The sequence below is a fragment of the Anabas testudineus genome, chromosome 13, assembly GCF_900324465.2.
Source record: "Anabas testudineus chromosome 13, fAnaTes1.2, whole genome shotgun sequence".
In the NCBI taxonomy this organism is placed as follows: Eukaryota; Metazoa; Chordata; class Actinopteri; order Anabantiformes; family Anabantidae; genus Anabas; species Anabas testudineus.
Genome location: NC_046622.1, coordinates 22,369,945 through 22,442,033, shown reverse-complemented (window position 1 = coordinate 22,442,033; position 72,089 = coordinate 22,369,945). Strand labels below are relative to the sequence as shown.

At 41.2% G+C, this 72,089-nt stretch overlaps 3 protein-coding genes across 4 annotated transcripts; 1 reads left to right on the top strand and 2 right to left on the bottom strand.

Moving 5' to 3' along the window:
• The first annotated feature begins 612 nt into the window (after positions 1-612).
• Positions 613-8,739, top strand: dusp14 (dual specificity phosphatase 14). Its single transcript, XM_026342276.1, has 2 exons — positions 613-863; positions 5,790-8,739. Exon 2 carries the CDS (start codon positions 5,889-5,891, stop codon positions 6,528-6,530), a length of 642 nt encoding a protein of 213 aa, XP_026198061.1. The 5' UTR covers positions 613-863; positions 5,790-5,888; the 3' UTR covers positions 6,531-8,739.
• Positions 8,740-13,540: 4,801 nt separating this feature from the next.
• On the bottom strand, positions 13,541-48,934 carry synrg (synergin, gamma). Its single transcript, XM_026363829.1, is given in 25 exon segments — positions 13,541-14,714; positions 16,225-16,257; positions 20,489-20,527; positions 20,648-20,758; positions 21,293-21,441; positions 21,769-21,865; positions 22,372-22,425; positions 22,572-22,735; positions 23,969-24,502; positions 29,329-30,291; positions 32,390-32,452; positions 32,765-32,889; positions 34,990-35,129; positions 35,219-35,464; positions 36,880-37,076; positions 37,197-37,277; positions 38,510-38,788; positions 39,825-40,226; positions 41,497-41,608; positions 41,717-41,822; positions 43,653-43,780; positions 44,174-44,221; positions 44,223-44,311; positions 45,175-45,215; positions 48,888-48,934. Coding segments are annotated over 25 exon segments (4,368 nt in total). The 5' UTR covers positions 48,923-48,934; the 3' UTR covers positions 13,541-14,582.
• An 8,700-nt stretch (positions 48,935-57,634) lies between these two features.
• hnf1ba (HNF1 homeobox Ba) lies at positions 57,635-71,736 on the bottom strand. 2 transcript variants are annotated; one of them, XM_026374750.1, is made up of 10 exons: positions 71,028-71,736; positions 68,914-69,113; positions 68,406-68,673; positions 68,085-68,308; positions 62,978-63,132; positions 61,683-61,809; positions 61,391-61,573; positions 60,807-60,925; positions 60,321-60,365; positions 57,635-58,038 (listed from the first exon to the last, which is right to left on the bottom strand). In XM_026374750.1, the coding sequence occupies exons 1-10, from the start codon at positions 71,405-71,407 to the stop codon at positions 58,018-58,020; spliced, it is 1,722 nt and encodes a 573-aa protein (XP_026230535.1). In that variant the 5' UTR covers positions 71,408-71,736; the 3' UTR covers positions 57,635-58,017. The 2 variants fall into 2 exon arrangements, with proteins under 2 accessions (XP_026230535.1, XP_026230544.1); XM_026374759.1 differs by lacking the exon at positions 60,321-60,365.
• Between the last annotated feature and the right edge of the window lie 353 nt (positions 71,737-72,089).

Below are 72,089 nucleotides of genomic sequence, written 5' to 3'. Positions count from 1 at the left end.
AAAGCTGGCATGCAGGTCTGACATTACCAGGATTAATCGGTTTCATTTAGCATGGCTCATGAGCTGCTTTCATGTGTTTTGTGTGTCCATGTGTAATCACCGTGTATGAATTTAGTCCCAGTGACCATCAGGAATGCACTTTATCACGTTGACGTCCGCTGTACTTATGTTTCCACAAATTCATTTGAAAATAAATTAACCGTGACAACGTAAAACTGGATCCCATTTGTCATTAAGTGTTTTTCTTATCTTAAAGTTATCAGAAGCAGCACTGATCGGGCCTCTCTCAGCTCAGGAAGTGGCCTGCCTTTAACACTACTGAGACTGAGTACGTTTGACAGCCTTCCTGTCGTCCCTCGCTCACTTTCCCATGTGGCCAGCTTTAGATCTGATGCTGCTGCTCATGTGATCTGATGTGGTCTTTACAAACTAGATGTGAGTCATAACCTGAACAAGAAACTGTCCCCGCTCCAAACTTCATTTGAGCAGCCGTACAGCTCTGTGGTGATATGTTATATAGAAAAGCCTAGAACCCTGAGCCATCTTGCTCCTCCTGCCTCCTGCTCCGTGTGGCACTGATCACTCGCCATATGAAGGCAGCACTACCCCGTGCACGCTGCTGCTGTCAGCGTAGAAACAGGCGGACGCACTGATGATGGCTCGTATTTCTGTTGACTTTCGCATTATGTTGTTGTGCGTCGCGGTTGGTTTCCCTCCAGCTGGCCCCTCGCCATCATCCTGGCCGTCTGTATGATCGGACTCACTGAGGGTGGATGCCCGGGGTGTGAAAGCTGCGCATCCGTGCCCGCTGGATTGGTGCAGGCGGTGAAAGCCTCCATCTCTGCCCGAGTGAGAGTCGACTGGTAAGTTGAGTTGTACATCTGACAGAGGCAGTTTATCTGGCTTCTCCAGATGTGGTTTACATGCGTTTATCTCCAGGTTTGAGTCGGATCCGTTTTATTTAGAAGCTGGTGTCAAAGTGAGGAAGCGAGCGCACCTGGCGCACTTGTGCGATGCCTTTAAAGAAGACATGCATCTGACTGTCGTCGAGCTGAGCTAAGAGGAGGCTGAGAGAGTAAGCTGCTTTCTTTTTTACACTTGCTGTGTTGGGATCAGTGTGGGACAGCTCAGTCAGACGTTTTTTCAACTTGTGGAGTCATTCACATGAAGCTCCACACTGTCACACTGCGGCCCTGAAGGACAGAGGAGGCATTACACCTGGGTGATGGCTGGTTCACTTAAAGTACCTTAAAGCTCCTCTTGTGGGGGGAAACATTGCAAAGGGACTCAGGTAGTCTTGTACAATGGTTCTCATGTGCTGAGTGGGTCATGAAGACTACATGAACAGCCGTGTCTTCTCATCCTGTCACACCAGGTGTTGCTCCCTTCATGTTCATTTTCATCTTACTAACCCACTTGTACTGTTTTCTACATATTAGGCAGAAGTTGCTGCTATAAGGTTGAATAAGATGCTACTAATTCTGGGCAGTGTCATATAATTTTAAAAAACATAAGTGAAAGATTTTTAACCACAGCAGTCATTGTCACACAGTCCCTTAGTGAAACGTGCATTTGGAGATCTGCTGTGTGTAACCTAAAGCCTGATCATCACATGATACTCACTCGCTGCTATTGATATTAGGCCTGCAACCCACATCAACCATCACTATGGATGAAGTGAAAATATTCTGATCTGTTATATTCTGTTATATTCTCAATGAATTATTCATTTTGTATTTAAAATATCAGCGAATAGTGAAAAAAATCACATTTAGTGGCCTAAATATGATCTATTAATGTATGAAGAGCTATGAATTCTCACACTGATAAAGCTGAAAGATTAGAAATAGAAAAGCAGCACTAAAAGTGCAAACGCATTTTCAAAATAGCGCCAGTTATTTTTGTATCAAGTGACTAATGATGATGCGTCTTGTCCATTGGAGTCTGAGCAGTGTTGGTTTTTTTTTTTAGTGTTTAAAAGTAAACCGTATATGTCTCCTCTGACGGCTGCAGTGACTCTTATTCCTGCAAACTTGACTATTTAAGCAAAACTGAATTCTACTGCTGCATCTGTCTGTACAATGTTTGAAAGGGCAGAAAGTGTGATTGTCCACTGCACATACTGTGCTTTACACTCACCTCTTACTGCATGACACGTGGCCTCGTCCCAGGCTCCTCTATTTTGTCTGTTTGTGTGAGTTTCCACGTGTCCGCAACATGTCGAGGTGTCATTTTGTGCACGAACTGAGCGGCACCCAGTCGCTGCTGTTGCAGGAAGGTGCCAGAGCCAATCCCTCGTGTCCTTATGTGGAATTTGTCTGTGTGTTTCTGAACTCATGTTTGCTCTACCTCCTGCAAACCCTCTGCATTTCACATTGAAGTGTTCTTTTTGTGCAATGTCTTTATGTGGCTTGTAAAGCTGCAGCCAGTTGTGTTTGGATGGATTTGACAAGCTGTGTCCATCCTGAAAAAGACCATCCCTGTCATTGCCTCTCACTCTCTGTTCATTATTATCTAGACTGAGAACGCAGAGTCACATTCAGAGATCCGTCAGTGTGAATAAATGGATTGCCTTTGACTCAGAGACTATTCTGAGAGGAGCTTGTTTGCTTTTCCAGTCATTTCACTGTTTTCATTCATGTCGCTCCGCGGTGTGAGGGAGTGTCACTCAGGAATGTGATGGTAACAAAATCGAGTTGAGCTCAGATCCGGTGTCGAAGATGTTTCACCGTCTGGGTTGCTGCTCTAGTTTTCCTGCAGGTGGGTCACATTTCCAATTTATGTCAGCCGAGGTGGAACCAAACCCCCGAGGAATCCCACCTCCAGAGAGGGTAACGGAGATATGCGTGAGAGGATTTGTGAGGTGGGACCACCTGTTGACAGATCCACCGTGTGTGATGGAGAGGGGAGCTGATTCTATAAAATCCAGACAGACATCTGTGTACAAGTTCGCCTGAGTAATAGTTCACAGTTCCACAGTGACAGGTTGCGAGTCGCTGTCCTCTGAATGCCCCTGACCCTCCATAGGGTTTATTTTTGGAGAATGATTCCTCACAGTAAATTTGATTGACAGTGAGCTGCAGAATCTCCATTATCACCAAGATACAGTAGAGTTTTCTGTGGCGACAGCCTCTTCATAATTCTCCCACCTCCGCTCCCTGCAACCTCACTCCTGCCCAGCCCGCGGTATAAATAACCATGTGGATGGAGCAAATCTCAGCAAAGCCCAGTGTGAGGCACAGCACATCAACTCTTTGGAGAGGACCAGGGAATATTTGGTTCCCTCGTCATCCTCATCTCTGATGTAGCTATGACTGTCTTACACTGTTGGTCAGTAGGTTGCCGCAGCAACAGAGTCGGTGCTTGCCTCAGGTGATGGTATATACTGTATGTTAGCTATCTCCATGAATTCAAGCAGCAAACACTCATCCCAGAGACTAAATTGAAGATGTCTATTTGTATAATATGGTATCTCTCCATTATTTACTGGTTTCAAACTTGTGAATCACTGCCCACATCTCAGACTTATTTCACCATGTGAAATAGGTCTGATGCTTTCTTATTGACCGGGTTTTCCTCTGTTGGATAAATAACTGAGGCAGTCAGCATAATGTAGGCGGGATAAAGTAAACCACCGAAAACAAAATCATACACACATTCACTGAACTGCACATTAAACATGTACAGATTACACAAGTAGAATTGTATTAATATGGCTCATCTGGACAACTCCAAAAATGCAATCCCCACATACCGCATACTGCACATTTGAGAGTAAACTGGGGGTTAAATGCTGAAAGGAACCTCGTGAGGTTTGCAGCCGTTTGGTGCACATGTGGGTTGATGGACTCTCATTGGTGGTGAACAGTCAGAAAGAGACTGACTTGTTCCTTCTAAAACCTTGTGCGTTGACTTGGCAGTGTGTTTTTGAACGTCATCTTGCTGCACGATGATGCTGCGCATCAACAAACACTAGTGAGCCTGTTCCAGAAGCAGCCATGTATATGTTAATATTGGTCTCATTGTTTTTGTGGCTCATCTCTGTACTTCTAGTATTAGTGTAAACATGTCTTCTTTAAACTGTGATACCTGCTCTGTGGAGGCTGTTAAGGTGACCCGTTCTGTGTATTTCGCTCAGTGCACCAGTGGTTTTTTCCTTTTTCAGGAAGTTCCACATTGTTGTATATTCTATGCCCAATGTTTGTGCGAGCCTTTGATTGATTTCCCCCTCAGATTCCAAATAGCTTACGTTTCTCCCACACACGGCGCTCCAGTCTTCATGTAGATATACACCTTTTAAAACAAATAACACTTGTTTATCAGAGTTTACCACAGTCAGAATCACAGTATTTGTTGTCTCAACTCAACTGTGTGGAGGAAGCATGGCGCCAAGCACAGGGTGACTGGCAACGGGAGTCAAACCAGAAAAAAAAACACAGCCTGAAGATGGGAGGGAGGAGAGTGTTATTTTAGCTTTTGATCTGAAAACTGAAATGGCAAAGCTGTGATCGATACGAGGAGGGATTTCTTTTGAACAAGGCAGTTCCAACCCTCGACGAGACGAGGATTTCATTGTAAAAAACAGTTTTTGTGTTTGTGCTGGATACTTGTTTTCTATTTTTATTTAAGTTTATAAGACAATAAAAGTGCAATTACATCCGTGAACTGGCACCTGTCTTATGTTTCATGCAAGCAGAGAATGTATTGTTGAAAGTTGTTACTGTGTTGTCCGTCGTGCACATGTATTTGACTGTTTTTGATTAAAATGGAATTAATCAGAAGAATCCCCGTTTGTCTCGACAGGCGTCTTTGCAGATGCAGATCAGGTGACCGTTCCTACAGGTTGGATACCAGTGTAATGCTGTGTGTCTTGTTAACCAGACTGTAGTTGCCGGCCAGACTGGTGCACAAGGTGTGGATGATGCATGGCAAGTGCAACAGTGTGTAAAGTCGTGCCTGGGGCTGTAGGCTCTGTGTAGACGACTGATGTACTAATACAGCAGGACTTAAACATCAACACATATACAGTGTTGTCAGAAATGTCACATTATAGTTCGTCTGACGTGTTCTTCTTCATGCTACGTGCAGAAAAGGAATTAGAATAAGAAACTCTTGCTACTTTTGTGTTTAAATGAAATGTATTACCAACTCCTTTTTGTGTGATCATACTGCATATGAGTAGTTTCCACCCTGCTGTTTAGAGCGAACGAAAATGACGTTAAAAGCAGCAATAGCCAGAGAGAGGTGAGATGTAATCTGTATGTGGGAGCTTTGGATGGATGAACATGAGATGAGGTGAGTGAATGCCTCCAGGGGGTCTGCGCTCACATGGCAGCAGGAGGCTTGTCTCAGTGTGCAGCACGGAGGCCATTCGACCTGAATGTAGAGACATACAAACACACTGAGATAGACTGGTCCCTGTTGATTAGATAATAAAAAAAATAAAAAAAACTTTTGTGATTGATTGATTTAACTGTGAAGGAAAGTGGATCAGTGGGTCACAGACTTACAGCAGCATGGTTTTTAATTAGTCAAGTATTGTAAAAGGGTTTTTAAATTCTAAAGACGGACGGAGAAGAGCACGTGTTCTGGAAACAACCGTCTCAGCACAGTGCCACCGGGGGAAAAACAGGATCGTAGCACTTTTGTTTTTAAGTCTTTGCAAACAGCAGTGATATTATTCCTTCTCGTGAAGTGTTAGTATGTTTGCCGCCCTGAGTTCTCAGCCATCACTGAAATAGAAAAATGTTTCATTTAGACTGAAAGCGGAATCTGTTTGTGTGTTACAGGACCTATCCGGCTGCTATGACTCGGAGCTGCTGAAGATACTGCGTTGAAAAGAAAAAGGAAAATAATTCAGCATCCCACTTGTCTGATCTGGTTCCTCGATGGCTTCCCGCAGCCAAGGCTTCTTCCAAAACCATCACCACCATCACCACCATCATCGTAGCTCCGTGGTGCCCAATGGGGTGCCGAGGCTGCTGCCTGAGAACGGCAGTCTGTTGGGGGGCATCGCACAGATAACACCCAACCTCTTCCTCAGCAGAGGCAATGTGGCATCAAACCGCAGCCTGCTGCTGTCTAAGGGCATCACTTGTGTGGTCAACGCCACCATCGAGCTCCCCAACTTCAACTGGCCTCACATGGAGTATGTAAAGGTCCCGTTGGCAGATATGCCCCACTCCCCCATCTCTTTGTATTTTGACAGCGTGGCTGATAAGATTCACAGCGTGGGACGGAAACGAGGGGCGGTGCTGGTGCACTGTGCAGCCGGTGTGAGCCGCTCAGCCTCCCTCTGCCTGGCGTACCTCATGAAGTATCACCGTGTGTCTCTGGCTGAGGCCTATGCCTGGGTCAAAGCCCGCCGCCCTGTCATCAGGCCCAATGGCGGCTTCTGGCGCCAACTCATCGAGTATGAGAGGAAGCTGTTTGGTAGAAACTCTGTTAAGATGGTTCAGACGCCCTATGGGGTCATACCTGATGTTTATGAGAGGGACCGCAGGAGCCTGGCTCCATACTGGGGCCTGTGAAAGAGAGGGACAGAGAGAGAGAGAGAGAGAGAGAGAGAGAGAGAGAGGCTGTGCAAACCGCCCACAGTGAGGGATCGAGGAGAAAAGTGAAGACAAGTCAGCAGGTTTGAGTGTGTTCTCGACAGAAGAAGCGAGAAGCGTGTGAGTGTACATCTGTGTGAAACTTTTTAATTGGATTCAGGTTCACTTGGACAGAGAGAGTCAAACCCAACAGTGATTGTTGATGGTGCTGCTGTTGACCCAACCAGTCGCATACATTTAGTCTTTGAGCAGGAGCAAGGCCACTTCAAGCCCCGTATCCTTTGGACCAAAGGACTGATCGGACCACCGTTATATCAGACACCAAAACACGATGAATTGCTCCGAATGTTGAAGTCAGTGCTGCCTGTCTCCTAGTCTGTTTTTCAGATCAGAGTGAAGGACGAGCACCCTGTGAAGGTGTTAGCTGGGCTCGAGACTCTGCAGCTCTGACAGTGATGTGACTGAAGTTCTTTTCCTGACGTGATGTCATGTGGTGGTATTGTGCCAGTTTTGCAGTAATCTTTAGTGTGAAGGGCAGCAGCATGCTCTCAATTTATGGTAGCATTTAAGTGTACAGAAAAAAAATCTATAGACAAATTATTTTATTGGACTGTACTAATTGTGAGGGAAAAAATGGTTATGATGCACTTTAACTGAATATTTACAGATGCTATTATAACTACCTATTTTAAGGTGAAAATCTAAAAGATGAAAGTCAAGTCAAAGGTTTAGGGATAGCTCCTGTGTACCACAGGGTTGACTGCTCGGTCCTGTGGCCACACTATGTTATTGTAGTGCTATTTGATGCTGTATTAAAAATATTTGCCGCCTCAAGGGAACTGGTAGCTCTTTCTATCCCACCGTTTCTGCCTTGTGTCCATATTTGGGTATGGATCCAAAAAGATCAGTGCAGTACAGAAAGCACGCTTTTTTTTATGTCTGTATACTGGCCTAATTTCATGGTTCAGTGCACTCCTGAAGAGCGATGTCATGCAGGCTAGAAAAAAAAAAAACCCCTACTTCTACTGTCGACTAGTGGTTGAAATTTTCTGTCCAGAGTCCTGAAGTATTGCTTGACTCTAAAGAGTTGTAAGGGTGAGACACAAAACTGACACAGCGGTAAATTATCTAGTGAAAGAAAAATCAATGCAATGAACAAATACAATTTATGCATTCTACATGTTGAAAACAACTCCTTTAACAGTCTTAAAGGAACTCTGTGGGGTTTTCACACACAAACGTTATATTTAGTGTTATTCCTCAGACTAAAGTTTTTCCTTTTTCATCCTCGTAAAACTTTTGCACATACTTGTATGTGTTGCTTTGGTTGCAGTCATTTCTAATTGTGCATATTTGGTAACTACCAGTCTTCTACCCACTTTTTCAGATGTAATATGATGTGAAACTGATCTAATTTTGAATTCAGCATTATTACTTATACGTCTATGTTTATGTTCTTGCAGTGCTACATGTTACCTGTGCATCTGTGTGAACCCTTTTGTACCACTTGCAATCAAAAACTCCACAGGTTACCTTTAATTTATAGCATTAATTAAACAGCAGCTTCAAAATACCATTTATATTTTTTTTGTTTATGGTTTTTGTTGTTTTATATTTGCAGTAAAAGTGCATATCTGTAGCATATTGATGCACATCCTTGCAGGCTGACACATCGCCGTTTTAATTTTACAGCATTGGTTGACATTGACAGTGAATGTAGGAAGCTGTAATTTTAGCACTTGTTTTCCAGATTTGGCACTTCATAGCCACCGTACAATGACTACTTGTTCTGTCTGTATGCCATGTCCTGTGTGTTTGTTATGTCCACAACAGGAGTCAGCATTATCATTCACACCACATGGAGGTGGTGTTGATGTTGCTGTTATGGCCAATCTGTCTGTGTACAATCATATAAAACAGAAAAACAGCAAATACTCACATTTTAGGAGCTGGATTATCAAACTTGTTGTAGTGGGCAGTGAACGTATCGTGTAAGTTTAGTGATTTACCGTCTTGACTTTCACCTATGCTATATTGCAGTATACCATCACTGTTGGGAATTGTCATATGCAGCAGTGATGTTGGTTGTAGTCATTAGTGCAACAGAGGTGAGGTTTTCCACCCATGATCACTGCCATGATGCTTTTCTGCCATGATAGATGAAGTATACTTTAAAAATAAAAGTAAATGATGGTCAAAGGAGAAAGATGGTCTTGTCTAGCGCCTAAGCTACAGTTTGACTCTTTATTAAAACTAATATTACCCTTTGGTTGAAAGATTGCAGATATTTTTTTCAGATTTTCACTGGTTACTTGAATGTACATTCACTTAAAGTTATTGATTGACAGCGGAGAGCTCCCACCCCTGATGTTGGCCCTCCCTGATTGGTTAGAAGGGCGAGCCTCATTCCAAAACATTAAAAAGGGAATATCCCTATACTGCTACAGTATGTACAAGGCTGTTCGATTAGATTGAAGCATTTGACAGCACATCTTCACAAAAAGCAGATTTCTCCAAAAATCTATAAAAACTTACGTACTGTAGCTTTAAAAACCGAGACTGTTTTTTTTTTCTAACTATGCATGGAGCCATCTCAGAGATGGTTTCACATTAATAGGCTGCAGCGTTTCCTCATCCAAAGGTCTCTTGATGTTCATTCTGCACAACCATTTTCCCCCAGGGATGTCTTGAAATGTCAAAGAAACATTTTGTCATTCATTTTCATTTGCTGTGGCTACAGTGCAGCAAGCAGATATTGATGAGAACTATTTGTCTTGCACCCACACTTCTAAAAGACCTCTGGAGTGGTCTCCACAATGAATTCCATTACCCACAGAGACGAGGCCAGTCTGATGACAGGCCGTCCACCATGAAGATCCACAAGTGATGGGTCCAAATTATACACTGCCACACACTATTTTCTCTCAGTAAAAACAGAATCTTTCTCTTTTCCTGCCCTTCGTCATATTCCGGCTGTGTTAATGCGAGTGCATGCACATGGGTGTCAGGGCTCTAAAAGTAAACGCATCCCTCACCAGCAGCAGGATATTATCTTCTATCATTAAAGCAGTAAGCAGAGCCATTTGCATCATCCTGAGCATCGGGGCGGGCCAGGCTCCAGCGGTTCAGGCCATGCAGAATGAACAGTGCTGATGAAGTTTGAGGACATGACATTCAGACGACCGCAACTCAGCAGGAGGCGTCTGACACTGGTGAGCTGTTTGTTAGTTTCCATCGTTTATTTAGGGTTAGTTTCCAAAATGTCCTGTCAGGTTTTAAAGAGATTTTAATTTGTCAAAGATATAATGAGCAAATCTTAGCATGTTAACACTAAACTAAAATGGTGAACATGGAAAACCATCCACAGGCGGCAGAAACACAAACTCACATTGAGTAAAAGTGCAAGTACCTTCCACAAGTGTACTCCACTCCAAGTACCACTTCAAAATTTGGACTCACTTTAGAGTACAAAGTACACGCTGTAAGTTGTATTTTCAGTGCAAAAGGACTTAAAGATTTTCTATTGATTTCTCTGTGCATCAATTGGATGAGTTACTGATTTAAAAACAAAAAACATGCATTTTAAAAACTGCTGAAATGATCTACTCCAGATATGTTCCACATGTGTGATTTAAATAAGCTGTCTGCAGAAATCTAAAATGTTCAGGTCTTGTTAAGGTCAGTTCATGGACAGATTCAAGGATTCTTATTCCCAGGTTGACCCTTTAGTGCAGCCAACACTGGTCCCTGAGGGCCACTGGGCCACCTGGAGGACTGGGGTTGGCCACCCCTGCATTATTAATTACACATAATACAGACCATACACTGTGACCTTTCTAAAATTAAATTTCAGCCACACCAACGTAGCTAACGTGAACACCTGATGTAGCTGCAGTGAGTTACTGAATCATGGCTCCTCTGGGCTTCAAATTCTACAGTCTTTAATAAGCATGAGCTACAACAGTACTCTATTCTCAGTAGCTGTAAATCCTGCATTTCTATTTTAACAAGGCCATATGCATAATGCCAGTTATTAATATAAATGTGCTGCTTTCACTGCTGCTTCAATTTCAGGCTCACCACCCTCATTATTGTTATAACTTGTTGAATGTGTTTGAAAGTACAGTATGTATTTCTTTAGTCTCTCGTAGCTGCAGAGAGATAAGGGGAACAACCACATGGAGAAATGGTAGGATTTAACATTCATTCACTTGTGTTATTATTTACAGATTTGAAGTGCTGTGCACACTTCTTCCATCACTGATATATAGCAAAGGACAGTAATAAGACTGAGACTGAGGGTCATCTGATGCAACATGGTCCATAGTGAAACGAGTCATTCTTCCTTGGTGAGATGCTGAACGCGGGTGTCGTCTCTGTGGTGCAACAGTGACTCATCTGTCTGTTCCCTTTAAAGCCTCAACTGTCTGAAATGACTGATAGAAGGGACACTGAGGCAGAGAACCGAGAGCTGTAAAGCTGGATTTTCAATCTGTACTCAGTGTCTCCGCAGTGAAAGTGACTAATATTTGTCTCCAGGTCATTAACGGGTAAATTGCAGCATCATAAATCTACTCGAGCGTTGCCTTCCGGTGCTTTCTTTTAACTAATGGTGAAGAACCAGAGAGAACGAGCATCATTAAAGGACAACTCATTTTTCACAAATTCACAATTTGTCAGGAAATCCCATGAACACCAATAGCTTATGTTAAAATCTAGTTTTAACACTGTAATTGTTTTTATTGTGCTAATTTATTACAGCATAATGTTTAAGTGAAAAGTTTCAATTATCTGTGTGCTGAGTAATTATCTACTATTATTCTATCATATAAGAGCTGTAAGGCTGAACTATCAATATGTTTGATTATTGTTTGGTATATGACACAAATTGGTGGAAAATGCCCATTATTATTCCCTGAAGCCCCCAAATACATTCTGGTTGCTTTTGTTGTGTGTCTTCACATTTGAGAAGCTACACAGCCAGTTAATCTTTTACATTTTAGCCTGAAAGTACGTTATGCATGTTTTAGGACTCTAGTTAGCCAATAATGAATTCACTCTGTAACACCGAGTCCTCCACCGTTCTGCTCCGACATGCTGAGCTCGGCCTTCAGGTAATAGTAAATCTCTCAACCTGTTCAGTAAAGCTTTATGATTAAAAATGCATCAGCGAGGCTCACTGTTGTACTACCTGACATGTTCCTTCCTTCTCATGCTGAAACTAACCCTGTAACTTATTTTGATGCGATCCCACATTCACAGTCCTGCTGCTGCAAATACCTACTAGGTCTGCTCTTGGGAAAATATTCCCAGTTTAATTCTTCAAGTCCCTGACTAACACATTTAAAAATTTAGAAGTTTATAAAAATGCAAAAGAAAGGAAATCAGGAAGTAACTCTATTGGTGGAGGTGAAGGCCGAACTTAACGTGCAGAAGCAGCTGTTTTTAATCAATAATGTGAGTGCCCATGAATCACCAAAGAGCAGCAGTCGGTATAGCACACTATCACTTCAATCTCGCCTCTCTCTTCGAGTGATCATTTCAGTGCAGCATCACAGACAACAGGCGTGAAGATGACAGGCACAGGAAGGTGAGAGACGGTCTGCAATTCAAATGACACAGTCTTATTCAGTAATTGATTTCAGCGTTTGTAATTTTCTGTAATCCTGGTGTTCACCGTGAGAGCAGATGAATTCATTTTCTTGCAGGAAACGAATTAGGAAACAGCGAGAGATAAAATGGATGTTGGAGAACACACCTGAACACCTGAAGTGTGCGAACGGTAATGAGAATGGTTTCACAGAGCCCCCCCCCCAGACATCTCATTTGATTGGCTGAGCTCAGCCGCCAGCCAGGGCCCAGCAGGCCTGTCGAAGGAGAATTTATTCCATTTGGTCGCAAAGTGATGGAGACGAGGCCTCTCTGGCCACGGAGAAAGTGCATTATTGAGTAAAATGACTGAGGGAAAATGTGCAGCAATATTCATGCATTTGGAAGAGGAAGCTTCACGGGAATGCGAGCACATTAAGATCAAAGGCCATGTGAATGAAATGACCTGATTTCAAAGCTGTAATCTGTACTCGGGATAAATGAACCCACAAACCAGCACTAATGCTTTTGATGATAAAAAGAGATCGTCGTTGATGGCTTTTTTTTGATGAATAGTTTCACATGTAAGTAAAATGTTATAATTACACAACCCTTTTATGGTGGAACAGCCATATATCTTTATAGTAGTTTTGCAACATGAATTCAACTACAATAGAGGCTACTCTGCTAAGCTACGCTAGTTACTGCCTGTGGCTGAACAATTTCTTACTGTACTAAACGTTTACTCACAAATGAATATGATGAAGGATTAGAACTGATTTTTCATATAGCATATTTATCTCACATGGTAGTTTAAACTAGCTGGAGAGTAGTCAGCATTTCATGCCACGTCCTGGTTGGTAACACATTTCTATGATTATATCTTTCTGTTAATTAAAATAATAATTAGAGTCTGGTTTAACTCACTTATTCCGTTTATGCACCTGTTGAATTTAATCTTATAAGAATTAATAAATTTGATTATTCAGACATTATGCTTGAATTCTATTCCAAGTGAAATTGATTTAAAGTGAGTTAATTCTAATGTTTAGGTACAGTCCACATAAAAAGCTTCTGAAATTAAAGAAGATTTAAATGCTTATTGATTTACAGCATAAAATAATAAAACCAAATAATAGACTATAGCTAGACACTGATTTTAATTAAATGTGTGCTGAGTAATTAACAACTCAATTACTACAGTAAGCTTATTAATTGCAGATGCTAGTTCTGCAGCTTAAGTCATATACAAACCCCTTTGATGCTTTTTATTTAAGTTTTGGAGAACTGGTTGTCCTATACATGCTTCATCATACACAAATCTAATCAGTGCCATCAACCACCATATGTGTTCTGACCCTATCTGACCAATACAATAATATGTGACACTTTAACTAAACTGTATGTATACTGATTTATTTACATCACATTCACATTACAGTTAGTTATAATTATGATGATAGAGCATGATACTAATTTACAAAAAGTGCTGCTGCAATTTTAGTTCAAATCACAGTAAACTTCTTTCATCCCTTCAGCTCTGGCTGCACCAACACAGAAAAAAAAGAAAAACAACTTATAATACGGTTCCCTTTAAGTTCCAACATCACAACTCGATTCCCCCGAAATACGTATAAAATACAATTTAAATACCATTAAGAGGTGTTGAAGTTTCCTTCTAACAGTGCAAAAGACATTCAAAGTAGTTCATTCAACACGGTTTATAAAAAGGTAGCTATCTACCTTCCAGTTGGTTTGAATGTTAAAAATTTCATGAAGACTTTAAAACAATATCAACCATTGAGTTCACAAAACAGGCCGGCCCAACAAAAGTATTCAAGTACAATAACAGACATATGATTCAACAGGCCAGTGGGAACAAAGAGAGTGATGAAGACAATTAATCTCAAACAGAAGCAAAGCAACAACTGACATTAACAACTCCAGAAGTTTTAGACTTCCTCTGCCAGTTTTAATGATACTGCACACCTAGACATGTCAATATGAGTAGCTGACAAATGATTACTTTGTAATGTTGTAACTGTGAAAATCAGCGGAGGATTTGTTAAAAGCATCATTAGCAGTGGAATTAAATGTGACCTATACAGATGACCTCATTTAAAAGGAAGAACAAAAAGGTAACAATAGCATGGAAGGTAAATTGAGCATAAAGCTTTAAATTAGAATAAACTAACAGATAAACATGAACACATCCTTGGTGACAGGTGAGTTCACCAACAGTAGTTAACAAAAGGGGGGTTTCAGAATTCAAAAGAAGGAAAAAAATAAAAAAACAAAACGACTACAGAAGGATCCAGTGATGATGACTGTCACCCTCAGTCCAAGCCAAGAGCCCGTGCAGTACGATGCGACCGGCTCCGCCACCTATCTGATGATTTGATTAGCCCGTGCCTTGTTACCATGGCAGCTGCAGCAGAGAACTCAGAGCAGGTCAGGCAGGATGAGGCCTGGGGGTTTGGGCTCCACACAGTTAATCCAGAAATTGGCACAGCTGGCGTGGTACTGGTGGCCCCCATAGAGCAGCTTGAAGTTGTCAGTCTCCGAGTTGAATGCCTGTCAGTGTGAGAGGCCGAAATATTGAGAAGCCAGCAGAGACAACAGTCGCTATGCCAAAAGTATGCACAAGTCGTTTTATATGTAGAAAATATTCCAAGGAATATGAATGTAGAACCAGCGACAAGCGAGTCATAATACATAATTGTATTACTGTTATAATAACAAAGTATTAATTAAACCTTGTATCAACTTCTGATGAAAAAATAACTGGGGGTAATAATGTTGACTTAGGTAACAAAGACAATTGTATTAAAGAACAGCTCTGTGGTCCACAGCTCAGATTCGATGTACATGACTATGCACCACATCCATTTATAGAAACATTAAGAGATGACAAAGACTGCAAATGTACAGGGCATCATTTAAACTCTATTTGTTGAAGCAGTGAGGTTTCAGCTGCATACAGATTTACATTCATTACCATACAAAACTCATACAGATATGTGCTTACCTAAAAATAGACATGTTGCAGGGGCACAATTAACCACAATTAACTGGAGAGAAAGGTTTTAATATAACAACCCGATTATAATCCAAACTTTCAACCGAGCTAAGCTGAAGTTTTGTTGAACCTATTGTTTCAACTTCTGTGATTCTCCCACATCACATTTAAATACACTGTAGCTGTCCAGAGAATCAAATGCGGTGATCTGACCCTGGAATGGAGCGCTGTGATGCACATTTCACCAGGGCCAGCTGTGCCAGTGTGTGTGCATGTGTGTATGAAGTCAGCACATGTTAAAGTGTGTGACGTGCAGTTTAAGAGTTTGCTTCCCTGGTGAAATCCTGGAGCTGAAGCCGGAGATAGGAATGAGTCATGCGCAGTGAATCATAGCCTCCCACACAGAAGGAGAGGAGAGACTCATGCAGAAAGCAACAACTGCATACATATCCCCCCCACCACAACAACAACAACACGCCATTAAGTCCAATAACTCTCCACCTGCCCAAATGTACTCTGCAGTGCAGATGCTTGGCTGCATGAAGGGCTTACTCACAGAAACTGAATGACACGTTTCCACGCACACGCTCTGATTTCACAAGCAGAGCGATTTCCTTTCGGAGCTATTTTGTGCCCTGGCCCACTTGTTTCCATAAACCTGCACTCAGGAGTGCCAGAGCTGGAAATGTTGGGAGGGAAAGGATGCTAAATGAACGGATGACTCACACAAAGACACACTTTTCATTTCTCCTCCTCCTTTAACTGCACAGCTTCTTTGACTGTCAAACTCTTCAACTTCTCTTAGACGTTACCTACATGGCTGTGAATGTAGGATAATCTAGTAAGTCTGAAGTAGACAGGTGCTGTGAAGAGGCAGCCACTGCTACTTACAGTGAAACAAGGAGTTGGAGGTGGTGAGATAAAATGGTGACCTTGGGCTGGGGGATTCAGTCTGAACCATTATCTGATACTAATATTAATATTTGACACATCCACATCCACACACTGCCTTTATGTCTATTTTTTTTATTTCAGAGGAATTAAAAATAAATGAGGCATAATTACCCTTAACCTCCTGTCATTGTCTTTAGTCAATGCCTGCAAGCACAAGAGGAATCACCATGTTGATGCAGATTCATGCAAAAAAGCAAAAAAAGGACAGTGTGCACAGAATGAGTAGAAAGCAAATATTCAGATCAGCTGTCTCACCAGGACAGAACTCCCTTTTCCCAGTACATCTGTGCATGAAAACGTAAAAGGATCCAAGCTGTTACAGTACCCTCAGGGTTCCTGCAAAAAGAGATTTTGCCTGGACTGATCTAAAATATTTACTGAATTTACTGTTTACTGTTACGTATGCTCATGGTCATGGTCAATCACAGTTAGACCACTATTTATTTGAGTTTCTAGAAATCGTGTCAAGAAGATAGTTTAGAACCAGCTATAGCTTAAAAATATAACATCAAACGCCACTAAAAAAGGCTGTAACTAGAGCTGAAATGATTGATTGATCAATCAACATTACATTAAGGCAAACATGCTATTAGCATGCAGATCTTATGCTAATTTCTTACTTTTTATGGCTAAAATCCCACTGTTACTGTTTTGTGGGTTTCAGATTTAGAGCTGAAACAATTGATGACTGAGAAAAAATTAATCTGGAAATATAGTGCATCCAGAAAGTATTCACAGCGCTTAACTTTTTCCACATTTTCTTACAGCCTTATTCCTAAATTGATAAAAATCATTCTCTTCCTCAAAATTCTACTGAAAATACCTCATAATGACAACGTGAAAGAAGGTAGTTTGCAAATGTATTAAAAAAAAACAAACATCACATGTACAAGTATTCACAGTCTTTGACATGACACTCAAAATTGAGCTCTGGTGCATCCGGTTTCCACTGTTTACCCTTAGACATTTCAACAACTTGATTGTAGTCCACCTCTGGGACATTCAGTTGATTGGACATGATTTGAAAAAGCATGCACCTGTCTCTATAAGGTCCCACAGTTGACAGACAGAGCATGTGAGAGCACAAACCGAGCCATGAAGTCAAACCAACTTTCTCTAGACCTGAGACAGGATTGTGTCAAGGCACAGATCTTAGAAGAGGTACAGATATGTTTCTGCAGCATTGAAGGTTTCAATGAGACGGTGGCCAAGACATTTGGAACCACTAGGACTCTTCCTAGAGCGGGCCGCACAGTGGTGGCAGCATCATGTTGTGGGGATGTTTTTCAGCAGCAGGAAATGCGAGACTAGTCAGAATTGAGGGACAGATGAATTCAGCAATGTACAGAGACATCCTTGATTCAGAGCACTCTGAACCTCAGACTGAGTCTACGGTTCATCTTTCAACAGGACAACAAACTAAAGCACACAGCCAAGATAACAAAGTAGGCTAGGGGACAACTCTGTGAATGTCCTTGAGTGGTCCAGCCAGAGCCTAGACTTGAACCTAAACATCTCTGGAGAGATCTAAAAATAGCTGTGCATGATGCTTCCCATCCAACCTGATGGATATTGAGAGGTGCTGCAAAGAAGAATGGGAAAACAGGTGTGCCAAGCTATTAGCTTCATACTCAAAAAGACTTGAGGCTGCAACTGGTGATAAAGGTGCTTTAAAAAAGTACTGAGCAAAGTGAATACTTCCGTACATGTGATTTGTTTTTTTTTTCACACAAATCTCTGGAATTTTGAGGAAAATAATACATTTGCTATAACATAAACTGTGGAACTGTGAATATCTCCTGATGCAATTTGAATTTGTATAATGTTAACAAAACTATCCTATTCATCTTGGATAGTGTGTCTCATGACTTTATAGCACATGCTTTCACTGTCATGTGCAGGAAACCACAGCACACAGCTAATATCACTTGAGTATAGCTAAGAACCTAATCTACAAAGACTTTTGTTCTTTACTTATGAACTTTTCCAAAATTATATTTTGTCAGTTCTCTGACTTTGTTAGCCTGGTACTGCCCTAGTCATTTTCCCACAATGCTATTTCCTTATACCGTGTAGGAACCCTGATAACCTAAGCCACAATAAAGCTTGCTGTGGCAGAGATGGGCAACCTAACAACAGATTTAGAAACTAAAATCTTGAGGTGACAGGAATATTCACAGAATAAGCTGCCAAACTGCCTATACTTGCTGCATAGAGTATAATTAATCTAAATCCTCGAAGCACTTCAGAAACCTGCATTAATATAAAAAGGCAGACACACTAAATTATTCAACCTAAAATCTTTTCCAGTGCTTCTGCCCATAATTGTTCAAATTAGCATTTATCATTTAGCAGGGGGACTGGAGCATCATTAGCTAAAAAGTATCACTCATGATAAACCTTGTAACTGTTGCAGCCTTTGATAGAGAAGCTGAGATGAGATGAAGCTGCTGGCAGTTGCCCATCCCTGCCTCCAAACTCAAAGAAGAATAAGAGATGTCACACTCTCTTAAAACTATTGGTCCAACAGCAACAAGATGTGACTATCAACATCTGTAAAAAAAAAAAAAAAAATCCAGCTCTGAACATGACAAGTTTTTGAGGGGGGGGGGGCTTCATTATTATTAGCAAATGGGCAAAACACTTTAAAGAATGGTTTGGAAGAATTAAATACACAGTAGCTAACAGGTTCCCCTCTTCTCTGACATTTTTCATATTTTACATTTCCACCTTTCTGTACCTTTGGTTAAAAAACAAATCAGTACCTCTTCACTAAATGACAATACGGCAATCAGTGCTGTCTGCTGTAGCCGAAGCCATTCTTTCACTTCATTATACTCGGAGGGGTTCCTATTCTCCACTTGGCTTCTATGCATTTTTACCACTGTGGCTCTGCCAAAAATGTAATTAAAAGATGGGTTATTAATCTCATGCTAGTGGCACAGAGACAAAATAAAACTGCATTAATTTCAGCCTGCCTCTGTGCACACATGAGTGACAAAAGAGTATGTTTGTCTGTGCAGGTTTGTTATCAGCTGTACTCTGCGCTTATAACTAATACGTAAGCCGCATCTGCTAGCACCTGAGATGCCTCTCAGTCAGCCACATCTTGTCTGGACCATCCATCTGGCTCTGCCTGAGCAGCAGAGGGAACACAAGACAGCCACAATCCGCGTCACCGCCCTACCCTTTACACACCACAGGGTCAGATAACACCATTAATGGCCCACGTTGATGAAAATCACAGGCATCATCATCGAGGAGGTAAACATACAGCAATTCTGCACACAGTGCCCCAGTCAGATTTAATCACTCAACAGTTACCAGAAACACCAGTGGTTGTTGAAAGTGCTGAAGTGAGTGGCTAGTTTGAGATTGGAGAAACAGAATAGAAAAGGAAACCCTTCAATGACATAGTGACCACCTCTGTGACCCCGAAGAGCCAATGCCACAATGCAGAAGCCGACCCTCAGGTGCCAAAGTGACAACACCCCTCTCTCACTTATTTCAGGAGCATGCAATGTTGTCCTGAGACACTTTGTCTTGCCCTTCTTGATTTGGATTACCTCCTTCACAAAGTATTTCTTAAATCATAGCTTGGCAACCGTAACTATGAAGGGCAAACCTGTCAAGATTTCTCCACATGTTAATGCTGTGTACCAGGGACTGTAGTGACAGTTTAAATTCAAAGTTCTGTTTTTTCCATAATTATAATATAAAAATATAATGTTATAGTCTTTACAAAAAGAAATCTGATGCTGGATGTGGTCAGAGTTTAGGCTAACATTAGCATAATTTGGCACACTTTACATTTCAGCGATGGATACAAGATTACTTAGCAGTTTCTATACACATTTAGTGGCCCCCCTCAAATGTTTCTACCCCTATGACACTGTTAAAAAAAGGATTGAAAGGAAGCTTAAAAAACAAGCGAAGATGGACAGCCAACAGTATTATCATAATTGGAATATTAGGACTAATTAGGCTCAGCAATACGAGAACCTTTCCGTTTCGTTCTCTATAATTCTTCTGTATCAGCCAATACAGTGTTCAGCTGTTTTATGGAAAAAATGTTGATTTAATTAGCTAAATAACTACAGCTAATAAAATCTGAGAGATCAATCTGCCACTGTTAGCCCTTTAAACTACACGTCCTCTAAAAACAGAAAGCTTGACAGGCTTGGAAACAGTATCGGGGGCTGTGACTTTTGCCAAATGATCTACACATTAAAGTTTGAAACTGTTGGAGAGGAGTGGAGGTGATTCCTGTCACTTTAGCTCCCTGCCAGGCTTGACCGTAAGAGGAAAATAAACCCTGAGCCCCCCAGTGGGAAAGAGTGGAGTGAGATTTGGTTGACAGGTAACTGTCCCATACTCGTTTAAACAGACGTCCAATAGTGCTTTCTTCTTTGTTCTGCAAAACGTTTCAAAGTCAAAGAAATGTCAGTTGTTATCCGCTTTGCACACTAATATTTACTGTATATAGAAATGTACCCTCTAATGCTAACAATTGTATGTGTGTGCGCGCACAAACCTTGCTGCGAGCTTCGACGTTGAGTAGACACACACCACAAGCCAGCTCCTTGGCATTTTTGATGCCATGCCTCAGAATACAGGAGGAAAAATCCAGGGAGCTTTCATCAGGCTACACACACACACATACATACACAAACAGAAACACATTAATTTTACTTCTTGCCGCAGGGCAATATAGAGTTATTTCAGCAGCCTGCTTACAGTAAACATCTGCAAGCATCATCAAGTTTTTATAAACACTTGACTTCAACTATTTGGAATAAAACAAACAAATAAATGTTTGAATTAAACATTTGTTCCATTTTGTTTCTGTTTCACTCCCTAAGATACTGTTTTAGCTGTAGCTCTTCCGTTGCTGTCTACGTGGATCAGCACTGTTCTCCTCTGTTTCCGTTTTAAAGACATTAGTAGATTAGCTTGATAAATAAATCTATTCCGTTTCGTCAACCTGTTCATCTCAAGAGCAGGCCGACCAAGAAACTTAAGCTACATTACATCCGAATCAATGACTCACTAGCTTTAACCCAATGAGCTGTCAATACTGGACTTACTTCATCATGTTATTGGCTTACCGTTTACTGTGAACTAACCTAATATAATCTACGGAGGGTGTGAACATATGTAGTGTTTGTGAGCATCTTACAGCGAGCTTAGCCAGTGACATGAAGCCCATGAGGTTGTTCCAGACACGGCTGATGTCCTTCAGCAGCTGCTGCAGCTTCTCAGAGCACACTGCTGTTGCTTTGATACCCAGCTCCACTCGCCTGGTGACGCGGTACACTTCCACCACACCTGACGGAGAAAACACACCAGCACACAAATTACAAAAACCCGTTTGTGTGTGTGTGTGTGTTTGTGTTATGTTTTTCTTGTTTTTAAGAGGTACACTTGTGTTCCGTCCCTCGCTGTGACATCCTACAGATGTTTGTCACTTGCAGAGAAAAAAATAAAGAGATGAAGCCATCACACCCGAGCTCGTTTTAATCTCGTCCTCTCTGCCCTTCAGAGGGTGTAAGGCCACACACAGGGTTCTTTAACATCCCTCTGTTCCCTCTGTACAGCTACTCCTCCTTTTTTTAGAAACGTGTGTGTATGTGTGTGCGGTTTGTGAGTCCTCACCCAGCAGGTACTCCATGCCCTGAGCAGACTGGATGACCTCAGTGCAGACAGAGGAGCTGCTGATGCTGTTCAGCGTGTTGTTAGCTTTGGTGATGACCTTCAGAAGACACAGTCCAGCATTATGACACACTGTATGAGTAGTTTTTGCTAATTATAACCATCACTATCATTTGGCCACAATAATAACATCTACACAACAAAAACTACATAATAAAAAAGGTTTCATACAATATTGGTGTCATACAATATTAATACATTAGCGCATATTTTCTGAGATTCACACCATCATGAAAAGTGTTTTTTAAAATGTATTAAAAATGAGGAAACTCTTTTTGTTGTTGTCTTAATTACTGTTGACGTTTCTTGCACTGTTTCAGTCAGGTGTGGACAGACTTTAAAAAGTGTGCTTCAAATCCTACAGAAGACCATTTGTTCCACAACATGCAGTACATGATAAGAAAAAGTCCTTCGCTGTAACAACAGGTTGAAAAACATCCCATTTGGTTATCTTCAATATTTTACTATATTTGTATAGTCACTCTTACAATAGCGAGAGTCTGTCCATGGGAGGAGGTCGAACAAGGTATACAAACAAATACAGACCTCCAGAGCACTTTCCAGACACCTCTGCCACTCGTATGCGTAGCGTTCGCTCTCCTGCAACAACATAAAATTATCTCAAATGAACACAAAAGAAAACGTCTGTGCTCTGCAGCCTTTAAACAGTGCAGAGCATTGTGCTGAAATCTGCTGGGTAATAATGGCACTAAAATGTGCTGCGGCTTTTGACAAGCACTCCTCACCTCCACCTCCCCAGTCAGGTCCTTGTATTTGTCCCTAATGACAGGCAGGGTGGGCTTCTCACTCAAGGTGTTGGATCGGTCCCTGAAAGGCTGCTCTGGGGCTGGAGACGGGGGAGAACGCCCAATCTCCTTCTCGCCCAAACTGTGGCTCCGTTTGTGGGACCCTGAGGCAAAGTGGGCGAGGCATAACATTAGAGAGAACCACAAACACATATATAAACTTTTATTTCGCTTCCTTATTGGGTTAGAAACTTTCTCATTTTGAGAAATGCACCTGTTTGTTTTCAGTCATTATACTATCACTGTGTAATGCTAATTCCTTCTGGACAATGACAGCATGAGCAAATACTTAATTTGACAAACAATAATTATGTACAAAACAGAGGCACAAATATGCAAGTATGAATTATTCATTGGGACAAATCCTGGCAGAGTACCACAACAAACACAGGAGCAAACACATGCTAAGCCCAGACTTTCCCAGTGGAGCTGGCAGTGTGTATGTGAGGGTTGTCCACAGACAGGTAATCAAACCCCGCTACACCAAACTCCTATACCACCTGCAGACACACGTCATGCTACCCACAATCACTGACATTACACCCAAAGCCTCACAGCAACCAGATCACTGTCCAGTAGACTAAAGGAACAAGAGCTGTCTTCTTCACACAAATTAAATCCAGCACAGGGAGATGAATCTATGGGGAAACTAGGTTTTTATTACAGCACAGGAAACACTAATAAATTATTTGTGGAACATAACACCAGCAAATGGCAGTAAAAAAAAAAAAAAAGAACAGCCTTTAAGTGGATACAGTCGGTTTCTGCTTATGGATTTGTTGGCCTAAATGTTGGCCTAAACTAAATGTATTTCACCACTCACGGCCATCAAAGCCGGGCTATCATCTCAACACTGCCATCTAACGTCTGACAGCTTTATTACGGATGTGACAGGCCCAGCACTAAGAGCAGGGGAGAGGGAAGATCCTCAAGGATGAGTAGTGCCAGGTTGAGGACTTGGAGGTGCCCAGGAGAGTTTTTCTAATAATGTGATGCATTTACTGCATTTACCAAAAACTATCTAAATCACTTGTCATTTAAAGAAAGACAACATTTATCATTATCTTTTGTTCTGGAGAATTCTGCTACTCCAGTTTACTACAGTTTCCTAAACGTACAGCTCAAAAAAAAAAAAATCATCGTATTTAGGCTATAAGAGCTGTTTGACACTTCTGTTTCAAAAACAATCTATAATGGTTCCACACACACACACCCACCCACACACACACACACACACACACACACACACACACACACACACACACACACACACACACACACACACACACACACACACACACACACACACACTTAAGGATGTAACAACTATAACTTACCTTGAACAGACAAGTCAAAGGTCGCTAGTTCGTTCTTGATCATCTCTTCACTGGACTTGACTTTGGCTTGAGTGCTGGCTTTGAGGAAGTCAGACTTGCCAAACTTTGGCTTGTCCAACTGGACAGCGCCAAACTCATCACAGGCCTCGCATTGGTTTCCCTCAGATGCTGCCTCAGCCGCTGCCGACGGAGAGTCGGACTTCTCAGAAACAGTACTTGCAAAATCCCCAAAGTCGTCTTCATCATCGACACCGCCCCTGTCGCCAGAGCCAAAATCAGCAAAGGCTTCAAACTTGTCATCTGCAGCTGAGGAGATGGGGATCTTTGCTACAGAGCTGCCTGTAATGTTTTCAGTGCTGCCAAAGGTCAGCTCCTTCCTCTGGGCAGGGGCTAAAGATGGAAGGGATGCTCCTTCCAAGACCTGCGACTTTCTGACCTCACTGGGCAGACATTCCTCCCGGTCTGTCCAGCCGTAGCTGGGCAAGGTGCTGAGGGCCGACGTCCCAAAGGGGTCAAATTTCATGTCGTCTGCTTCTGTAATGACAACACAGACATACCAGTGGCTCCTAGGAATTGCACAGATGCTGTCATGATAGGAGGTAGATTAATGAGTCTGAATTGGACTGAGAGGACTGAGATTTCTGCTGGGTTATCACCATGTTGCTTGTTTACACTCTGTTTACACTAATACTGTATCTCTTGGTTTCATTGGCAGGCATGGATTTTAAAAAGAGAGTCAGTTCAGCCATGTTACAACACAAATCTACATTTTATCACTTACTTCTGATGTAATCTAGCATTCAGATAGTTTCTGTTTCACTAGCTCAGATTATTTCTGTAACTACAGTGATGCTGAGATTCCTGTCTCCATCCCAGCAAAGTGGAGATGGATGAAATTTTGGTTCACAGAAATGTAAACTGTACTATATACAATATATATTTATGACTTTTTAAAACAATTGAATAAAAAAATAAAAAAAACATATATATTTATATATAAAATAAATATATATGTTTTTCAATAAATCGGGTTTTGGAGTAAGGATAAAGCTGACATGTAATAATGTAAGTACACTCTGGAATAGTGTTTTCTGATGCCTAACCCTAACCAATTATTATCAATTATTAATATGCAGATCAAGGTAATTATCAGATTCACTGTTGCAGCCTTAGTTACTTACTCTCCTGTAGTAGAACTATTGTAAACAATGTTTTTGAAAAAAGCTTTTTGGTAAATCTCTGAGATGGTGCTGAAATCTTACACATCTCACAAAAGAGCTTGATAAAATCAAAACCATTTCCATGGACAGACAGCACAACACTAAGTGAGAAAATGTTTTTTTCTGAAGGTCATTTGTAGCTTCAGTAATATCCCATGCAGCACTGCATACTGCGTAGTAAACAATGGCAAAAATGAGATCAGTGTATTGTAAAAGGACCCCACTCTCCATATTTAGCACTTTTAAAGGTGTGAATATAAATGTTGCAGTAAAACAGTGATCACAGATGTTACTAATCAGCACATTTATGACTGCAAACTGAATCATAATCTAACTAGAAACTGACTCATTTGTGTTTGTTGGAGTAACACTGCTCATCCTCCCACCCACATTTTGAGAACTCTGTTTTGGTGTCTAAGCTGAATTGTTTTCGCAAAAAGAAAATTGCAGCCATCATTTCATTGAAATACAACTGAGACTAACACAGCTTTTTTTAAATAATGGACAGTGTCCAGTCTAGCAAGATCACTGGTAACAAAGAGCTTTACAATAACCAGAGCTGATCTCTTTTTATAAAACACAACCTGAAAGATTTTGTTCAAATGCTCAGACACTGATCTTTCCTGTCACTTCCTCTGCTTTTATTTTTTCACTGTGCTGTGATCAGTTTCTGTATAGCTAATACTGACTGACAGAGCTGGACAACTTACACATCTCTCTCTCTCTCTCTCACACACACACACACACACACACACACACACCCACACACACCCACACACACACCACACACACACACACACACACACACACACACACACACACACACACACGAGCGCAGGCACAAACACAAATCTTGTTGGAACCCTTCCTACTTAGCATGACAGAACCCTCTGTTACAAAAAGCAATTTGTGAAATTGACAAGGATCTAGTGCTGTAAGCCTCAGTGTCAGGAGGTGACTTTATGGCCTCTCAAGAAAGGAAAGGAGAAAATAAGACGGTACGCATTTCAGCAATACCAACAGTAATATTTATTACGACAACATGAGTAGAGAGAAAGAGAGAAAGGTCACAAAGTACTGTGAAAGAGGTCTATCATTACAAGAGGTTTGTCAAACTAACACTTGTAAAATTGGATTTCAGTCATTTAGTATACAAGGGCATGCAGAGTCAGGAGGAAAATAGGAAGAAAACAAACAGTGAGAAGGTAAAACAAAACATCCGAGGATATAGAAGCAGAAACCAGAATGAGAAAAGGCACATTCACAGACTAAAACCAGTATTTCTGGGGAGGTGAGAAACTCTGTTTTACTACTATTGAGATGTAAAGCAACAGATTTTTGGGAAATATTTGAATACAGAACACTTGAAAAGCCAGGTTCATTCAAAGCACAAGCTCAAGGCAGGAAGCGTTAACCCTTTGAGGACCTGGGGGGATACATCATCCCAAAAATCAGTGTTTGCTCAGCTGTGTACAAACTACACTTTGAGGACAGTCAGGACTTAAAAGCCACAATTTAAGAGGCTGCCGTCATGCGCATTTAGTCAATTATGGAAAAAAAAGTCAATTACAGTAACAAAATATGAAGTTGTAGGATTGCTTTCCATGTCAACACTGGAAGTGATCTGGTTCAAGCGCTCAAAGGGTTACAGAAAACAAAGAGGGCCATCTTTAAACCTGACATCCCAGAAAGGGGCTTTAATTACCATCCAATCACAGATGCAGAAACAAATTTAAAGAGACAGTATCCTTTTTTCTCCTGCTACAGAGATTGTTTGTCAAAAATCAGGCTAATGTGCACAAACTCTTGTGATTCCCCTAAATAATAACACATGATTACTTTCTCAAGAAAGCAACTTTAGGTCAGAATGACCTTAAAGAGTTCTAAGTTCACATCTGAATCTTACTAAATACTGTAGGCTACGTTTAATTAACATAGTTGGCATATCACAGCAAGAACAAGGAGCTTTTCTAGTTTCAAAATAACAGCTCATATCCCTGTAATAAAAATACACTATTAAATCTGTATGTGTACAGTGTTTCCTTTGATAAAAACAACTTGCAATACTGTTATGCATAAAATGGTATCTTATGTTCTTGTCAATTTCACAAATTGAAAAGGCAGGCACACTGCAGCAAAAAGCAAGGCAGGAAGGGTAATACTGACTTCATTATGTCCTCCAAGAGCCAGATTGTAGAGCCACATGATAAAATCATGCTGCAATATCACAGATAACGGTAAAAAGAAATAAAAAGGAAAAATAAAATCTGGTTCCTTCTGTGATCCACACTCAAAAGGAACCTAACAAAAGAAATACTGTCTCTTTAAGATTACGTACATGTTGAGAAACACAGTGCAAAGCGTGGTGGTGAGGTGCTCAAACTTAGCCCAGTCTGCTACACTTGTAACAACACGTTATCTAGGGACAAGGACTGAAAATAATTCAGAAGGGAAAATGAGGAGCAGCCATTGAAGGAGCGTAAAGCTTCTTAGGAATGTATCGATGTTAAACTGGGCACCACGTGCATAAGCAGTAGCCTTTAACTATTTTGCTGCAGCTCCATTAACTGTTGGTTTGAATACATCATCTTATTCTCAGTGCAGATGAGCCTTTTTAGGTTCAACCAAAATATGACCACTATACATAAATAGAAATAAGGCAATGGGGATGTTTACATTTATACTTTCATCTAGTAAAGGAAGTAGTTAACAGTTCATTGGATGAAATGATATGGTTGGTAGGCATGTTGTTTAAATTATAATTAATGTATCTGTTAAAATACTACTAGTAAAGCATGGAAATATCCATGGAGACAGTGAAGTGCACAAGTTGTCAGGTGAACTAAACTGTTTCAACCCACTGAAAAACTGTCTCAGCCTTCAAAGGAAAAAAAGAAGTCATAAAAGTTTGAGTTGCAAAGCTTTCACCTGACAGTGACTCAGGTTACATTAAGAGTTGATCTTCAATGTTTTCTGTGAAAGATGAGCTGTGACATGGAAGGTGAGATGCTCAATGAATAAATGATGAGCACTGAAGTGGAGAAAGGAAGTGAGAGAGCGCTGACATAGATGTTACCTGATTATTACGGAAATTGGTTGGATTCTCTTTTAAATAAACGACCCAACGACAACAGGTCTTAGGTAAACTTTTTAACTCCACTTTCATGGACGTGAGGTAGGGGGAGAAAAAGCTGACACAGAAGCACGCACTCATTCAAACGCTCTCTGTTCTGAAAGGTGTATTGCATGCAGCCATGTGCTTAACATCTTAGCTGCTTTTTTGACACAAAAAATACTGTTAATCTATTTAAAAATTGCTTCTTCCCTGTTGTTGCATGCAACACCTCCCACAGATGGTAACATTTCCTTTTTAGATAATTAAAATTACATTGTCTTATATGCATTCAGCACAAACTAAATGTCAACAGTTAAAAAGGTGAATGATGGCTTACAGATAATGCCTTTGGTAAACTGCAGCCTAGTGTGTGAAACCTGTGATTAGAATAAACAATGAGGCTTGCAGTTCTCCTGTCGTAGGTTTTCAATTAAGTCTCTCTGTTTGCATTGCACAACACGTGGAAAACACACACACTCACACAGACACACAAGGTACACTGAAAGAAGGTGTGCCGTTGTGCCCACAACAGAGAGCTTATCTGGATCACACAGACAACAGCCAGGGACCTTGTCTTTGAGCTACGACTGCCAACACACAGAAACCAGGCACTGATCATCTATTTTTTTATCTTTGTTGTGATAATAACATTTTGTTTGTTATTTTATTTTAATTATTGTCTGTTATTGTATAGCACTTTGTAAAGTGCTTTATAAATAAAGCTATAAATAAACCTATGGGGCCAGGACCTTTTTTCATTATTGTTATGTGCAGAAGAAGCGAGGGGAACATGGAAATAACTTAGAAAGGAAATAAGGATTCAAATAAATAAATAAATAAATAAATAAATAAGTTAAAATGAATAATGACATGGGGATGAAAGATATGATGTGGAATCTGAAATATGCTCTTTGACCCCTTGTTTGGTTGTCACAAGTAGCCGGGGAGGAGGAGAGGCCACCCTGGAATAAACACTGTATGTGGCAAGTCAGGGCCTCACCAGAGCAAACGCACTAGTTCCTCACCTGTAGCGGGGGGCTGGTGGGCCGAGAGACCCGGCAAATCCAGAGAGCTGTCCGACATCACGTGCTTCAGGTCTCCTCCCATGTCCGACAGTTTCATGTCCAGCTGCACTGAGAGCGCATCCTCTGAGTCGTCCTTTCCCACACTGCTTCCACCGATGGATGGGAGGTCGAGGGACTTGACTGAGGCGGAGTCCTCCTTGGCCTGTTTGAAAGCGGACACCTTGTCCACTAGAGTCTTTTCTGAAGCCCCGAGTGCCGTGCAGAACTTTGAGGACTGGAAGTCAGCAAAGTCGTCCGTGTCACTCTTGAGGGAAGAGAAGGAGCCACCACCACTCTCCTTGTTGTCGTCATAGATGAGGCCTCCCTCCAGAGACAACTGTTTGAATACGTCATACTTGTCTGAGCCCTGCTGAGGCCGCACCTGTGTGGAGGTCTCCCCCTCGGCCCGCACACTGCTCTCACCTTTAGGCTCTCCACCAGAAGTGCCAAACGCCATGAAATCTGCAAAGTCGTCCTGAGGCGCTGCTGCAGCTCCGCCTGCTGTTGAAGCTTGAGCAACTTCAGAGGAGGAGCCAAACAGGGCAAAATCACCAAAGTCATCAGCCCCTGCCCCTGGAGGTTTGGCTCCCCCTGGTAGGAGCACTAGAGAGGGGGGCACAGACACTGACGGAAATGTGCTGGGTTTGGTCTCAGGGGGGGCAGAAACAGAGGGTGCCATAGAAGAGAAAAGGTCCAGGTCGGCCATGTTGAGAGAGTTTTTGGGCTGAGAAAGAGATGCTGCTGGCTGATGCTGATGCTGTGGTAGCTGTTGTAGAGACTGAGAGTTTGGAAAAGCAGAAGGAAAGGAAGGCTGGAAGATCTTGGCCTGTTCGGAAGGATCTAGTGGAGAGACGCTGTCGGCGGTTTTAAAGTCTGTGAAGCCATCATCAGCGCTGACAGACTTGAAGTCTGCAAATCCTTCCCCTATGAACCAAAGAGAATAATTTATGCTCATTAAAAACATTTAACATAGCAGACTACCATAATGGAACGTCGAACAAAAAAGCCTCAGCTGTCAAAGCCAGGATTCTGTCCTTTTACAGTGCTATGAGAAAAGAAAACGGGTGGATTAAGTTTGCCTCTGCTGCACTCATAGTCAACTTCCAGCTTTCTGGTCCAACTGTTGGCTGCAGAGTAGAAAAAAAAGAAAATCACTGCACAAAAAAAACACTAAGTCATCTAATGACACACACATCCCCACTACCATGCAATGAACAGAATGTGATAGTCATTTTGCACAAAAAGCCCATCTTAACAAGTTATTATTTCAAGTGCATCTTCAAGCAAAGCAGAACAAGATAGGTACTCTGAATAGTTATGCTGTAGTAGTGAGATTTTGCATTTATTGTGTGCATTCCAGCAATTAATGTCATTGCCAATTGAAAAACATTCAGCTGCCTTCAGGGACAGTTCTAATACAGTACAGCAGAATGCCATTTTTGCATGATTAATCTAAGTACAAAAATCAACAAGTGACAAATCTTGTGACTCTTTGGTCAGACATTAAATACTTTCCTAGCGACAAGTCGCTAAAATTTGTCAGTGAATTTTCTGTGTGTGTGTCTGTGCTCAGTGTGTGTGAGGGAGAGCAGCAGCCAGACTGAAGCGTAAATGAGCTGTGAATGGGCTGAAACAACCCATCATGTCTTCCCATTGTTTCCTGTAAATCACTTCTACTTAATTTTAGTTAAACAAAAGTAAAATCTTACTTAAAAATTTTGGTTTAATTTTATTTTCTAAAAGCATATAAAGGGTGTAGTAGAGTGAGTTAGTTCTAATGTCTGGATTGACTGTGGCCATTATAGTTTATATGTATTTTTTAATACAAGCAAACAAGTCTATTGCAAGTTGCAATAGTGTCCACAATAATCACAGTATGACTTCTTCATTAAATTATGCTGCCATTGCTCTAAAAAACTTCATTGAATTTAAAAATATGTAAAAAGATTTGGAAAAGACAGTATAGACTCTCACTCTCAATAATTATGAAAGTAAATACTGGTTGGACTGTTTTGATCAACAGGTTAAGACCAAACAGCAAAACCTATTTGCTAGTGTAAGAAATATATTTTTATTGATACAGTCCTGTGTTGTTTATTTTATTACAGTTTTCTTACAGTTTTCTTTAAAAAAAAAAAACAACTATATATTGTCTTGTGTACATCATCACAATATACTGACTTATGCTGACTTATAAACCCTGTTGCATAACTTCTTGCCTTCTTTTATTTTCAAGAAAATTTAAGTAGCAACTTAGTAACTTAAAGTAGGAGTAGTAACTTTAGTGAAAATACAAGTTAAGATGGGTATTTCTTAGAATGAGAAAACAACATGTACGCTAAAACAACTCCAGCAGCAATAATATTTTTATTACAGTTTTTTGCAGTTAGGTAATGAGGCACCAATAGGAACTGCAGAAAGAAAATCAGTATCCATTTCTGAATTTCAGTGGGTGTGTTAATGCACTGTGATCCAAAATTATGTATGAACTAGATACAAGAGAATCTGTTCATACTGCTGCTGTGGACGTTGGAAAAGAGATAACTAATGGGCTCATTAAGGAGATGGAGCCTGACAATGCCAAGGAAAGGTTACCGCAAAGCATGACTTACTGAAGTTGTAAGAGCTGTCGCCATCGGAAAATGTTCTAATGAAACAGGGACGGAAACACACTGGTATCAACAAGATACAATGTAAACATGGAACAATGGCAATACGGCATTAAAGCGACCTGACAGCTTTACCCAACGTACAATTCAATGTTTAATTAGAGGGAATCGAACACTTGCCCCACTGTCTTCACTATCAATTCCAACAAAAATACAACCAAGATTTGTTTTGTAAGGAACAGCTTGTTTTTTAAGGCCTTCCCTGTCCTGCTTGCAGGGACCATCTCAGAGCCCAGTGTGTCTTTTTTGTTTTTTAGTGAAGAGGCCAGGAATAACCCAAAATGTATTTAAAATTAGTGTTTTATCAGTATGTACGTACACGTTGTGTAAGGAAGGGTGGCTGAGTTTCTTACCGGCTGGTTTCTTGTCAGCAGGTTTCTCAAGCTGTCGGAAAACACTGTACTTGTCTCCGACATCTGGATCAGAAGAAGAATGGGTAAAGTATAAACAGAAAATACAAGACACTTGATATTCACTAAAACTGTCTATGTTTATGTACTGAACTCAGCTGAGTGATGAGACTGATTGTGTCACTCTCTGCTATCAATCAATCTTTGCCAGTTATCTAGCTGTTAACCAGCAGAGGAATCATTTTCTGTTTCTGCATTTTGTTTAACTATCTGAAGATCATATTTCATTCCCTCCGCCAATTGCTTTATCTTTTCTTCCTAAGGTTTACCTGGCAAACAATGTTTCTAATATGTCTGTACATCCTACATGAGGTGTACCTGAGGCAGGAGGTGGAGACTCTGCAGGCTGATCCACAGACAGCTGCTTGAAGACGGCGTACTTATCAGAGGATGTGATGGATGCAGATGAGGAACCAGACACTGGAGTCAGCATGGCAGGCGTGCTGCAAGGACACAACAGCAATAGTCAGACTTTAGGGAGATTGAGATGCAGCTGTCTAGTTTAATTGCCATGAGCTGACTAACCATTTGCCTGGGTTCTAAAAGATGAGAGTGACAGTTTTCTTGTTTTTTTTGTGAAAGTCTTTTTTTAATGCTCTACTCATTGTGGTGACTATGAAGCTGATGCAATAGTTTAATCTATCACAAAACACAATATCTTTGTTTTCATTGCTTGATGATGTAAAAGTTTAACTAAATAAAGTGCAGAATTACACACATTTTTGTTTTCCTTTATATACTGCAAATTTAAAGTTTCCCTGAGATTTTATCTAATTTGTCCAGGTTTGGCTTTTGTTTTTCTATGAGGAAGGTGTCCCTGATTATTTAAATGTTCACTGATTTTCAACTTGCTTCATTTAGGTCAATTTTCGGGAGTACTTGCATATGAATGTTATTAAACTTCCCTCTGTCAACTCTATATTAAAATGTCTGTGCTTTGAGCTGAAAAACGACAATGATGATAACGTCACACTGTTTCCGTTTAGATAATGGCACCTGGAGGAGTTGAGATAATATAATCTGGAGGAGCTCTAAGGTACAAGGTTAACCAAGACCATAAACTCTTTTGTATGAACAACCAGATAATATCACCTGAACTGAAAAAAGCATCTGAGTGATGTCACCTGGAGAAGTTTTTCCAGCTAAAAACGGAGTGATATTGTTATATAGGGAAAACATAGGGAAGTTTAATTTCATTTGTATTATACGCAGTAACTGTTTCATGGTCCCCATTATACTTTGTAGGATACCTTGATAAACTTGAAAATTCATTTTCCCTCCACAATGGCAAACGGTCCAGGTCTAGAGGCAGCAAAGCATGCCCAGATCATGATGCTCCCTCCACCACACTTCACCTCTGAGGATCACTTTTTTCCAAAATGTTTAATGGGTGTGAAACATCATGTGATGTTTTTAATCAACCTTGAAATATTGTGTTTGTTTCACTTGTGACTTTGCTGAAGATCAGATCACATTTCACGATTTATGCAGATTGCAGACTGGTAATAATTTTGCCATCTGTCACCAGCAGAAACCGAATGAGCGTATTTCCAAAGTGGCTGCCTTCTCTAAAGCAAATGTTTCAATCTACAACAAGCAAATAAAATACTATGAAGCATTTTCTTTAATTTGCATATCAAATACAAAACAGAAACAATAAAAGGTTCAACATATAGAAGACTCTTACTTCACATTGCTAAGGTAGTCAACCTGATAACAGACAAGAACTAAGCACTGAAGGGGAATCATTAAGCTCACTTTCCAGCTTTACTTTTCTCAAAGCTCTTTCTTTGTAAGACATCTGACAGTAAGTTATGTCTGCTACTTCAGCCAAACCAACACAAGCTTTTCAGTCTCTCATTTAATCAGACAACGATCTCAGACTGTGGAGAAGTCTTGTTATATTGCTGAAACAGTCTGGAGTATACATTTTGGGGTCAGAAACAGGAGGAAATTTGAAAATGCCTATGCCTCTTAGATGTGAGATTCTGTAGTTCTGCTTCGTCTTACAGTAGATAATTGCCTTTCAGCTTCCGTTCGGTGAAAGGACAGTCTCGCCATATGGGCTTGGAAAGTAATATAAAGAAATGAGCTTATCTGCAGTCCACTGAAATTCATTAAGAAAAATGAACTTGTTATTCTGGTGAGGTTGTTATGAAATATTAGTGTCTCACTATAAGATCTCTAAAACAGGACTTGTAAGACGCAAATATTATTTAGAAGAATTCTGGTATAAATAACTGTCCATGGCTTGATTTGAGCTGCTCATTGCTGCAAACATTTACATCAATTCTACGGAAAAGTACAAGAAGCAGGAAGGAGACAGAAATAATGAGGAACACTAAAGCTATATTTCTTGTAATATAAACTCAGCACATAGGGACAACTGAATGAATAAACTATGATGTTGAGCTTTTTAAGACACTGTTAATAACGTAAGCTTAAATTAAAACAAATGCTCAAATGTTTAAATCGAAAAAAATATATACAGAAGTTAATCAGTTAGACCTGCTCAGTGCCTCTGTTGCACTCACACTCTTTACCTATTTTGGTGCTGAGGGGCAATGGTGGTGGGGAAACTTCCACCTGACTCCCCCTGGAACTCAGTGAAGGCTTGATCGCCTGCTCCTGCCTTTGGAGCCTCCTGGAAATCCTGGAAGTCGTCATCATCAGCTTTGGTTGCCTATTTCAAGAGTGTGTTAGTGAGTAAGATGTCATACAATTGTGACAAAACAAAGTGTCCAGGAGGAACTGTAAGCATGGATGCATCACCTGTGCAGGAGGGAAGCTGGCAATGAAATTTGTGTTTGCAGTTGGCTGAGCCAGTGCTGCAGGTGCCATAGCCATGACTGGTGGCGCTGGTGTGGGCATGGCCATAGAGACTGGGGGCTGGGTCATCATGGGCTGCTGATGCTGGGGCATAACAGGGGCCATGGTCATAGCCAGGGCAGGCAGGTTGGGCACAGGAGGAGAGGGAAACTGACTCAGGATTTCCACATTTAGTGCAGGAAGGCCACTCTGAAACAAAGAAAACAAGTGATGATATTTTCCATTTTTCTTATTGCAGAAAAATCCTATCAAATTCCAGATAAGATCAAAAGAATGAACTGAACCTACATGAAATACTGCCTGTACAGTCAAAGCCTAATACGATACCCACAACAGTTGACAAAAAACTATTTAAACACACTGAGGCACATCACAAAACATGGCAACTGCTGTCCTGCTGCTGCAAAACTATTTACTATGACATATGACATTTCAGAAACAAGAAGGGACAAATATGGTGTGACATTTTTACTGGGCAAAAATGACTGAAACATTTAATCAAGTAAAACTGCTGCAGATTAAGGTTGAATACAAAAAAAGTTGAATAATGTTTTTACAACATTCACTACAAACTACAGCTGGTTTACAAAATTATTCAACAATAAAAAAAACAGTTAAATATTTGATTTAATGAGCACAGACAGGCTGAAGGAATTAGAAAGTATTGATAGACTAACACATAGTATGCTTTGGTGCTTTCATGGGATTAGTGGACAATAAGAATTATATTTATCACACTGCATTTGCCTCTGCCTCAGCATAATGCATGGGTTGATTCACAAAATATTAACCACATTGCATGTGCCAAGTTCACATGCATGTCTTTCCAGACTCATATTCATATTCTAATACATTTATGCTTGCGTTCAAGTGTATTAATCTTAAAGAAATTCCCTCTAGGGGTTGTTGAGATATCACATTTGCAAGAATGGGACGGAGGATTAAAATATAAAACACCAGACTAATCCATTAAGAGGTAGTTTTGCTATTTAATAACTTAATTTATAAGAAATGTATTTTGTGTCTCCTAAATTAAGATGTGAGCTGTTAGACATTAGCTACTATGAGAGATGCCATAGTAGCTAGTGGTTAGAGAAACTCTGAACTATGAACAATGTATAAAGTTTGCATATAAATTATTTAAAACAGTCAAGTTCTACTAAAAGGATGTCAGTGGCAGGGTGAAACTTTTTTCTCTGTGCTAGAGAATGCACCTTGTTGTGCTTGTGTTTTAAGGCTCTTCAAGATTTGCATCACCAAAGGTGTCTTATTATTCCTCGCATGGAAGCAGTGGCATGCAGCATTTCGTGCGCTGCCTGCAGATTTGCATCCTCCCAGGGGTGGTGGTGACAGGCTCGGGCTGACGATGATAAGAAGCCTCCTGCCAAACCTGGCTGATAGGGGCTGAGCTGTATATTCAGCTTACAATGCTTCACAAGCCCTGGGCTGATTCACAGAGCTGTTTCATAGAACTGTCTGTCCCTGTTTCTAGCTTCGCCCATCTAATTTCAGTGTGCAGTTTATGGCGCGGATCTGTGGAAGCTACAGGGAATGATTAGTGAAATTGTTCTAAGTGGATAATTTGTCTTGACTCCAGTGTTTACCTGCGCCACGCCAATTAGTGCAAGTACAGTGTAGAGCTCCTCCTTGGTCAGCATGCCAGGTGTTGTGCGGTTGGCTGATGCCCAGATTTGCCCCAATGCTTCCCTGGGAAGACCCGATGACATTAATATTGGATAGAGCTTGGCTGTGTCTATCCCTGCCGGAGTCATGGTGAATTCAAGAACTTTCTTGAACATTTCTAAAGACAGAAAAACAGAAAAGAGAGATAGTTACTTACTTACAGATAAACTTAAGCAGAAGTTATTAAACTGAAAATCAGTGAGTGTGGTGCACTGGACGCTTTTGTGTGTAAATGTACCTGGGACAAGGCTGTCATTGTAAACCCAGGCTGGCAGAATGGGCTGAATGTGCTCTTGTTGTGGATACACGCCAACACCTGCTGTTGCAAGAAGACACACACAACATGCGCACACACACACGCAGACACACAAAGAAGTTGTTATAGCAAAAGCCTTGTCCAGACATACGATTTGCCAAGCCTCTTGGCAGCTGAGCTCTGTTCGTAACAAACCCGACCAAAAAAATAGTTAAAAAAAAAAAAATCATACACCTGATGTCTGGAAGGCTTGGTGCAGATGTTAACGCTCCCCTGCACTGAATCACAAGCATCCTGCCATGTCAGACATCTATAAATCACTCTGTGAGCCATATCCACGTACTGCTCTTCTTCTTGGAGAAGGGAGAAAGGAGACTCCCTTGCAAAAAAAGAAGAACTTAAAATCTGTCATTATTATACTCCTAAAATTGACCTAAATACGTGTTTTCCTTATAAAATACAATCAAACAAGCTATGGCTCATTTTGAGTGCCTAACGCTCAGTCTGAAAGGCATCTGTTTACTCAGCCAGCCACACTGCACATATTATTCCCATCAGTCAAGCAATTAAAAGAATCTTATTACACATCTACTCCGTCTCCATAACGAGCTTATATATTTTCCACAATGGCACAGAGGACACGGACGCTGACAAACAAGAGCACAAAGGTGTAGCAAAGTAGCATGCACAATCAGCCTTGGATTATATTTAGACCCCAATGGCACCTGCCAATCCATGTGCATCCCTGTTAAACCAAAGCAGTCAGCATGCACCAGAGGTCATTCTCTGAGAAGGTGTTACACAGAGAGGGAACAGACGGAAGCTTATTGAGTCAGAAGGTATTACCCCAGGACCATGACAGACACAGTCCATTTCCACAGTGTGTGCGGAGTGTGCCAGCATGAGAAGGCCCCTCTAATGAGATTTGGCCTGAAGTAACAGGAGTATAAAGCAGGCACAAATAGGAGCAGGGACTTGGAAAAGATGTAAAGACACCAGGGAGGCTACCACAAACCATAATACCACCAGCGCATAATAATGTCAGAGTTGGAGGAACTGTCAGTGTAACTTCATTTAGGTTGTAAGTATGGGGCCATCAATGATGACCGAAAGAAAAAAAACAAGATTTAGATTCTGAAAAAGGTACGCAATTATTTTGCCAAGGTTAGAAAGATTGCAATTATTCCCCCAGGACAAAAAAATAAAATGAATGTCTTGATTGTGTGTTAATGCTTTGGCAAAGCAAGAAAGAGAAGAAGCAGCTATGAAGTCTAATAAACAGGCACTTCTCTCACCACTGCTGCTACTGGTCTGAGGGGATGAGTCAGCGGCTGATGGAGAGATGCTGGATACTGACACGGGGCTCTCGGGTACCTTTTCTGCAGTGAAGACTGAACTCAAGTCCTCAGAGACCGCTGCCCAGTTCCTTGCTTTAGTGCTGGACTGAAATTGAGCTGACACTTTAGCTCTAGGCCCCATTTCAGCCAAACTCTGCTTGGATTTAAAGTTAACCTGGGCCGTCCTATCAGCAGTGAGATCGCATGAGGAGAATAGCTTCTCTTCCAGAGACGGGCCTAAAAGGTAAATGAGGAACAAGCTTCTTTATAACCAGTACAACTTCCTTATTTCTGAAAGTGACATTGACACTAGGCGATATGTTGAGAGGGATATTTACGAAGCACCAGTGGTCATTTAAGCACTTCAGTGTAATTCAGCTTCTTTCTCCTCTAACCACAACTTAGATAAACTACAATAAAGCAGCGCTAAAAAGACAACAGGGTCTAAACTTTTATATCTGGAAAAGGCTATTTTTTATCAGACACTTTTAGAAGACAGACTATAGCCAACTAGAAAATAAGACACACAAATACCTAGTATAATCCAAAGCAGTATCATTTAAGCAGCTAGAAATACTTGTGATTTGAAGCTTTGATTTTGGCAAAGGTTCAATTCTTTAAAACCAGCAGCAGTAATACACAACCTGCAATTCTCATTTTGTATTATCTCAACAATTAAAATGAATTACCTTCCCACTAATTAACACATTTTAGGTCCAACAGAACCTAGAGGACATGACACCCTCTAATCATGTTACTCCAGATCCTAAACTAGGTCACAAATTGGGAATGACACTCCACAGTGGGCTAGATGTACCATTTCTCTAGACAGGAGGTGATGCCTCTGTCATGTCAGTCTAGAGACCAAGAGCTGTCACAGAGCAGCTGCTCATCCCAGAGATTACACAGCAGATGACACATTAGTATGACTGTCTTTCATCAGCACTCAAGCTATAAACTGATTCAGTGGTGGATTTAGCTACTCCACAGATAAAACCTTCGCTCTGTCTTTGTTTTTTATTATGTATCCTCATTTGCCTGGTAGCTTTAAGTAATGGTAACACGTATCTGCTGTTCTGGCTGCAGCTTTCACACAGTAACGAGGCCAAGACCAAGCTAACGTCTAGACGTGTCAGTGAAGATATTCAAGGTCAGCAATTCAAGCTGCCTTACGTGTGTAAATACATTCTCCAGACTCATTTAAAGTGTAAGTGGTTAAGTATAACTTATGGGGATGGTAGGGGAGGTGTCAACAAAGCAAAAGAAGAGTTACCTTGAAGTGTAGATTGGGAGCTGGTGTTGACAGCAGAGTGTTGGGTGGCAGTGGGAATGGACACAGAGGCAGGGAGAGACTGGGGGAGGGGTTGGGAGGAAGGAAACGAAGCCTGGACTTGGGCTTGAGAGGAGAAGTGGAAGTTGGAGGAAGGGAAAGCATTTACAGGACCCTGAACAAAGTCACTAAATTCATCATCGTCCTCTGGGAAACCTGTCTTGGGGGCAGGGGATGAAGGCTGGATGTGGACCTGAGATGAGAGGCTGAAGGTAGAGGAAGAGGATGAAGGGAAGATGGAGGGGGCATCTACAGGCCCTTGAAAGTCACTAAACTCGTCATTGTCCTCGGATAAAGCGGGGGGGAGGGAGTGAGTGGTGACAGACGGGTGTGATGGCGATGAGTCTGCAAAAATGAAGAAATAATCATGATGCCACAACACAGGACACACACTACAATGGAGAATGAATTAAGAGCTGCTGACAGCAGGAGTGAGATAACAACTGCAGACCAGAAACTGTAGAACTGCAAATCTAGTAGAAATCCTAACATTTAGTGTTGAATAATATTTAGATTCAGAAAAATATTTAACTTAAAGGGCCCTATTTTCCTGAAACAGGTTGCAGTCCAAACTCAAGTCTAAACTCTGGGTGGAGGTGTTATTGGTGTGTCCAACGATCCCTTTGCAACTTTCATGACCACCATCAGCTGCAATGTGGAGGAGAGGTAAAAGACTGGTTACTGGGGTGTGTATACAAATGTGTTGATCAGCTGAGAAAGAGTAGTACGTGTGTGAAAGTCGGAGCCAAAGAATGCCACGAAAATTGCACTGCATCTGAGTTTGTGATTACTGGGGATCTGATTAGTCTGTATTGCGAAAACTATAATGGTCCAAAGTGAGCATCAAGATTGCACTGTATCCCACCTAATCTGCATAAACACAGCCTAAGCTGTGCCTCTCCTCCCACACTGGCGCAAACAAATTCTCCTGGGGCCAATTTGCAAAAACAGGCTTGCAAGGAGAAACAGCAAAAAACGAAATCTGGATAAACGCTGGTATTACACCTGCAGGAAAATAGAGCCCATCAACTTTCTAAACTGCAAATGTATAAATATCATCACCACAATAAGCAGGGGTTCCCAACCTGGGCACAGGAGCCCTCCACTGGATCACTGATCTTGATTTTTTAACTTTTCAGCTTTTTTGTAAGGTTTCATAAACTTAATAGGCTGGGAACTTGTGTTCTACATCATTACACTTGCCTCTGTTTATTACTGTAAATTTATGTCAACCATTTTCTAAAATGTACAGAAGTAAGTTAAGCAAGCATAATCTGCACACATAAGACCAGAAACTGTTCAATAAGTGAACATGGAAAAATGTTCAATGAACAACAAACAGGTGAACAGAAATGTAGAAATAATATGACACTACTTATACAGTGTGAGAGACAGGGAACATAATGTGATAAAAGAAAATGTGTTTTTTATTATATACACTAAATAGAAAATCCCATATTTGGCTGATCTGACTGCCAGCTGGGCAGCCATCATGATGACTTCTCATCCAGTTATTATTCACAGACACCAGCATTTCAGTAGGGCAGATCTGCTGATGGAGAGGAACAGCAGGGAAAACCCTGAGGGTTATACTGTAATGTTAAAGTGAAGCTACCTGGCTTCTTGGTCTGTGATGATGGAGTGGGGTGCATCTTTGCATCTCTGCTGAAGCCGTCCAGGTTGCCTTTGATGGCCTCTAAGGCATCGTCACGGCTCTTTTCCCCTGTCTGAAAAAAACACAACAGAGACTCAAGAGTCAAGAAGCGTTACAAAGACGAGCTGTGGATATGAAAGAAAAAAAACAGTAAGATGAAGGATTATGAAAAGAGACTCACCTTAGGTTTGACACTGCTGAGCAGCCGCAGCTTCTGTTTCTGCTCCTCAAACTGTCTTCTTTTCCTGTCCTCCTCCAGCATCTTCTGCTGCTGCTCCAGACGTTTCCTGAAGGGAAAGAGGAGTAAGCACATTATACAAAGAGATGTGTACAGTGGCAAGAAAAATTAATTTTAAGCTATTTGCAAGTTCCTGTTTTTCTGCAAAAACTGGTCATGAAATCTGATCTGATCTTCACTACAGTCACACATATCAACGGTCATTTAATGGATTTTGTGTCCAAAGTCATTGTGAGGTAGATATACAATTAGTTTAATGTTTAAGATCACTGTCCTGCTGCATCACCCAGCTTCTTCTGAGTTTCAGCTTATGAGACAGCCACCCTGACATTATTCTGTTGGATAGCTTGATTTTGTTGGATAGCACGATAAACTTAATTTTCCCTTCTACAACAGGAAATGATCTAAAGGCAGCAAAGCAGCCCAATTCACGAATCTCTCTCCACCAAATCTTACTGCTGAGATGATGTTTTCATGTTGGTTCACGGTTCTCTTTCTACACTATACATAGTGCTGTGTGTTCTTCCTAAACAATTCTACCTTTGTTTCATTTTTTCACCAGACATTGTTCCAGTAGTGTTAAGGAGCATCACAGTTCAATGTTTTGTGTAAGAGTCAAACTAAAATGTGAACCACGTTTAATAACTCGTTCTAGTCTTTAGCTGTTACTCTAAAGTTATTTTCATCTCATTGAGCAATTTGTGTTGTGCCTTTTAAGTGGTTTTGGCTGCGTAGGCACTCGTATGAAGCCATAGTACAGTAATGTCCCCATTTAAAGACATTTTGTCTAACTGTGGACTGATGAATATCTAAATTTATTCAGATGACTTTGTAACCTTTTGGCTCACATCAGCTGATGCTGCTTGCAAATAGCACACAGACACTGTTTGGGTGTTTTTATGTCAAAGTAGCTCTAAATCAAACCCCCATTGTCATGTCATTGATTGGACTCCAGAGTGTTGTGTGCCTCTCCACAGGTGTGCCGCAGGGCTCTGTTATTGACCCTTCACCTTCTATAAAATTTCTATAGGCTCCATCATCCACTCAAACAGCTTTTCCTATCATTACTATGGCAATGAAAAGCAACTGTTATTATTTTTTCCAGATGACTCTATTGTCTCATCATACATTTTTGTCTGTATCTGTGATATCCCTGTTTGGACGAGGGAAAGACACCTTCAACTCAAACTCTCAAAGACAGAAGATCTGGTGTTCCCAGCCAGACCTTCAATACAGCAAGCAGGTTCAACTCAACAGCCTTCACACCTGGGCATCCTATTCCCACAATCTACAATCCCTCTCGCCCACTGAGCTCTGCCAACAAACAGTGCCTGTTTTTCAGTTCAGTGGTCCCTTGCCTTTACCTTACTCAGTGTTTTCTCCTTGTCTGCTTTGTACCTCACTTGTAACTGGCTAGAAACTAGAATAATTTATAAACATGTTTATCAAGTTTTTATTAGCATTTTTGGCCAGAAGGGAGAAATGTGAGCTGACAACATAACACTGCAATTACACATAAAGAGTGTTGAACCCCTAGGTCACTGGCATCTTCCCATATACTGTAATAGACATTTATAGTATAATACATAGATACAATAAACAGGAAGGATGGAAATGGATAAGAAAATGTGAAAACAAGTCTTACTGAAAAACGGAAAGACCAAGAAACAATAAAATCCTACAAGGGGAAAATGGCCATAAGGGAGGCACCATAAAATTCTCAAATCAGTGGTAAACCAAGAGCAGCAGCCCTGGAGCTTGAAGTGATTCAGTATCTTAGTAAAGTTGTGTTCTGGGAAATCATTTCATGATATGTGAATTCAAGCTCCACACAAGCAGACATAAATAAGAAGATGCTAGTAGTGTGAATATGTCTTACTGGTGCTCCTCAGCCATTTGTTTCTGCAGGTCAGCAGTGTACTGGGGTCCAGCAGGTCTCATTCCCATAAATTGTGGCTGACCCAAGAACTGCATCCCGGACGTCTGCATCCCAATCGCCATTCCGGCCTGTTGGACCCCCAAAGAAGAAAACATCTCATTAGCACTCTTGCTGTCGCACTCCTTTCACTTGATTTTAAATGCTCCCACCAAGAGAAACCAAAATTACATTTACGTGCTGAAGTCCCAATTTACCAGCCTGCAATGACTTTCTGTTAATGTGCTGATGTTTAAAACTGTTTGTGACTGGAATAATCTGGAAGCAAAACAGGTTAAGAGGAGGCCCCCACTTGAGTGAAATCAGTTAAACCAATACAGCAGTGTTTCAGTATTATGTATGCATCAATGGGAGCCCACATTAGCAAGCTTGTTACGATAACAAGTGCAGATGACAAACTCCTATGGACAATTTCACCTCATAAAAACAAACAGTCCAATGCCAAGGTCAATACAGATACACACCTGTATAGGCATGGCTCCAGGGGGCATTTGCCCCCCAAAGTTCATTCCCCATCATTCCCTGCATGTTTGGCTGCATGACTGAAACCATAGGGAATCCCTGCTGTTGTTGCTGCTGTTGTTGCTGCATGGGTACCATGCCTGCAGAAACAAACACAAACACTGTTATATTGATGTACCGTAGAAATGGCAGAGATATATTCATTTAATATTTGTATATTTGGTTACTATTTGAAACATGGCAGTGAGCCATTTACTACAAATCTCATGTCTGGAAAAAGGCTCCCAAGAGTGGACATGACTCAGTATTGCAAATCAATTTTCTGGACAGCTAGAAAAATCATTGAGCTCAGCAAAAACCAAGTCTGTTGTTCTGGTGACTGCTGTGACAGCCTGGAGCGAAATAAGAGGAGAGAAGGGTAAAAAATGTGCTTTCACAGATGCTGTGTAAGCTGACGGCCAAAGTTAAGCAGCTAGCTTCTACTGGAGCCTCCAGATGATTCACCATGTTAGAGCTCACCGGGGCTGAATAAACAGCTTGTTTAGGAGGTTGCAGACGTTCTAATTTGTCTGTCTAAAATGACATTGCTAACGGGACAATGTAATGACCCCGGAGAGATGTTTGTCCCAGTGGTGTGTGAATGCTTTACCAGGAGCGTTACTGCAAAGTCAACAGCCCAAATATAACAAACACGCATGGCTAAATAATAGCACATCTGAGGGCATGGTTTACAAATGTCTGAGCTCCAATGTGCAAAATCTACAGTATCTATTCTTAGTCTTTCATGAATAAGCACAGTATAACCTCATTTATGACATCTGACAATTTGAAACATAACCACATCTCTAGGAATTTATAGAATGACATAGAATGCAAGATTATCAATGGGCAACCTTCAAAGACTATTTATCAAAATTTATTTGGTTGACTTCTGACGACATTTGTCTAAGTTTTTTCATAATTTCTTATTATTGTGTTTAATGTGTACTGCAGAATAACTCACCTTGTGGTGGCCCCAAGCCCCCTCCAACAGGATACATAAAACTAAAGTGGAAAAAAAAAAAAACAACTTGTGAGATCCAAACCACAGCTAAAATGATGTGACAAATTGATAACACATTGTGTCAACAGGTGTGACTTTCCTATCTGAACGGATGATGTAAGATAGAGAAACAGCACAGAAACAAATTTCCTCTAAAACTTTCAAAGTAAAAGCCTTCACAATGTCCCTAGCATTTCCATGCATACTGAAGCACCAAATAAACTAAAAAATAATTTATAAAATCAAATTAATTAAAGAGCTGATAAAAAGGGAGAGACATGACAAAAGCTAGGTAGCTAACTGTGGTTAATATACTCCGTTAAAGGTTTGATGTGAGCAGTTACAATAAAAGGAGTTGAATTTTACTGATCATTTGCATTAATGATCAAATGTATCATTAATGCCAAACTAGAAATACTGCAATGCTACTGAATGCATCCACCAAGGAGTAAAATTGTTTTTTTTCATGCATGTCCTCAAAGTGGATCTTTGTGCCAAATTTGAATACATTTCCTCAAGGTGATATTGCGCTCACAAAATGGACAGAGAGATGGACAAGCCGCAAAAACTTAATGCCTCCTGCCACAACTGTCGCTGGCACAGAAGCATAAAATAGCTAGATTAATGCAGACATCATGGACTAACTGGGCCTGTGCTGAGAAACCAACATTCATGAAATAATCAGAGGAACTTTCAACAAGTCGGCCAAGTCGCTCCCTCAGTAGAGCCAACCCACACAGGCCTTCAGCTATTTGTTTAGTAACGTATTACAACTCAGTTCCTCAGGCTGGAAAACAAACAGAAGAAAATAAAAAAATAAATACATTTCCTAGGAAAAGGGAGGCAGTAATGGCCAACAAATTCTGTTCTAGCAGCTTTAAACAGGAAGCTGAAACAACGATTTGATCCGAAAGCAAGTATGCAAAGTATGTTACATTTATTACTGGTATTACAGCTACAGGGTAAAACAATCTATAAATCAATTAGTTGGTCAATTACTTTGATAAGCCACTGATTGTTTCAGTGATTTCTCAAGCAAAAGTACTGATGCCAAATATTCTCTAATTTCAATTGCAAAAGAGCTCATCTCCTGCTTTTCAACTGAAATGTTTAGGTACTGGACTGTTTATCATACAAAACAAGACACAATAAGACTTTGCAAAGTTGAGATGTGCTTTGTCTGTCTTGACATTTAATTGATCAAAATTGGAAGATCTGCCAAGACCCAATAGTTTTATTGGGTTTAGTGCTTAATGTAGATTAGATTTGATTAACTCACTGAAATATTAAATGTCAAACGTGTATTATTTTGTTGGATCACAAGTCCAAAACTCCAAAGGTATTTAGTTTACTATATAACATGAAAATAAATGATTTATTAATAATCAATAGTTTTCCTGTCCTGATGTAGAGCAACAGAGTTTTATCCTCAGTGATGATGCTCAACTTGGAGGCTTTCAGAATCTCACATTTGCTACTGTGTAAGATTTGCAGCTTAAAAGGCTTTTATAGGAGCACAACAGCCCTGCTGCCCACTATCCTGCAGCAAATAACAGGTCACGGCTGAGCAGATTAACATAGCAGGAGATAAGCAGCAATGGCAGCTGTGGGCGCCAGGCCGGCCACCGCCTTATAAAAAGGCCTGTAATCATCAAACTGAAGATGAGGAGACAGAGGGCAGAGTTAGGAGTTTCAGTCAATGACATCATCACCAAGGATGCGAAAACTATCATAAAAAAACAAGTTATTCCATCCTTTATCTGAAACTGCTCTTTCAGTGGAAAATATTGTACATAGGTAAATATTTCTTTTCAATGGAATTACAGACTTAGATGAAGCCATTACTTCTCAGTGGTTGTATTTAATAAAAAAATCTAAACAAATAATATTTGGAATGTTTATTTAGAATTCTGCAGATAAATAAAATAGTTGAGTTATCACAAAAACATGTTATCATGCATCCATCATGGTCACAATTTCACCCATCAGCGTCCTCATAGAGATACATTAACATGTCAAAACACCTACAAAGGTTGCTTCAGACATCAAGTTGGTTTTCTGAATGCTGCACTAGTGCTCCCCCTTCTGGTTTTCAACTCTGCTTCAGAGGCACATTTGACTTTACTGTTGCTGAATTATCATGTCTGAGAGGCCAACATACTTCACTGACACTACTCAAAACTTCATTCTTTCATTCCTATGCAGTATATCAAAAAAAGATTACAAAAGAAAATGTCCTACAGAGTTACAAATGGACCAGGCTACAGTCCGTTGTTTGCCCAGAGGTGCCCAATGGATGATAGTGAAGGACAGAATCTTGTTTCACTCCAGTGAAACTCAATATTGCAATACACTGTGTCGGAGCTTGTGTCCAGTGAAGAATACCACAGTTGCTGTAAAATGTGCACTAGCCTTCAAGCCATTTTTCAAGAAAAATACCTTGTTTGTCTTGGTTTTAAGTTACTCTAACGTTTATATTTGAGAATTAATTAGCAGAATATTAATTAAAAGCGAACTGTTTGTTCTACTTCTCGACCAAACAGTTTGGAGAAATTATGTGGTGTTGACAATGAAAATAATCATTTACTGCAGTCCTGTTAACAGCTAAATCATTCAGGCATATTCCTTTTCCTGTCTGAAGAATATAGTGGAGAGTTGTGTTTTCCCAGGTCAGATATTACAAGTCAATCGTGTAACAGACATCTGCAGAGTGATAAGCATTTCAAACAGTACTACAGGTACCTATGCGTGTTCACATGACACCTGTTCTCGTCTTGAGGTCTTTGGTTTCACCTGTCGGATCAGTATCACCTGGCTAGTGGAGATGCCTGAAGCCAGAGTATATGTATTATTCAAGGTGCTCAGCCTCAGTTTATGAAAGAATCATGAGGTTTGCTTTTTCCATCTCCTCCGTAGACCCTCAGCCTTTTTGAAGAGCTTCAATAACATCTCAACATTTACACCTACCTACTCACTGTCTATTACTGAAAAACGAATGTATGGCAGGCTTGTTGATGTGATTATTATTATTATTATTATTATTATTATTACTATTAGTTATTCATTAGGCAGAGCAGTCTGGGACAATGACTGAGGCGTTCAGGTCTCAGCAGCTGTTGTGTTTGAACAGAAAAACTTGATTAATATAGCAGCTTTCAGCAGCATATTCACGCCCCATGTACTTCACCCTTTCAAATACTTGTAAGTGTACCGACTAGATACTTAATACCTCAATTATATTAGAGAAACAGTCAAAGTTTATCAGACCAGGTGTTGACACTACCAGTCGTCTACAGGCCTGACATCATAGGTGCTAGCTATTTTCTGGCAAGGCTACAAGACGAGGATGTGCTTTACTACAATAAATAAGTTATATCACTGAAAAACAAAACACGTACATGTTAATATAAGCGTTTAATAGGATCCACACTGACAGGCAAGCAGCACAAGCAGCTGGCTATCGTTAGCTTCTTCACTAACCTAGCTTTAGCTGTAACACCTGACAACCAGCCATCTCATCTCATCACCCTGCCTCGACAACAAAAGCAGCCGTTCACCCCCGTCATTAGGGTGCTTCTGGGTGCTAACTGTAAGATCAAGTGATTGTCAGAGTTGGGAACGCTACGAACAAATGACATTTTCGGGAGAGTGTTGGATTTAAAAGGCTAAAATACCTGCCGCCTCCTCCAGATCCTGGCCGCAGCGCCATCTTGATAACAGTAACTAGTCACTCGTAGGGTGATGACGTCAGCAGTGACGGCGGGGCCCGGAGCAGCATACCCTGAGTTTAGCCTGTCAGGCACAACGTAGGCAGCTACTCCTGAGCAGGCTCTGCGATCATCCACGTTTGTATAATAATTAATTGAGGTTTCATCCCTACTTACAGATGTGGGAGAAGTTTTTTTAAAGCCTTAACTTAAATAAAAAGCCTACTCCTCTAGTTGCCCTCCAAAAAGAAAGACTTCTCCTTCAGTGCTTTTTTATATTTAGTTTGTAGCCTGAAGCCAAGCACTAAGATCTGAAGTTGTGCTCTATTTTATAGGTTAGCAGCCTAGTTTTTTCAGAAAGACCGCTTCGTTTCAGCAGAACAGAGTCACCAAACACGTCCTGTCACCTGCTGCAATAAATGTAACGTCCAGCAGGTGTCGGTGTTGACCTGGTTTGAGGCTTTGAACCTGCAGCGACGCTGTGTGCAGAGTGTGCAGAGTGTGCAGAGTGTGTGCAGAGTGTGCAGAGTGTGTGCAGAGTGTGTGCAGAGTGTGCAGAGTGTGTGCAGAGTGTGCAGAGTGTGTGCAGAGTGTGCAGAGTGTGCAGAGTGTGCAGGCTGGTACCTTGTCATGTTGAAAGTGCTTTTAGTTAGATGAGGATTTTGAGACCTTTGTGGGTGTGGATGAAAATCCTAATGGAAAATGGTTGTTTCATGTTCATGTTTATGAGGATGGAAACATGTCGAATCTAGCGAGTGTGTGTGCTCAGTTCAGTTTGTTGTGTGTGTGTTGAGGTGCCTGATGGCTTGGGGGAAGAAACTGTTCAAAAGTCTGGTTGTGAGGGCCCGAATGCTCCGGAACCTCTTCCCTGATGGCAGAAGTGTGAAGATTGGGTGTGAGGGGTGGGTGGGGTCGTCCACAATGCAGGTAGCCTTGCGGATGCAGCGTGTGGTGTAAATGTCCGTGATGGAGGGGAGAGAGACTCCAATGATCTTCTCAGCTGTCCTCACTATCCGTTGTAGGGCCTTGCGATCCGAAACGGTGCAGTTCCCGAACCAGGCAGTGATGCAGCCGCTCAGGATGCTCTCAATGGTTCCCCTGTAAAATGTAGTCAAAATGGGGGGCGGCAGATGGGCTTTCCTCAGCTTCCTCAGGAAGTAGAGACGCTGCTGGGCCTTTTTGCTGATGGAGCGGGTGTTGAGTGACCAGGTGAGGTTCTCCTCCAGATGGCCTTTCAAGGTGGATGTTCAAGCTGCCTGTTAAAACCACCTGGTACCTTTAATGTTTTGTCTAATCGCCAAAAATAAAATACAATTTTGGTATTGTTATGTACTATTATTTGTGTTGCTTTATTTTTTTAAATGGGAACAGATCTTCATGCTATTATATTACAACCTGCATGTTTATATCATGGTAAATATGTTAGTTGTATTACAATTTATATTCATAGCTGCATTCCACATCTACATCTATCCATCATTATCTTGTCCAACATTCTTCTGGCTGCTTGAACCACTGAGGCCACTGTGGGACCTGTAAAGTGAGTCATTTGGCAATTACATTGTTACACCAATGACAAGGAGGAGCAACAAGCAGAAGCCTCTCTAGCATTGTCTTACTGTTGCTGTTGTGAAAGATTTACAGCTTAATGAGACCAGTGTAAGACAGGGGAAGACAAGGCCCACTCCTATCCATCACCGGGTCTGTCCTAAACTCTTACTATAGCTCTGCTTTACTCAGCAGAAATGATACAGAGTCCATATACATGACAGAGAGTCATTTAGGATTCAGAGTGACTAGGAGGGGTGGGGGGGTGGGGGATGCTATTTCAACTTTAAATGATTCAGAAATCTTTATATTATTCAGGGGATGAAGACAATGTGTGGGAGGCGTTTCCTCAGGACTGAATTGAAGTGAATTCTTCTTGCATATACAGTAATACTTGCAGCACAAAACCGGCCTTTAGCTCTTATTAAAGATCCTAAAGTTGTGTCTTCAGTGGTTTTTATGTAAATTTGTGGGTTTACACAGGCATATAAAACTTAAACAACACATGCTGACTATTTTACAGACTTAGAGTCCTCCTTAAAGTAAATATATTCAACTTTACTACTTACAGGCCAACAAAAACTAAACGAATAAAGAACTAGACGTGGGCTGTAGCTTTCAAGGTCGCTGAGGTCATGTCCTCTGTGTTTTCTCTAGGAAACAAGGTTGTTATATATGCTCAGCTATGTATATACTCTATACATAAACATGTAACACATGTAATGGGTGATGAAGTCAGAATGACTAGACTAAACAACAGTTACATCCTTAGCAGAGTAGTTACTAATTAATAAACAGAACGGATCCACCAACAAAGAGGAAAAGAAAATGTCTCAGCACTGAGAGTGGGCTGTAGGCCTCAATAGTGAATTCTGAAATCTTGTCAGCCACTGCCTGTAACATCTTACCCATGAAATAACACGTTGTTGAAACTTTGGCACCAAATATGACAGAAGAAGCTGATGCACGCAGCATGAAGATTAATTCAATGAAACTTTAAATTTTAATTCCCGAAAGAAAGGAGAAGGATTTCAAACTGTCCTTAGATCCCTATGCTTGTTAATAAAGTTGCAGAAATTTAATTGGACATTTTGTTGAAAAATTACAATTCATCTGTTGGTGAAGGCTGGTAGAGGTGCTGGAGCCAATCCCAGCTGTATTTGAGAGAGAGGCAGGGTACACCGTGGAGAAGTAAAGTCATAAATACATCAAAATAATGACATCCTGGTTGAAGCCCTGCAGGACGAGCAGTCACTTAAACATCCAAGTTCAAGTACATGAACTTGGATGCTCGTGTTTTCAGTTTTCAGTTTGGATAATCACCTGGATGGTCAGTTGGTTCCTCCTGCCGTGGACGTTGTAGTCTTGCTTGACCAGTTCCACAAGAAGACATCAGCTGGACTGAAAAACTGCTCCAGATGATGATGTTAGCCAGAGTCATTTTTGATGTAGAAGCAGTAAGATACAGAAGAGACAGAGACAGAAGTCCCGAGGAGAAGTTAAATACCATTCGCGTGCATGAAATCCATCCATCCATTCATTTGCAGCCACTTATTTAAAGTTGGGTTGTGGTGGAAATCACTAAACTTGAAATGTACAAGCAAAGTAGTAAATTGGTGAAGTCAACCTTTAATCACCTTTCTGTATTCCTACACTGTATTTCTGTATTTCTACAGTACTGGTTGTGCGCTGGGGAAATAATCAAGCTATCATATATATAATGAGGGACATGTTTTTGCCCCTTTGACCTCCCAGAAGCCTTTTCCAGCCACGAACCTCAGACTTGAAACCTTCAGACATGTTTGAAGACAGATTAAAAATGTGCTAGAAATATTATGTTTGTCTCGTAGTATCAAACTCTTGTCTTCACATTCATTATTCTGAATAATAATTCAAGTGAAGTCATGCAAAACACATGCGTGAGGCGGGGGACTTCTAATTATGACCAACAGGATGTGGTCCATTTGTTTGTGGGAGCTCATTAAAACCATTTTGATTATTTTCTCTTGCTTTATTGTTTCTATTGAGATGCAGTTCCATTACTATTAAAGCAACGATTAGGCCTCGTCAGTCTCTTGTCCCCTCCTCTTCTCCGAGTCCATTCACAAGCCTCTGAGAGCAGAGCAGAGCGGGGCTCCCTCCCTGCTGTGTGTGCCGGGTTTAGCTGGAGGCCAAGCGAGTCAGTCAGTCACATCCCCTCGACGGTTGGCTTTGGACCGACTGCAGGTATTCCTCCCCCCAAATGGAGGTCCAGCAAGAGAGGTGAACATTAACCCGAGTCCCATTCTAGTCATCCCACTACTCCCTATAAATCATTAACCTGTCCAGCATCAGGCCTGTGACAGCATCCGCATGACAACATCAATCTGTCAGGATTCCTGTGAAGCAGGGCCTCTTAGAGTTTTTTATGTGAACCTTTTGGACTTTGAATTAGATGGAGATCAGAGAGATTAGATCACAATTTACAATTTACAAATTAATGCAGAATGAGATGTGAAAATTTCTAAAGGTTCATCTACTTCTTCTTGCCACTGTATATATAAACATATATACAATATGGTGAATTTAACCTTATTCTGAGACTCATACGGGTGAAAGCAGCTTGTTGAAGCTTCATGATTTCTTTCAGGTAAACCCCACGTAGAGTACCATAAAGAGGCCTTATTTTTCAGGTGCTATATCCGCCATGTCATTATTGTTCATTATTGTTCATTTCTCCTTTTCCATCTTTCAAATAGAAAAAGAAAAACATGAATGCTAATGATTCGAAGGAAGCTGAATGAAAAAGATCAAAAGCCGCATCTATTTTCACCCAAGCTGTCACGGTAGGTGGTACTGGTGGCGATGTACGGTGAAGGGTACTGATTGCTACTGCAGAGGCCTGACTGATCTCCATGATTGTGCAGGCGCCCAGCAGAGGCCTCCTTGATCAGGGATATTGATGGAAGACTCCTGCCAGAGCAGCTCCATACATGTGTATGTATTTCTCCATAGAAAGGTTGGAGCAAACTCTGGTCGCAGTGACCAATTAGCCCTGGCAGAGAGTGGCCTCCTGACCCTTGACCCCTGCTGGGTAGTCTTATCCATTAACCCCTTGGGCCTCAGCTGGAGTTGATGTAGTATCCTTTCTTCTGGTGCTGCTCAACACACGGCCACATTCACCCTGCAGCTTCCACTTTCCGTCTCTTTGTCCTGCTCCTCTATTCTCCTCGTGCATCAGGTCGCTTCTCATGTTGACCTCTCGCGCCCTCGGCTGCACTGAATCTGTTGGCCAACTTCCATCAGAGCACTAGACAAATACTTAGACTTCTAACGTATCATCTTTTCTCATTGGGGTACTTCACATTTATACTTGTGGTCCATCCTGTACCTTGTTTTTACATGTGACAATTGTTTACAGCTATTGTTTTTAATTTGTGCTGGTGTGTGTCCAACAATCCAATTTCATACACTGTGCCTAGAAGTAAGTAAATATAAAATGATTTTCTTTGGGTTGAATCATGGTTTCTTTGTATTACTGTGTAACACAGTGAAACCTTTCTTTACTTTGTCCAGAAAACGTTTTGTGAATCATGTCTGACCAAAGTTGGGCTGTGTCACTAATGACCTTCCCTGTCACGCTCGCCTGCCTGGGAGTCATGCCACTCCCTCTCGCAGGAGGTAAAGGGAGAGTCTGCGATCCTCTGTTCCCTAAACGTTTTGTTCTTTGATCAGATTCTGCACTAAACCAGGCAGCTGTGGAGGAGGCGACGAGTGCATTTTAAAACGGAGTCAATACTACACTGAAGAGCGGTGGAAACTTTCACATCACATCAGCTTCGATTTTCAATTGATTTCACTTTTTTAAGGCTCGGGAAGTAGTAGTGGTAGTCAAAAGATATTTTACATTTCTCACGTTTCAGTCAGTTCACTAACATATGAATACAATTTTAATATTAATTAAACTGTAACTGTAACAAACAATTTGTTAAACCTTTAGATTAGAAACTGAATGATTAAACTGTTCAAAATCTCGGTAATAGTCTAATATTGGACTTTAATTAGCAACATGTAATGTGTTCTTTCTTCTTGTTAATTGACTTTATTGCTGTAATCTGGAGTTGCAACATGTGTTGTGGTGCCCCCTGCTGAAACATGTTCAGCCCATTGCTTTTTGAGTTATTATATTCACTGACTGTTTAATGAGAAGTCATTCAATGACAAAAAGGTTGAATGAATTCTGTAGAATGTTTGTAGTAATATTTAAAGTCAGAATAAAATGAATCAAATAAAACCACTTGTTTACAGATAATCCTGGTGTTTCCTGATCAATCACAAGTTGCCCCACGAATAACACGACTTAGAGGAAGACACTTGGGAGGGTTATTATCTGATCAGCATATTAAGCCCTGTACTATTGTGACTAATTGGTCGGTAAATATAAGTCAAAGCCAGAAGATTCTTTAGCCCGTTATAACAATTATTGAGCCTGTAAGTGAACTGAGTTTGTCTTCGAACCCTAATCCACAGCTAAAGTGTAATGTTTAGAGAGTCTTATGTTTCAAACTCTAACAGATGCAAATGAACTTCCCAGTAATTCAGTTTCTTTTAGGAAAAAGATTAAAAGAGACATGCTCAGGTCTTTAGAGGCTTCCTGGGTCTGAAAATCAAAGGCCTCATTTAAAACCAAATAGAGCAACATCAGTGGATTACAAGGCTTCTCCCAGCAGGGCTCCTCGAGGGAAGCCACAGGTCAACCCAGGGATAGAAAACACAGTTAGGGAGGAATCTTCTACACTTTAAGTTGCTCAAATCATTCTGTCCGAAAACTCACATTTAAAGCTGATGAATGTAACTGCTGTTTAACAGGCTACAGCAATTTTTATTACTGAGGCACCAAACTAAATGTGGCTTCATTACTTGAATTTACTGACCTATGACCTCAGTAGGAACAGTATTGTTTAGTAGTCAGTAATTTGACTTCTTTCTTTGGAGACACCTGCTTATTTGTGAAAGCTGTCCTTCGTGGGGAGGAACTCACCTGCACTTCTGCATGTCCACTACGGTCAATTTTGTTACTACCCAAGCCTGTGAGGGTCCGAACACATGCTGTCCAAACATTTGTGTGGCGCAAAAGGTTCACAGTGCTACTCAGCGCAGATAATTAAAGCACATGCTCTATTCATTCGTACAAGGTACACGTGTAACATTTATTCCAGTGTCCTTCCAGTGTCCTTGCCCCTGTGAAGCAGTTCCACAAAATGTTTTTTACTTTTTCATGTTGTTCACTCAAACACAACTAAGGAGCTCTTCTTCCCACAGCTGCTACTGTCTACCCTTATTTTGTTATATGCACGTGTGATAATTGTCTGTGTACGCGTCTTGTACAACATACACGTTCACGCATCTGTACTACAATTGGAGAAACTGAGATGTTCCACATATGTGTTTAGTATAAAGACTGTTGTCAAATATGGGCAGTAGCAACCGAAAGCAAAAGAGTTTGAAGGAGATTTAAATAAACTTGTATGAAAAGAAGCACTACTAACAGACAGACTGCCAGTCGGAAACCTCGCTGACAAACTTTACCTCGCAGATACCACAGCGGACGTGGAAAATATGAATTGGCCTTTAGTTTAGACTTAGTCCCATTTTTTCTTATGAAGTTGGTGGAGAACAAATCACATTAATAATTTAATGACAACTAATTAAAATAAAACTCAAACCTATATCACCATTGCATACAAAAGAGACAACCACGTATTCTTTTTGGAAAAAAAAAACTTTTACTTGAAATATTAATATTTTCTCAGAAAGTATAAATAATGATTTATGATTGATTTCAATTTTATACAAAAATAATACATTAGGAGGAAAAAAAAATCATGCCCTGCCACACAAGTATGAGTGCCCTCTGATCAGATGGCAGTAGATGTGCTTATAACAGTCACAAACCAACCAACATAATAACAACGATGCAATGACCTAATATTGAATAGGAGACTGGATGTGCCACACTTGCGATATGCTTGGGTTCTAGTTGCAGTCGGAGGGAAACTCGCCGAATTTGGTCCCTACTTCAAACTTCCGTCATTTCTCTGTCTGAATCCACCTTAATACTGTCAGCGTGGGCGTCTGTACCCACAGCAGCTGCTCCTCTCCCCACAGTTTCTCAAGTCTCTGTGGATTCCTCTATGATTAGGGCAGCTGCTGTCACAACATTGTGCTCTTTCATGTCGCTCTCCTTCACAAAATACCAGACTGTGATGTCTGTGACTGTTTTGTTTTTGAATACTTGTCAATATTTTCATTCTACACTGGGGGGGGGTGGGGGGGGGGGGTGTAGCGCCATCATTTATAATGAGGAGTTATTAATAATGTTTGTCCTATTTGGTATCGCTTCACATTGTGGCAGGAAGTGGGAGAGGGAGGACTGGAAGGGGAGGAGGAGGAGTCCCATTCCTGAAATTCACCTGAACCCGTGTGCAAACAGCGCTCAGAGGTTTTCCATGAAGGGGAAGGGCCACTTTTTAAAGTGTGAGTCAGTCCTCCCCCACAAGGCAAGACTAGGTTTACAGATATGGCAGGCTGGCGTTTGAGACATGGTGACAAATAGAAGTCGTACCTACACTATGCACACATCCATCCATCTGCGTTCGTGTTATTTTACAGGCAGCTTTATCAACAGCAACTCCAGTATATTAATAATTGTTGATGACTTCGCTGTTAGTGCATTTTCATTTCCAGTCTCAAGTGTGTGGAATTCTGTGCAGAATCCCGTTACACAAACCAATTGCATACACTTATAGACATATTGCATAGTCCTTTCAAGATTGTCAGAAGTCTTTTCAATCACAGTATACACATTGAACTCAAAACGATGAATCCACAGCAGGGATCCATCTCCTGCACTAGCACGAGCACAGTTAACTGAGTGTGAAATAACAACATGGAAGACTCCTTTAAAGCCCATTAAGAATGTCAACTTCATGCATGAGATCAATACAACTTGTAGTGTTTGTCACACGGTTCTGCTCACGCAGAAAGCTCTCCACGTACTTTGAGTGAAAGGCCTTGAGTTAGTCCATCTCCCTTCACACAGCCCTCTCAGAGGCTGCATACAGTCTCAGTGCGTCTTCATGAGCCACTATAAGTTGTCCCAGAGCCGTCTCTCAGGTCCACTGTTCTTGTGTGCTTGGTTTTTGTTCCTTCGTAATGTCGCACACAAACAAAAAGGATGATTGAACTTTTTTTTAAGGGGCAAGAACAAACTGAATACTGTTTTCAAAGACTGTCAGAATCATACATCCCGGTTGATCATGTTTTGTACAACAGAGGAGAGTCCAGTGTCCTGACTTTCAGGTGAAGTGAGTCTTTTTTTTTTTCCCTTCTTTGTCCCTCTTTCTAATTTACACCGCCTGGCTCACCATCGTCACTCCTCTCATGCTGTTGACTGACTCATCATCCAGCACGCCGTTGCCGGTTATTAAGAGTTGTCATGGTTACTGTGGTGAGAGGATGGAAAAATGCACTCTGGTTGCTGGGCACCAAGGAAGTCAGGTGGACGCTCTCACCAAGCTTGAAGAGGACACTGAAAAAAGAGAAAAGGAGAGAAGTGTCAGACTAAGTAGGTCATAAATACAGTCTGTCCAGCAACACAGGTATAAATGTACTGTAGATGATGGGCATCATTTCATAAGATGCAGTAGATACCAGTGGGGGAAAGTAGCCAAGTACATATATTCAAGTAGTTAACATATTTTATGCTTCTATAAAGTGTAGGGCTGCAACTAACGATTATTTTCATTAGTGATTAATCTTGCAATTATAATCTCAATTATTTAGTCCCCAACTGTCCAAAGATATTGCAATGACTGTATAAAATGATCTCATTTAAGAAGCTGAAACCAGAAAATGCATGTAGTTTTTCCTTCTTCGTCTTCTGCAAAATAAAGACTAATTATTGATTACTGTTGAACCTGATTACTGTTGCAGTTGCAGTTACATTTTTTGACTTTGATTCACTACTTAACAATATGATGTTTTACAGGTTACAAAGTTTCAGTATCTGTTTACTAGTGGAGGTAAGAAAATATTGACACTTTTGAGTATCATGGTATTATGTTTTATGATACTGTATGGATTTTTAAAACAGTTTGCAAGCTGTAAACTTCAGTCTGGTTACTTTTGTGTTGTGTTTAAACCTCAGAGACTACTAAATAGATATTTAGATTTTATTTTTGAATTTTTATCAGTGTTAAAAAAATAAATAAATAGGAATAAATACATAAAACAATAGCAAGGGATGGTTGCTTGTTTTTTTGTGATTTTACAATAACAGTAATGTTACAAATTACCTGTATTTTAGAGAAATTATTAATACATGAGACATATGAAGTATTTTTATTATGATTTTTTGCCACTTTTTCCTCACAGTATGTAAATAATTTGAACACTGCTAAACACATCACCCAGGCAACACCATGTTCCATACCTGACCAAACACATTCCTTATCCCTGACTCTAAAATGGCTTGTTTACATTGTAATGCCTTGTTAGATTGTTTGCAAGTTGTTTTTTCTCCTGCACCTACAGGGGTGGAGGCAGGTGACCCTGCTCTGCCCCTGCATCCAGCAAACAGCTTCACCTGATAAAAATGACCTGCAGCTAGGACCTAAACAGGCTCAGGTATAATGGAGGGTTCTTGGTAAACAGTGAGTGTTATAAAGCATGAGCATGCTAGTCGTGTCATGAGAAGAGGCCTGCTCCGTCCAAATAAAGTCCTGATAAGAAAGTACCTGGAACTGCCTGCTATCTAATTGCTCTCTCAACAAATGAGTTTGTGAAATGCCACAGGTGGTGTTAGTGGTGGAAAGAAAATTGAAACAAAACCTACAATTACATTTATATAACTAGTTAAATCTTATTATAGTCAATGTTTATTATTTAAAATAATCAACAAAAGTAAATAAATTCATGAAAATCGAAATTAATGAATTAACCTAAAATTGTTTAAAGTTAAGGTTTAAGTTTGTAAGAGTTAAATTTCCCCTAATTTAGAAATATTTTTATGCACAATTTTCTCTTTAAATTAATTATTTTTACATTGTGGTTTGGCTGTTTTGACTCAGGTGCAGGACCTGAGCACTTCTTCAATCACTGGCTACTGCTTTAGCCTTAATTGCTTTGCAAATGCGTATCAATAGGCGGCCAATTCTGACAACGCCCAGGTCAAAGTGTGTCTATTTCCCCCAGCCTTTAAGAGACTTTTAGTTTCAAAGCTGCTACCATGCTCTGAGCTATCATCCCATCAACCCATCCCGTTTGTCAGTAGCAGTAATGTGCTCTGTCTCAGCGTGGGAAATTGAGCGTGTGAATGCACCACGGACAACATTTCAGACTAGAGCGATCACCATGAGCAGGGAGAAGTAGGAAAGAGGAAGAGGGTAATTACCAAAGAAAAAAAAAAAAACACTCTTCACTCCCACCCAGCCCATCTCATCTCCAGCCTCACTGTAGCATAGAGGAAAGTAGCAGGACACAAGGCTTGAGAACTTTGATCAACAGCGAGGCTCATTTCCTGATTGCAGAGGTTAACTCTCACCAGAGGAAAGTGGAAGGAGGGAGCGTTAATCAAGAGGCGTTCAGGGTGAGGGAACATGTGATTGATTGACTGTTTAAGAGGAAATAGGAATTCAGAGGAGTGTGCTATCCCTGTATCTGTCTTGTGTGTTAGTTTGGACTCATATAAAAGTGAACGAGTAGCAGCAGCAGCCCCAAACAAAAAGACATCTTCTTTAATGATTCATGTGCAATTTTGTTGTGTTCACTCATTTTGTAACTACATGACTGAACTAATAAAGTTGTATTTACCCAGGAGAGACCCCCAAGTTGCACCATCTTGTTTACAGGAGCATCCTAATGTGACAGGAATTAAATAAGTCAACACACAATCATAACACACACACACACACACTTTTCCCCTGCCGTTAATGTAGTTTCTGTTCGTGTGTGCTTCGATTGTGACGCTTCTCTCAATCAGAGCGTTGTAAGGATTTGAGGGTGATTTTGTGTGTGTGTGTGTGTGTGTGTCTATCAGAGGGAAATGAGTGAGCTGATTATTAAAAAGTGTCACTTTACAAAGAGAAAGTCGCACAATGTAAAAACAACTCAGCACGAGCTACAATAATGTCACAAATTAAATGCCTATTACCATGCATATACCCCCATAATGATTATATGGACTAAAATCTACAGTAACAGGCTGACAGAGGTGAGAATGTGCGTTTAAGTGCAGCTGCTGAGATAGGATGTGATGTGATGTGATGTGATGTGATGTGATGTAGGTTAAAGACTTACCGTCTTGCTTGAGGACATGGAGCTGAGGGTGCTGATGCTGTTGGCGTCTGTGACCACCATGGCCGAGGGGAAACGTGACGGGTGGGAATATTGTGGGGGCTCCTGCTTGTGAGGATACACTGCAAAGGAAATAAAAAATTAAATCAAATATGAATATGAAACAGGAAAAAAGTGCAGATACTTTTAGTGTGGGAGGTTTATCCAAGAAGATCTGACATTTGTCATCATGTGGGCAGAAATGTTTTGATGATTCTGTTTCATTTTTTTTTTCAATGAGGAAAAATAACTACAAACGCCAAATACAAACAGATCCAGTCATTAATTCAGAAGCCAGTCGGCAGAAAATTAGGCACTTATTTTGATAACTGAGTAAATATTTTAATGTCATTTTAGGCAACGATGTCAAATACTTTCAGTTTCATCTCAGAAGTGTGGAGCAGATCAGTTTATTGTCACACATTAAACACATCATATAATAAATGGTTAATACTAAAAACAATAATATTCAGTGAATTAATCAATAAAGAAAATAACTGTTAATCAGCTACAGCTACAGACTACTGATATAGAAGTGTGTTACTGACTGTGCGAGTGTGTGACGGTAGCCATGAACGGCTGCTGGCTCATGTGGCTGGGAGACTGCTGCATCAGGCTCTGCTGGTGAGGGCTGTGGAGCTGCTGGGAGAACTGCACCGGCTGCAGCGCTGCGAGGCTCCCTGCCACACTGTTGATCACAGGCACTGTCTGGGACTGCGATGTGTTTAAACCTGTCGACACAAAGCGAGACCTCGGTCGGACCATATCGTGATAAAAACAAGGGCAATGACTGTCTGTGTCTTTTCTGTGTTCAGTCATACAGAGGAAGTGAGGACTTACTCTGTGCTATGGCCATGACTCCAGATAGAGGCATGATGAGGTTCTGCGTCTGCTGGTGGCTATGGTGGGAACTGTGGATGTTTGTGAGCGTGCTAACTGGAGGGAGTCCTCCACCTGAACCCGAAATCTGGGAAAGGATGAAGGAAGTAAATAAAAGTGCAGCACTGTTACACTCAAAGGTCTGAAAGCTTGAGTATCTGCTATATAAATCCACATATATCCATCTCATTTTCAAAGTGAAACAGATGTTGTCTGCTAAACAAACAACAGAACTAAATGTTGACTTAGCTCAGATTCTTTTGTATGACAATACGCTTGTGAAACTCATACACAGCGCACAAGCAAATACTGATAAGGAACAAATGGTAAGGAAGAAAATCATGCTAAAAATGTCAGCAGAGAAGGCTGCGCATGAGTTTGTGTAGGACATTGACAGTAATTGTACTACTTGCGTGTTGGTTTAGACAAATCCCGCCATGCTTATTTGCACAAAACAGCTGTACCCAAATCAACACCATGTATTTACAGCAATGTGGGTCTGTGTCAGGATCCTCCCAAACGGTGGGGTTGCATCTGCTATATTTGACTAATGCCAGCTGCCCACAGAGAAGAGACCAGCTAGACACACATCTGCAGATAAGAAACTGTCAGCTCTGACCTGCTGCACACCACCCTCGCAGTGGTCACCTCACATACAGCTACTCTAAAAGTAATTTTCACTGACAGGAAGTTAGTGCACAGCATTCAACAGGTTCAAATGACTTGTATAATTCGTGTTTTTACGAAGATCAGAATTTAAGATGTTTTTTGCAGTGTTAGAATATTATATTTTGACAGAATAGACTGTTGCACTGCTACTCAAATGCTGTGGGTCCGAGGCACAGGTTTCCTTGTCACTGATCAAATATTGGACTAGGGCAGAGGGGAGAAACTCTGAAGTAAAAAAAAAAAAAAAAAGGGGGGCGTCATCTCTCTGGCAGAACAAGCGACGCTCCACCTGCGTCTCCTCTTTGCAAGGCATTTAATCAATAAGCACATAAAGTGTCTTTGTCAGGTTTATTGGATGAGCGTTGGAAATGCCTGGTGCAACCTGGTGAAGGCTGTGTGCTAGTGCAGCCATGGCCTACCACCCCGGCTCCACCTTCCAAACAGTGCAGCACAATGTGCTAATTGTTGGCTGTTGCCAGTGGGTCCATGGGAGAGGAGGTTCAGGAACTTGCTTTGTGCGTTTAAGCTAAACGCTGGCCTGGCCTTATCTAATCTGAGGCCATGAGGGCCTGGGTGTGTTCACTCACCATCTTGGCGTCAGGTGACAGCAAACTGTGGCTGTGGTCCAATCCTCCCGGAGACACCTGCTGGAGCACCGACTGGCTGGTCGCCATCGGATTGCTACCGTGGTGACTGATGGTCGAGGAGGACGTGACCTCACCGGGGGCTTGGCTGTAGCGCACTGAGAGAGAAACACAGAGTTAGTATCGCTTGTCTTGGCTCACAGCTGCGGAGTGCTACGATTCTAACAGCTATATAGGACAATGAGATAGGAGCACAGGAGTCGTTCTGTCAATCCAAGCAAGCAGACTCACCTGCTCTTTGACTCAGACGGGGAAGGACAGAGCAAACAAACACAATGACCTGTCCACGGCTGCTATCTGCGTAGCTCAGCCAAGGCCATTCGCTGTGTACACACACTCACAACAGCACAACTCCCATCAGACTCTGTGACCAGCACACAACTGCTACTTATGATGTTCTTAATTACATCAGCGTGTTTCGATTTTATTTTTTTTTTTACCGAAGCAGATGTTGAAAAATATTCAGTAAACCCTTTATACCGAAATTGCTAAGTATCTACAAAATGCTTTTAAACTGATATCTATATTTCACTGTTTGCCATAATTTTTTTTATAATGCAACAATATGTAATTAGGATTTTACTGTTACTGCTGTACCTGCAAGGGTGGAACTACTTTATTTACAGTTTAGACACCTCCTAAAGGTGCAGAAGATAAATCTGAGGGGCCGTGAAATGATTAACCAGTGAAGACCCACTGGAGGAGAACAACCTGCTCTACATCACTTCTGTCATTTTTCGTTTAAATGAGCGTGGACCTTGTTTATTAGCTCACAATGTTCAGCACTTTACGTGATGTTTTTTCGAAGCAGCACTTTGTTTTTGTTTTTACCTTTAATCCTGTTGGACAGGTACCTAGAATGTGTCCACAGACATGAATCCCCTAAAGGTACAGTAAATTCACAGAGTAGAGCTTTTTACCACGTCTGGGCCGCTTTATACTGTAGGTCTGTCCTGCCTTACCATTGTTTTTAATATAAAGTGATTTTAAAGTTTTTAAAATAATGGTAGTACAGCGTCTTTCACAAAGAGGTGCAGCAGTAAAAGTAAAATATAACTGACTGAAATACTGCGAAGTAAAGGAAATTGATCGATTTGAACAGTAGTTAATAGTTACTTTCTATTGTTACAATATTATTGGCATGCACCGAGAAAATTTGTTTTATTTTCTGTCATCACTAATCCCATTAATCCAGACTGTTGTCTCTTACCGGAGGCCCCAAGGAATGCATCACCACCACCCCCCCTTCCACAACCGACAATCAAATGCCTGTTTGCTGATGTAGGCCCCCTCTGATACCAACACAGTAAACATTACACAATTACAAGCAATGTCAAACACATTCTTATCCTGTGGTCTCAGCCTCACACAGACACAGAGAGCGGCCCTCCCTTAGTGACAGAGCAGAGACAGACTCTGTTTACACACAGATTTCACATCTTCCTCGAGCGCTCCGTCCCTGACCCAGGTAGGACAGCTTAAACCCCCTGTCGAAGTCCATCAGGACGACAGGAAGCCTCAATATACAACCATTCTGAGATAAACACAACGATGGGGCACTGATTTGTTGTTCCTGGATATTGAAACGGGATGTAAGGAGGTCATTTTGTTGTTAGGTGTGAGGGAAAATCTATTATTTGGGATTTTGACAACCTCATGGTGTACAGGTTTGTGTGTTTCAACTCATTTACACTATATATGGTACAAACTGTAACTGTAGGTTTAAAGCAGAGGTTTGACATTTTGGGAAATATGCTTATGTGCTTTGTTGTTAAACATACTAATACCACTTTTATGTATGTGTGCCAAATGTGAAGCTACAGTCAGTGGACAGCTAGGCTAACTGTTTACACTTTGAGCTAACTGTCTAAAGCTTTATTGCCATGCTGGGAAACATTTTCATAATTAAAAGATTTATAATACTATCATTTGTGAGCTTTAGAGCTTTTAAAACTGGACACAATCAATGTAGCTGTGGTTTAAGCCTTTATACTAGGCTAAGTTAAATGTCTCCTGGCTGTAGCTACATGTTTAGCGTACAGACCAGAGCCTTTATCGATATTTTCACGGAAACAAGCAATTTTCCCATAATGTTGAACTACCACTCTAAGTACCGATACTCAAAACCCAGACACCACTGAGTCTGAAGCAAAGCGACAGCGCCATATTTCATCCTCTAAATTAGCTGACCTCCATTTTGTTCAGCCCACAGACTTCATATTGTCTCCTGCAACATACTAGCAACCCCACAACACTCCACCACGCCTCGTAAACACTGCTGCAGAACAATAAAGCACTCCATTGGACTCATGACCCCTATTGCCACACAATGGCGGAGTACTCATAAAAAGGCAGTTATCTCAGAGCTGGGCAACCTCTTAAAGTGTTAACAGGAGAAAAAGATGCTATTGAGGGCAGTTTTGTTTCTTTGGGTTCTAGAGTAATTCTAACTGCAGGAAACACGGGAGGAAGTAAAGAGGATTTCTCCGTTCCAAACGCAGGGACTCCAGCTTTCTAGAAAGCTGTTGAGAGCAATATGTTTTTTGTTGAGCCTTATGAAGCTTCCCTTCAAACTGAGAAATGATGGAAAAAGATGGCACAATCCAGGAAACACTGAGGATTGTACTTCAAGAGCAGGGGGAGGGCGAGAACTTCACAAGGGGAGTGGTAGCAAGGATCTTCAGCAGGTTTAAAAGGCTCTAGCTCCCTGTGTGACCCATGTAATATCAAAGCCTGTCTTCCCATCCCCAGGCAGCGCTCATTGTAGTGCCGCTGCATATGACAGACCTCCTGGGTCTCCTCAGGACGTATCCAGTCTTTTCTCTATGGCTCTCTGTGAGACACAGAGCAGTGGAAAGTGCAGAGCTAGGCCATCTTTTCTGTATGTGTCCCTGTTTCAAGCTAGCCTGAGGTGACGGGAAGCAGTGCAACCCACGGACAATCCCCCCCCTCACTACTGTATCTGATCTGGAACTTCTGAGTCTGCTGATTTTGTAATGTGCATAACAATACAGGTCAACGTATGCAGCACCAATACTAGCAATTTGTACCTGGTCATAATGGAGCTAGTTTTCATTACTTTATAGGTACAGTCAGCAGTTAGCTAGTTTAGTCCAGTGGTCTCCAAGCTAGCTCCCGTCAAAGGGTCATAAAATTAAAACTACATAAACTATTAAAAATAATTGTTTAGGAAAGAAGAAAACATCTTTAGGTGGTTGGGTGGGTTAGGGCTTGAAATCAAGCCATCTGTGAAGTTCACAGTGGAAATTTCTACTGCTTCAAATGTTTTTTGGCTTGTTTCAAAGTAAAAGGCTTAGTTCAGCTCAATAAATGTTATAAGTGGATCCCCAGTCGGAATATATTGCAAAAATCACAGATGAGCGCCCACATATACCTGCTAACAAAATATGTAATCTGCTTACAAGATCGCTTTCATTTCTGAAAGTAAAAAAGGTCACCGCCAAAACTGCACGTCACATTGTTTGACTGTCTATCCAGTTGTGACCAAATGATCAACGAACTGAAACAAAATCAATAAAAACTCCCCAAGTAAGTGGAGTTTCTTTGATCTGACCCAACAGTGACCTCTCTCGTATGACTAAAGGTGTGGCGATGCTTTAAGGAGGGGGTTACCAGCTTTCTCTATAGGCGAAGAAGAGGTCATCAGTCCTGTCTGGCCAGAAAAGAGCCAATACCCCAGTGGACAGCTCCTGCTGCTCCATGTCTGCGCCCAGCCTCAGCAACTATACCATTGCCCATAAAGGTGAGGGGGAGGCTTAAAAAAGGTCCTCCTTCAGGCCCAGCAGAGATAAATGAACCTAGGTTACAGTCACTGCAGTCTTCTAATACACCACAGACAATAGGACCCCCTGCTGATTCAGAGTATAGAGAGTAGAAGTCAGAGGAGTCCCTTATCAAAGGCCTGGGAGATGTAGTAGCAAAGGATTTTAATTGTCCATTAAGCATGCATAATACAGGCCGTGCCCTGGCAACGCAATGAGACCCCCCGCTGGGATATTATTGTCAGGCCAGGGGCTGACACTGAAAAACAGCTGATGCTGTCGGCAGAATGCCAGCAGGACACCTTGTAAGCAGCCAGCTCAGGGGTTTTAAGGGGGGGTGGCAATGTGCTTTCTGCCATACACAGACCCTGCCTTTCTGCTGCAAAAACCTTATCGTCGATCCCCCTGGCTTTGCAGCCTGAGGTCAATGCCTGGTCAGGTGTTCTGAGCAACAAGCAAAAAAAATAATAAATCAAGCAAAGAGACAAACCACAAGTGGGACCAGTTTATCCAAAGGTTAAAGAGCAAGTCAAGGCAAACAGTTAGTTTTTTCTTCAAAGCTCGCCCCATGTTCGAACATGAGAGGACAACAATAGACTCTGAGTGAGTCTCTCAAATCACAGTTTTATGGGGGGTGATTGATGGCACATAATAGGATAATGCTCAGTGGGACCCTTGTTTTTATGTTGTATGCACCAGGTAAACTCTGTCAATACTAATTACGCAGAATGCAAACATCAGGTCAGGGTGAAATGGTCAGAGCGATATTGCTCAGCATTTCCTTGTTTCAGCAACACTCTGAGGTGAGGAGGAAATATGGAAATGATGGCGTTATGTTGAGGTAATCCGGAGATGTCTGTCCCCCCTCCCTGACCCTGGCCTGACCCTGGCCTGTCACAGGATTGCTGCCCTTTGTGTCATGCTTCTCCATGCTGACTTTGGAGTGGAGATTGCAGGTACAATGTGGATTGTTCTCAGTGTGTTTTCAAAGATCAGAATAACAATGGCATTTGCTCAGCTCACTCACTCAACCCTCATTGATCACTTGCCCCCTCCTTTCTCTGCCTCTCTGATCACATCAACTGTGCTTCTAACCTTCCCTGACTGAAGTTTCTTAGACAGGAAGACAAAATCATGGCCATTTTCACACTATTAACGAAAATTCTGAACTAAATGCTACAATTTTATCTGTTATTTTTTACATCAGCGGCCAAAAAAAAAATACATTAGCTGAACTGCAAGCAAAGTAACGCCACCTGGCATCTTACTGGGAGGTGAAGTGCTGGCCTGGGGATGGTGTGGTGAGCTGTGCGAGAGCAGCGGGTTGATGCTGTGGGTTGGTGCACTGATAGCGTCCATGGCCAACTTCTGCCTGAAGGCTTCCTCTTTACGCCGGTTGGCAAACCAGTTGTAGACTCGCACTTCGGTTACCAGATTAGAGCCAAGCCCCTGAGCTTTAGAGGGGGAGACTCCTCTCTGAAGACACTCCGCTCTGCAGGAAACAGATGACACAAGAGGAAAATTGAGGTTGATGTTGTTGACACAATGTTTTTCCATAAAAGGGACATTAAAGCATCATGTTCATCTACCTGTTGCACTCTTCCACCAAAGCCTCCCTCTCCTCCTTACTGGGGTTCTTCTGCCGTTCGTAGGCTTGGTACAGGATTTGTTGGGACGCAGGCCCCCATTTGAAGCGGTTACGTCTCATTTTCTTGCAGGAGGGTTCGCTACTGATGTCGTCACCTGGCTGACCCATGCTCTGACCAGTGGGGTTGAACTCTGGGAAAAAAAACACCGGATCCTGATTGCCTTTGTCTGTCATATTGCTGCCAGAACCTTGTGGAGCCTGGTTGAACTCTGTAAAATAATAAGAGACACATTCAATATAATGGATGTCAAAATTCTGTCCTTGAAACACTTAACAGTGATATTTTCTAGCCACCTTTTTCCTTTTGATGACCACACAAACGATTTTGGATGGCAAGATATGGAAAAGTCTAATGCAGCTACATATCTACAGGTTTGAAACCCAAATAAAGCGCCGGGCTCCTGCCAACAACAAATTACAGCCTGTGAGAAACTCAAATATTAACTTACGTCGGAGAATTTCCCGCTGTTTCCTGACATACCAGGTGTAGAGGGCTGCTCGTTTCTGCGTTTTCATGGGCGTGCCTTTGTTGAGGTGCTGGGAGAGGTGAGACTGGTTCAGGCCCGTGATGTCCACCACCTCCCGTTGGGGGATGTTGTGCTGCTGCATGTAACCTTTGATCATGCGGGCAGCACGCCATGGATCCTCACTGGGTTCAGTTAAAACACAGGAGCAGAAAACAAGCCGTCATTACAACACTCAACTATGTGCTGCCTTCAGAGGGAAGTAGTAAAGAGCAAAAGCACCTTTAGTCAGATTTTATGGCTGAGACCAGCTAAGCTGTTAAATCAATATATAAAAGAAGTTTTTCATGCAGGAGGAAGGATTCGCTTTTTGGTTTAGCTGATTGAAAGTGGATTGTTTATACCTGTTACAACATTTAGAAATAAAGCCACTCATGGTTTGTTCTTCCTTTTAGCGCCCTTGTTTTTCAAGGCCTCAAGTTTAAAGGTTCAGGAACAACAATAACTCTCCTAGCAGACAAACCCGTTTATCACTGTGACCTGTTCAATAGGCTGTAAATATTTTCAAAGGGTAGTTCAAGTGGACTCAGGGAGCCAAATAAGTATCGGTCTCACAATCTCTTTATTTCAGCCTCCACAGAGTCAGATCAGGTGGCTGTACACTGGCAGCAAGTAGGTCAAATGAAATGTGAAAATGCAAACAACAATAAAAAGTTAACAAACCAGCAGCTTGCTGGAAAAAAACTTAAAAACACATTTCAAACGACTTTTAATTAGAATATTAGTTCGTTTCCAGTGCACATAAGATAAAATGTATTTTTAAAGTTCGACTCGCTTAGAATAAAAAACGCAGTTGTCATCAGATGAAATGTTGTTTCGTTAATATTCGGGTGACGATGTAGTGGTAATTATCTTTATGTATTTAGTTTTTTGTTTGTTTCGTTTTTAATAAATGACATGCAGGTTACTTGCAGCCATATGGTGTTTAACTCCACATCATTACCTAGTTAGCAGTTAAAACGTGCATGTTCTTACCTGTGGATTTATCCCCTCACTTTACTCTATACGTCTGTTTTTGACGACAAAATACCAAAATCGGCGGCGCAGACACACTGACATCGACAATTAGAGCAAATCTACACACGTCTGTTTGTTTTGGAGAATGTGGAGGCCTACATGTAAGTCTGCGGGTTAAGTGGGAGATGTTAGTTTATAACTTTTGACAATGAATAACCAGATCTCCATTCACTCTAATCACACGCCACTGTGTATCTTTCAGTTGATGATTTATAGAATAAAATTAATAATAACTTAACTACACGTGGGTTCGTTTTGATATTCTTCCGGCTCTGCGATGGTGTCAAATATTAGTTTTAACGTGGTTTTCAAGTGGTTTGAGAGCAGAGAATAAGAAATAGAGGGATTACAGCTGCGATGACCAATTACGATTTTTATTTGTTTTGTCGGTGCGTTTACTGACTCATGAATAAATAATAATAATAATAATAATTAATAGCTCAAATAAAAATGTCTAAGGACACCATTTAAATCCATCAGTAGGTCAAATATTTAAATTAAACGGCATAATAATAATAATAACAACAATAATAATAATAATAATAATAATAATAATAATAATAATGTGTAGGCTATAATCATGTATTTTTAAAAATACAATTTTTGAGTCCTAACTATTTTTTAGTCCTAAATTAAACAGGAAGCTCCTTCGATTCACTTTCTCCTCATGTAGTCACGGAGTTTGATCGTTGAGAGGTGGAGTATAGTTAATAATAAATAGATCTAAGTTCAGCTGATATTTTGCAAAGGTAAAGAAATAATAATCCATGTGGATAATTAGTAACCAGGACGTGAAAGCCGAGTGGTGGCGGGTTCTTTTAAACCTGAATACAAACAAGGAGAAGTGTTTAGTGGGTATGAAGGCCTGTAGTTCGTTAGAATAAAGAAGTAGCTGCAGGCCTGTGGAGACAGCTGTGATCAACACACTCGTGTTTTCTCAGCTCCTCGTTTCACCTCTCTAACAGCACTGAACCACTTGTTTTACATCGACTGATCGAGCTGGGACACTTAGGGACACTCACGCCAACATGCGCTCCACCTCCGCCCGCTGCTCGGCGGCCTCCTCCGTGTTCAGCGACTGGAGCTCCTTCAGGATCGGCGGGGTGTCGTAATCGTCCCCGTCCTCGGAGCCCTCGTCCCCGGACAGTTTGCCCTTGCTGTGGCCGTTGGTGAGCGTGTGGAAGACGGGCTTCGAGTCGGCGTCCGCCCCGTTCATCTTGCCGCTCTGAGGAGCAGCGGGAGACAGGGGCAGGCTCTCCAGTTTTACTCCAAAGCCCGGCGGGCTCGGGTCCATATCATCCAGGGCCTGAATCAGAACATCTTTGGTAACTCCTGAGTCCAGCAGGGCGCTGAGGAGCTCCTGCTGTAGGGATGTAAGCTTGGATACCATTTTAGAGAACATTAAAAAGTCAACATAGGCCTGCTGTGTGCGCGCTGGAGCAAAGAGGGAAAGTGCGCGTAAAGGGGAATAACTAGAGTCAAAAAGTACAGGTCCTGTCTTCCTCTGTGCTGCTCCAGTGTGCTGGGACAGTTTGCGGCTGCTGACACCTGCTCCGAGAAGCTTCTTCTTCACTTCCCTGTTGGAGGGAGGATGGAGCTACTTTGCCATGATGCTTTCTGAGCGCAGGGGCATATAAAACATGGTAATGAGTGGGCCGGCTGATGGGAGCCTTTATGTAAATCCACAGAAGAAGGCCCACTCTGGGCCGAGGTAGACATGTGTTTACACTGCTGCTTTTATTGGCTCCCCTTATCAGCAAAACTTTGGCGGACTTTGGACCCTGTTGTATATGCCATAAAGACTTTAAAGAAAGGCGAGCTGCACACACTCACACCAAGACTGCTGCTGCTCCACGTTAGAGTCGTTTGGCCTTGTACAAGTACTTCTGACACAAACTGTCATCTAGTCCTATATGTAGCTTATTTATGGCCTTTGTTTATTTCTGTGTTTATTATTTAAGTGCTGCGTCATGATCACTTCCTAATAGGTGTTAATGAGGTGTTACTGACCTCATTAATTCAGTGTCCTTTGATGAAGCCTAATCATCTATATTATAGGTCCATAGAGAAACAAAGTGTAATAC

Excerpts from the sequence above, each read along its gene's own strand:
- dusp14 (XM_026342276.1), top strand. The coding sequence starts at position 5,889 with ATGGCTTCCCGCAGCCAAGGCTTCTTCCAAAACCATCACCACCATCAC.
- hnf1ba (XM_026374750.1), bottom strand. The coding sequence starts at position 71,407 with ATGTTCTCTAAAATGGTATCCAAGCTTACATCCCTACAGCAGGAGCTC. Across the intron at positions 61,810-62,977 it reads TGTCACCTGACGCCAAGATG|ATTTCGGGTTCAGGTGGAGG; the intron begins GTGAGTGAACAC and ends ATCCTTTCCCAG. Across the intron at positions 60,366-60,806 it reads CCATGTCCTCAAGCAAGACG|GATGCTCCTGTAAACAAGAT; the intron begins GTAAGTCTTTAA and ends CTGTCACATTAG.